The sequence below is a fragment of the Astyanax mexicanus genome, chromosome 24 (assembly GCF_023375975.1).
Source record: "Astyanax mexicanus isolate ESR-SI-001 chromosome 24, AstMex3_surface, whole genome shotgun sequence".
Lineage (NCBI taxonomy): Eukaryota > Metazoa > Chordata > Actinopteri > Characiformes > Acestrorhamphidae > Astyanax > Astyanax mexicanus.
Genome location: NC_064431.1, coordinates 19,354,232 through 19,426,320, shown reverse-complemented (window position 1 = coordinate 19,426,320; position 72,089 = coordinate 19,354,232). Strand labels below are relative to the sequence as shown.

At 41.0% G+C, this 72,089-nt stretch overlaps 1 protein-coding gene across 1 annotated transcript; it reads right to left on the bottom strand.

Annotated features, from left to right (window-relative positions):
* Positions 1-36,802: 36,802 nt before the first annotated feature.
* optc (opticin) lies at positions 36,803-56,444 on the bottom strand. The gene is made up of 7 exons (XM_022682691.2): positions 56,272-56,444; positions 50,138-50,311; positions 47,660-47,831; positions 47,236-47,394; positions 46,291-46,493; positions 44,288-44,383; positions 36,803-38,532 (listed from the first exon to the last, which is right to left on the bottom strand). The coding sequence occupies exons 2-7, from the start codon at positions 50,309-50,311 to the stop codon at positions 38,362-38,364; spliced, it is 975 nt and encodes a 324-aa protein (XP_022538412.2). The 5' UTR covers positions 56,272-56,444; the 3' UTR covers positions 36,803-38,361.
* Positions 56,445-72,089: the final 15,645 nt, after the last annotated feature.

The following is a 72,089-nucleotide window of genomic DNA, read 5'->3' as shown; positions in this document are numbered from 1 at the left end:
TCCTTTTCCTCACTGTTTCTACTTTAAATCCTGCTCCAGCACCATGACTGATAGATAATGCTAGCTGCCTCCAGCCATCACTGTCTGATGAGGTTCCATTTTTTTCCCAGGACTGCTCCTTCATCTCTCTGCTCCCTCAGCTGAAGGATGGATGGGTTCAATTAGATGTGTTTCTCAGCGACAAGGGGCATGTCTGTGGATGAATGCTGCTCTATGAGATTAGAGCTGTACGGAGGACTGCAGAGGCCTGGGATTCATTATTGCGCTGACTTAACCTGACAGGAAGACATACACTGCATTCATTAATAACATTATGAGCAATTGTTAGGGAAATGAGAATTAGGGATTGAACTGTGCGCTGTCATAGACGTTTTTAGGTGGCTGGGAAAGCTTTGTAAGTGTCTCCTAACTCTTAAGTTTACTTCTGCAACTTCTTTAACTGATTGTTCAACAACCCCTGGTTGATCATACTAGGGGGTGGGAGGAAAGACTTCTCAGGGCCTTACTGAAATCGACGGGTAACATGCCAGGAAAGGAGCCTACCTAGGACAGGCATAAAACATGAATAATCTCTAGATAAGGACCAAATGTGCAAATTGGAATCACTGGGGCAAGGCAGGAAGGCTCCCTGGACAGGTGCCTAAATGGAATCTCTGGCTGCAAGGCAGGAATATCCTCTGAACAGGGGTCTGACTGTAATTACTGGTGAAAAGACAGAAATTCCACTAAGGCTGGGGTCTACCTGGAATCACTGGGTGCATGGAAGAATTACTTTCTGGACAAGGGCCTACTTAACTCACTAGATGCCAAGCAGAGACTCCTTCTTGGGTGCAAGACAGGAATAGGCTACACTTTGGACAAGGGCATACCTACGTATGTATTATGAGACATGGCATTAAAAAACCCTAGACAGGGGCTTACCTGGAATCACTGGGGGCAACCCAGAATATACTTAAGATATGATAAGGGAACAACTTGAATCACTGGTCACATACCAGGAATAACCTTTCAGATAGGAGCCTGTCTAGAAGGGACATAAGGCAGGAATACTCAGTAGATAAGAGCTTAACTGGAATAACTGCAGCAAGGAAGGCAAATGTCCTGGACAGGGACAGGGTCAATGGCAGCAATGGTCCTTGTACAAGTGCATTGTTCAATTGTCTGGGGGAAAGACAGAAATACTTCTAGACAAATGCTTTCCTGGAATCACCGGGTACGAAGCAAGAATATTCCCTTCCTCTGAACAGGGGTCTGCTTGGAATCACTGGGCGCAAAAGCGAGAATACCCATTGAACAGGGACCTATGTAAAATTTCTGTGCACCAAAAAGGAGTACCCTCCAGCTAAGTGCCAACCTGGATTTACTAGGTGCAAGGCATGAATGTCCTCTGCACAGAAGCAAGAATGTCCCCAACAAAGAAGCCAAAATTGAATCACCATCCCCAAGTATTATTCCTAAGACAAGAGCCACCCTTCATTGACTGAGGGAAAGGCAGTAACATTCCCAAACACAGAGGAGTACCTGAAATCACTAGACACAAGACAGAAACAAACCTGGAATTACTTGTCTCAAGGAAAAATACCACATATAAAGAAGCCTACCTCCCAAGATAAAAGCCTACCTGGAATCACTGGGCTTAAAGTGGGAAAATTCTACTTCTGGAATAGTGCCCTTTCTGGAATCACTAGGAACAAGTCAGGAATGATCTATTTCCTGGACAAATGCCTATGTGAAATTCTTGAATACAGGGCAGAAATAGGCAGGAATACAACCTAGAGCTGTTCATTCCTGGTCCTGGAGATCTACCACCCTGGGGATTTCAAATCAAACACACCTTGTTGTTCACATGTTCCTGATGGTCTCCAGGACCAGGAGTGAGCAACTCTGCTCTACACAAAGTGCCAGCCCATAACTGCGGACACTTTGTAGACAATTTTGTGTGTTTTTAAAGGAAACCAGGGTACCCCAGACTTCTGGAGTTCTGCTCCACACACTAACTTCTGCCCTACAATGCCACCCAGCTATTTTTAATGTCTATCTTTTTGGAACACTTCCAAAATGGCAGGTCTTGTTAGGTGTTACAGTACCAAACAAGAGTGGACCAAGGAAGGGTAACCATTGAACCTGTAACATGGTCATGGGTTTTATGGCTTTCAAGGTTTACTGATGCTAACAATGGAGGTCTTGTCTCACAACTTGCGGGACTTAAAATATGCTAATGCTAATGCTTTGGCGGCAAAAACCTCCACAGGTCCTGTGTAGTCCATGAATCGATGGGTCTGAGCCATGTTTTTGTGGTACAAGTTGGATTTACTTCAATATTATGAAGGTTGGGTGAATTAGGGGGGTTGGGGTATAAGGTCAAATGGAACAGCTTAGCTATACATGGTTTCTTGTCTTGCATGAAGGGAAAAACAATCGATTTGGATGAGGCCTAGCTGTGAAACCACAAAATCAAAGAATTGATCAATTGTTTGGCTTTTTGTTCCACCAAGAAAGTTGTCCTTTCTTGAAGAAAAACTATCCCAATCATTTTTAATTCTCCCTACACATTCTCACTACTACCTGAACAGGCAAATAGTACTACTAGGAAAAATCAGTGACAGGGTGTTTAATGGATTCACAGAAGTCCTTGACTGCTACAGGACAATGGACAACAGTTCAATAGCTGTCAATAGGAGCCCACAGCTATAATATGAATTTCTTAGCAGCTCAAATAAAAGGAAAAATGGTGGAGTTGTTCAAAGGACAACTTAACCTTCATTACTCTCCCTAAAATAGTGCAGTGTACATCCTGCGATCAGGCGCAACAGAAATACAGTATGAGGCTAAATAGTAACGAGTTCTACAGCTCTTTTACAGTGATAAGTGTGTCTTAAGCAGAACACAGATGCAGCCCTGATTAGCAGCTCCGCTAATGATGTCCAATTTAGATGCCGAGCGAAACTCAATCTGTCACCCTTATTAACTCATCCTTAAGTGAACGCTACCCTCGGTACTCACGCTCTCATCAGCCTTTGGGCTGTACAAATCTGTCATTACATTCTAGCAGCAGTTGTAGAACATGTGGTGGTTTTACTGGGTAAACTGGGTTTGCAGATTTGCATTTTTGCTATGTGATACACTTCCTGTCCTCATAGGAAAGATGTGATAATAGGGCATTCTAGAGAGTCTAGGCTCTTAGAACAAGATTTGGTTTATTTGAAATTAATTCAGAACTGTGAAAGCATTAATCATTTTTATACTGCTAGTTTAGGAATGCTAAATTTAATATTTTAGATTTTAGAAGATTTTAGTTTTTTTCTAAACAGCAGAGGTTAAGAGATTAAAATGTGATGTGTGATGACTTTGCAGATAATGATGCAGTGATACCATAAACCTTTATTTACCCTCAGTTTTAGGGTTTTGTGCATCTATAAATTATACAAGAAATCAAGTAATGTTTTTTTTAATATATATATTTTTTACTTTAAGTACATTTTTGACGCAGAGTGAGGTATATGTGAGGAATATGGCAGCATAAGGTGGAGTGATGCAGAGTGAGTTAGAGGAATGTGGAGTGAAGTAGAGTGAAAAAGAGTGAGGTAGCATAAGGTAAAGTGATGCAGAGTGAAGTAAAGTGAGGTAGAGTGAAATAGAGTGAGGTAGCATAAGGTGGAGTGAAGTAGAGAAATGTGGAGTGAGGTACAGTGAAATAAAGGAAGGTAGAGTGAGGTAAAGTGAGGTAAAATGAAACAGAGTGAGGTAGCATAAGGTGGAGTAAGGTAGAGGAATGTGGAGTGAGGTACAGCGAAATAAAGCAAGAGAGAGTGAGGTAAAATAAAACAGAGTGAGGTAGCATAAGGTCGAGTGATGCAGAGGGAAGTAGAGGAATGTGGAGTGAGGTAGAGTAAAAATAGGGCAAAGTACATTGAGGTACAGTCAAACACAATGAGGTAGCATACGGTTGAGTGATGCAGAGTGAGGTAAAGTGAAACAGAGTAAAGAAGAGTGAGGGAGCATGAGGTAGAGAGTGAGGAAGAGGGAAGTAAAGTCAGATAGAGTGAGGTAGAATGAGGTATCATAAGGTAGCATCAGGTAGAGTGAGGAAGAGTGAAACAGAGTGAAGAAAAGTTAGGGAGCATGAGGTAGAGAGTGAGGAAGAGTGAAGTAGAGTGAGGTAGAGTGAGGGAGCATGAGGTAGAGAGTGAGGAAGAGTGAAGTAGAGTCAGGTAGAGTGAGGTAGAATGAGGTATCGTAAGGTAGCATCAGGTAGAGTGAGGAAGAGTGAGGTAGAGTGAAGTAGAGTGAGGGAGCATGAGGTAGAGAGTGAGGAAAAGTGAAGTAGAGTGAGGTAGAGTGAAGTAGAGTCAGGTATAGTGAGGAAAAGTGAAGTAAAATGAGGCAGCATGAAGTAGAGTGAGGAAAAGTGAAGTAAAGTGAGGAAAAGTGAAGTAGAGTGAGGTAGAGTGAAGTAGAGTCAGGTATAGTGAGGAAAAGTGAAGTAAAATGAGGCAGCATGAAGTAGAGTGAGGAAAAGTGAAGTAAAGTGAGGAAAAGTGAAGTAGAGTGAGGTAGAGTGAAGTAGAGTCAGGTATAGGGAGGAAAAGTGAAGTAAAATGAGGCAGCATGAAGTAGAGTGAGGAAAAGTGAAGTAAAGTGAGGAAAAGTTAAGTAGAGTGAGGTAGAGTGAGGGAGCATGAGGTAAAGAGTGAGGAAGAGTGAAGTAGAGTCAGGTAGAGTGAGGTAGAATGAGGTATCATAAGGTAGAGTGAGGAAGAGTGAAGAAGAGTGAGGTAGAGTGAGGGAGCATGAGGTAGAGAGGGAGGAAAAGTGAAGTAGAGTGAGGTAGAGTGAAAGTAGAGTCAGGTAGAGTGAGGAAAAGTGAAGTAGAGTGAGGGAGCGTGAGGTAGAGTGAGGTATTGTGAGGTAGCTTGAGGTTAAGAGTGAGTAAAGTACCCGTCTACGTCTGCCGCCTCTGAGTTCCTTTAAGGAAACTATTCTAAGAGCAGATTTAGAATGAAACACATGCAGAACAGAGTAAAGTAAAAACCCTCACAGACATTAAGAACTTGGCAAATCCCAGCTCTCACACTCATTTCACAACAGAGATGAGTTCCATAACAGCCCATAATAACCGTAAGGCTGCTGGCCAGTACGCAACAAAGACCATCACGGCTCCAGCCCACCCTTAATAGAACACACTCAACACCTCATTAACAAGAGTAACGCAAAACAGATTTCCAGATCCAATACAGACACGCCACTGAGACATATGCCCAGTGCACACTTATTACAGTGTGAGCTAATCAGCTGAACTGCTATAATAAACTAAAACACTGTATTAGTGCGATTCACAGGTTTAAAATGGAATAGAGTCTCTACTCTGACCACAACATATAATGTTAAATTATGAAACAGATTTATTCACTTGAGAGGGTTATGTAGTAAATTGCATTTTTATTTTTATTGCAATTTCCGAAAAACACATATCATTGATATAGCGCTCAAACCAAACTACTGCTTTTTCTGGGAAAAAAAAATAGTGCTTATTGTCGTTCAACATGCTGACCTCACTAATGCTCTTTTGTCATTAAATGCAATCAATCAAATCCTTACTGCAATGCTGCAGAATGTAGCCTTCCTACCGGGGACAATAGCGACTACTGGTTACTAAGGAGTTATTCCACCAAAAGCAGGATAATGTCACGGAATACCCAGGCAGGGAGACGAGGAGACGGACGCAAGTGCAGGTATGGCGAAATAAATAATTTAATAAATAAATATAAATAGACAAAGAAACAAGAAACAAGTAAACACTTAAACACAGAACAGGGAGATATATATAAGGAACTGGGGAATAAACTAAATAACTGAAAATAGATAAACATATAACCGCAAAACCAAAACAAACGAGAGAAACTAAAGAACATAAACTAAACAAACTAGAGATAATAATAAACAAACAGGGAATATATACAAGGAGCTAAACTAAGAATCAACACAAGCAGGGTATATACAGGGAGCTAGGGAACATGAAATAAAACAAGAAACTAGAAATAAGCAAGGAAATAAACTATAAACGAGAAAACAAGAAATAAACAAGAAACAAGGAACCAAGGCTAAGAGAGACACTGAGAAACGTTATGAAAACACAGAGAGACGAACGACAGGTGAAGGTGCAAAGACCGACGGAGGACAAGTGGCACAGGGGACCTATTTAACAAACAGGAAACACACTAGAATTGGAAACACCTGGGGCAGGGGCGGAGCTACAAATGAGAAACACATGGAAAAGTACTGAGACAGAACACAGGGGCACAGGTCACGTGGGACACACACAGAGACATGAGACAGGGCTAAGACGTGACAGAAAAACGAACCCCGGGGGCTGGCGGCAGGGAAAGGCCGGGGAAAACAGGAGTCGAGACCGGGGACTGAAACGGAGACAGGACAGATTACAGAGACTGGACAGGGCTAGGAAACTGAGCAGGGGACAGAGACTGAACAGGGGACTGGACAGGAGATGGAGACTGGACGTGAGACTGGACGGGACTAGACATGGGAACAGGGATGAGGACATTAACAGGAACAGAAACTAACACAGTGACTGGGACAGGAACGGAGACAGAGACAGAAACGGGTACAGGGACATAAACAGAGACAGGGACCAAAACAGGTAGAGACATGGGGACCAGAAACACGGGTGGGTGCCCAGGACTGGCAAATGTCTGTGGAAAAGTCTGAGGCAGAGTCTGAGGAGCCAGCCTGGGCACAGTTCTGGGGACAAAGTCCGGGGGTCTCGGTGCCTGCCTGGGTATGTGGGACCTGGAGCCAAACACTGTCCTGGGAGCAAGAACCGGTGCAGCGGCGACTCGGGCAGCGGGTGCTGGCGGCGCGGCGACTCTGGCAGCGGGTGCTGGCGGCACGGCGACTGTGGCAGCGGGTGCTGGCAGCGGGTGCTGGCGGCGCGGCTACTCTGGCAGCGGGTGCTGGCGGCGCGGCGACTCTGGCAGCGGGTGCTGGCGTCGCGGCGACTCTGGCAGCGGGTGCTGGTGCTGAGACTTGAAGAGCAGAGATGGAGGCTTGAGCAGCTTCAGCAGACATGGAGGCTTGAGCAGCTTCAGCAGACACGGAGGCTTGAGCAGCTTCAGCAGACATGGAGGCTTGAGCAGCTTCAGCAGACATGGAGGCTTGAGCAGCTTCAGCAGACATGGAGGCTTGAGCAGCTTCAGCAGACATGGAGGCTTGAACAGCTGGAGCAGCACGCACAGCAGCATATGCAGTCTCTGGCACAGCAGGAGTCCGGGGGCGTGGCTCAGCAGCCGAAGACACCTCAGAGATGGGCGTGGCCGCTGAGTGAGTTTCGAAGCTGGGCGAGTGGAGATCCAGCGTAGCAGCAAAATCCCGGACTGGACTTGTAATCCTGGAGAGCGGCTCAAGCACCGCAGCAATCCCGGAGCGCGGCGTCTCAGCCACGGGCTTCACGGAGCGCGCCGTCTCGGCTGCGAGAGTCACGGGGTGCAGCTTAGCAGCCGCGAGACTCACGGAGCGCGTCATGGGAGGCTGAGTCGGGACGGCCTCTGGAGCTGTGGGGCCGAGAGCCGGGTAGAGCACCGCCCCTGGGGGGAACGGTAAAGGAGCACGGACTGGTGCGGGGTAGAGCTCCTCTTCGTCCTCGGAGCTGCTGGGAGCGCACCCGAGAAAGTCCCACGGGTCCCGCTCCTTGAGCCTCGGGTACACGGAGGCACCGAGGCTCATAGCACCAACCCTCATCGGCCCCCCAAGAAAATCCTGAAATCCGGAAATCCGGAAAAGGGGTCTTCTTCCGGCTGGCGGGACCCCTTAGAGCGCTTACCCCGAGGCCTGCGGTGTCCATTAGGCCTCGAGGTTTCCTGCGCCGGGATCCCGCCTGGAGTACGGCGAATGGCCATCCGGCTTCTGGTCCACGGAGAACCTGCTGCGTACATGTTACCTTGGTCAGTCTTTCTGTCACGGAATACCCAGGCAGGGAGACGAGGAGACGGACACAAGTGCAGGTATGGCGAAATGAATAATTTAATAAATAAATATAAATAAACAAAGAAACAAGAAACAAGTAAACACTTAAACACAGAACAGGGAGATATATATAAGGAACTGGGGAATAAACTAAATAACTGAAAATAGATAAACATATAACCGCAAAACCAAAACAAACTAGAGATAATAATAATCATAAACAAACAGGGAATATATACAAGGAGCTAAACTAGGCATCAACACAAGCAGGGTATATACAGGGAGCTAGGGAACATGAAATAAAACAAGAAACTAGAAATAAGCAAGGAAATAAACTATAAACGAGAAAACAAGAAATAAACAAGAAACAAGGAACCAAGGCTAAGAGAGACACTGAGAAACGTTATGAAAACACAGAGAGACGAACGACAGGTGAAGGTGCAAAGACCGACGGAGGACAAGTGGCACAGGGGACCTATTTAACAAACAGGAAACTAGAATTGGAAACACCTGGGGCAGGGGCGGAGCTACAAATGAGAAACACATGGAAAAGTACTGAGACAGAACACAGGGGCACAGGTCACGTGGGACACACACAGAGACATGAGACAGGGCTAAGACGTGACAGATAAACTGTTTTTAATTCTCTTGAATTGCAATTGCAAAAACAGCAAAAGAGCCAACGTCCCATTTTTTTCCATATAGTATAATTAAAAAACTATCATAAAAAATTCATAAATATCATATGAAGTTTTAAGGAACTGCAACCATTTTTCTACAAAGTCTCCTCATTTTAGAGGCTCAAAAGTAATTGGACAACTTGTTTCAAAAGCTAATTTATGGGCTGTATGGCAGGGGTGTCCAAACTACGGCCCGCGGGCCACAGGTATTTTAGAAATAGACTGAAAGTTGGCCCGCTGTTAAGCAGGTTTTTATAATGTGAGATTCAAAGTTTGAACTCTAGGTGTCAGAAACGGGCCAAAGAGTCGGAGAGTGTGCGCAGTTTACACAACACTGTCAAAGATAAAGATAGTTAGTGAAGTAAAATGGTGTGTAAATGAAATAATCAGGAAAAAAATATTATTTAAAGTAGTATATTTCGTTATTTGTTTTATTACAGAGTCTGTGGCCCGTGACTTCAAATATATTTCTCCTTCTGGCCCCCAACAAAAAAAGTTTGGACACCCCTGCTATACGGGCTATTCCCTTTGTTAATCCATCATCAATTAAGCTGATTCCAGGGGCCCTATTGTACACCCTGTGCAAGACGCGTTGCAATGCTTGTTGCTACCTTGCACCCCGTCAGCAGTCTATTTTGACGCCTTACGCTGGTGCCGCTAAAACAATGCAGGAGTTTAATAAATAAAGAATAAATCTACACTGATGGGCGTGGTGGTCTGGAAGTGAATTTAGGTGTGTTCAGGTAAATTTCTGGGCTGTTGTTATTTTGGCGGCAGAAAACTCAGGTGCGCCACTGACTGAAATGAACCTAGACAACAGTCAGTCATTCCTGTGGGTGCGCCCAGTGCACCGCAGAGCGCAAACCTGACTTTTAACTCAACAATAAACAGAATAAAGAATAATATAGCATTGTTGTTCTCTGAAATAAGCTCTAGGTATACCTTCACAGCGTTGCGCTGTTAAGATAAGAATGTGCCAAAGTCAGAGCTCACCTGGCTCTTAAAGGGAATAGCAAGTGACACACTGATTGGTTTATTTCATTTTATGCTCAGATATTGCCAAAATAGGGCCCCAGGTGTGGTATTTTCATTTGGAAGAGCTGAAACAGATTTTTATTAGACTAAAAAAAGTATTTATGGACCTAACTTTAAACATACACTCTATAACCTTAGAACTCTATAACCCCTGGCAGTCCAATGTCATATTAAAGTCATATTAACTGTAGCTTTTATAAAATATGATACACCTGTCCCACTTTCAGTACATCTAATTTTGATTGCCTTTAGTGCATCCATACTATCATACTATGTATTTACTATAGATTGAGAGTGTTTAGTGTCAGGCAGTTTATCTGTGAGCTTTTTTGAAAGTGGCATCAACTAGAAAAAAAAAAAACGATGTTCAGGGCTCTCATTTGAATAAAACCACTTGAATAAAATAATAATCTTTTATAATCTGCCCATTACCATTTGGCATGTTCTCCCACGCAATTGTTTTAATTATTTATTTTATTCTGTTTCCTATACCGCTCTAAAAGCCATCAGTAATCAAACACCTCGCCTAGTCTTTAAGCTTTTATCATTTCATCCCGCGACTAATCATCAGTTTTCTTTTCTTTTTTTTTCCCTGTTGAAGCATTAGAGGCCATTTTGCAATCATCACAAATGAACATGTGCATTAAAAAAAAACAGTAACACTTTCTATGAACCCTGTATTCATAATGCCTTATGAATGCATTTATAATGCGTTATATGACCTCCATAATACCTTATAATGACTGTAATAAGCCTGGATAATTGCTCGTAAGTACTTACAGCGACATTCATAACACATTATAAACTACAACTGTAAGGGTTTATTAAGAAACACCTAACGGCACATAATGCCTTATAATATCTGTTCATAAGAACATTGTACAGTGTAGTGTTGTAATGCACTATAACAGATTTAGTATATTTTGGTATAATGCATCAGAGTTTTCATATGCTTTTTAAACGTGAAGTACATTTTATTATTATTTTATAGAGCCTTATGAGTGCTCTTTATTGGCTTTAAGTGAAGTGTGTTTTAAACGTGTTTTTAAACAGGTAAATTATGTTAAAATAAGTTATTATGTCTCACTGTAGGCATTTAAAAAAGACATTTAAAAAAAACACTTCACTTTAAGCCAGTAAAGAGCACTTATAATGCTCTATAAGATATTACTTCACATTTAAAATGCATATGAAAACTCACTTCACTTAAAGTCAGTCATGACTGTATGTAAGGCTTGATAATGTGTTACACACTTTTATAAAAGCCTAATTTAAGAAAGCATAGCTGCATATTATAAAGCATTATACCAAAATATACTAAATCTGTGTTATAGTGCATTACAACACTACAATGTACAATGTTCTTATGAACAGATATCATAAGGCATTATACGCCGTTTCTTTATAAACCCTTATACTTGTAGTTTATAATGTGTTTTAAACAAGTAAATTACAAGTTATTATGTCTCACTGTAGGCGTTTAAAAAAAAGCATTTGAAAACACACTTCACTTAAAGCCAGTAAAGAGCACTCATAATGCTTTATAAGACATTACAGTGAGGCATAATAAAACTGACTTCACATTTAAAGTGTATAAAATGCTTAAAGTCAGTAATGACTGCATATAAGGCTTTATAATGTGTTACACACTTTTACACACTAATTTGAGAAATCATAGCTGCATATTATAATGCTTTATACCAAAATATACCAAATCTGTGTTATAGGTTTCTTTATAAACCCTTATACTTGTTATGTAGTTTACAATATGTTATGAATGTCGCTGTAAGTACTTTTGAATATACAAATGTACAGGCTTGTTACAGTCATTATAAGGTATTATGCATGTCATACAATGCATTATGAATGTAGGGTTCATAGGATGTGTTACGAAATGAACTCCTACATTCATTATCAGTGAGGGATGAGGGAGAGAGAGTGCCACGCTGGAGGGTCTCACTGTAGGCATTTGAAAAGGCATTTAAAAAAACACTTCACTTAAAGCCAGTACAATGTTAAATGCTCTATAAGACGTTAATAAGACATTACAATGAGGCATAATAAAATGTACTTCCCATTTAAAATGCATATAAAAACTCACTTCACTTAAAGTCAGTAATGACTGTATGTAAGGCTTTATAATGTGTTACACACTTTTACACACAAATTTGAGAAATCATAGCAGCTATTATAATGCTTTATACCAAAATATACAGAATCTGTGGTACAGTGCATTACAACACTACATTGTACAATGTTCTTATGAACAGATATTATAAGGCATAATACGTCGTTTCTTTATAAACACTTATACTTGTAGTTTAGTACTTTTGAGCAATTATACAGGCTTGTTACAGTCATTATAAGGTGTTATGCATGTCATATAATGCATTATGAATACAGGGTTCATAGGAAGTGTTACCAAATGAAGTGTTCCTACATTCATTATCAGTGAGGGATGAGCGAAAGAGAGTGCCACGCTGGAGGATCTCACTGTAGACATTTAAAAAAACACTTCACTTAAAGCCAGTACAATGTTAAATGATCTATAAGACATTAATAAGACATTACAGAGAGGCATAATAAAATTTACTTCCCATTTAAAATGCATATAAAAACTCACTTCACTTAAAGTCAGTAATGACTGTATGTAAGGCTTTATGATGTGTTACACACTTTTATAAAAGCCTAATTTGAGAAATCATAGCAGCTATTATAATGCATTATACCAAAATATACCAAATATGTGTTATAGGTTTCTTTATAAATCCTTATGCTTGTAGTTTACAATGTGTTATGAATGTCGCTGTAAGTACTTTTGAGCAAATACACAGTATACTTGTTACAGTCGTTATAAGGTATTATGCATACAGGGTTCATAGGAAGTGTTACCGAATGAACTCCTACAATCATTATCAGTGAGGGATGAGCGAGAGAGAGTGCCACGCTGGAGTGTTTTAATCAGTCGCTCCATAAAGTAAACCTTCCCTTAAATAGACAATCAGAATTACGTTACGCCACGACGTTAAAAACAGACCTGCCTTCTGAAGAGCCGCTGGGTCCACCGGCTTCCATACTTGGCCAGGCAGGGGCGAGCGAGGGCAGCCGGGTTTTGGATGCAGCCCACGCTACTACCCCCCACCAATACTACCGTCCCATAACTCCCTTAGGGAGCGAGCAAGTGAGTAAGTAGTGTTTTGGGGAAACGTCTGGCCCAAGGCAGCCCATCCCTCTGCATACCTCTTCCACAAAAGGAAGCGAGAGAGTGTAGTAGTGAGAGCCGGGAGAGTCCCTGTGATTCCACGGCTCTCTGAGAGAGCACCAGGACGGGGGGTTCTGCATTGTGTCTCTCTCTCTGTCTCTCTGTCTCTTGTATGTTTCACGTTTGTGTTCTGCACACAGGCTCTCCTCTTGGCTGAACTCCTCAGCCTGGATTTTCTCAAAGCCACCTTTTGTTGTTTCTTTTTTTACGACTTGACTTCTTATGAATTCTCCAGAAGAAAAAAAATTCAAATTCAATAAATTCAAACACCTTTAAACTTAAAACCACTAAAGTCAATGGAGCAAGAAATGTAATCAGGAAATGCACAGGCTGAGAGAAACCATTAGGTCATCCATGTAGACCATTTCATGTGCACTAGTGAAGTGGAATGTTGGAAAAGTGGAATCGCCCCTTTTCATTTAACGTTCTTTTCTATGTTGTAGATAACAGAACGTGTTAAACTATCCAGAAGCAGTTCTGATACCAGCATTGCCTATTACTTGCGTTCTTTTAGTCAGTTTTATAATGCAGAACCTGGAATAGTTCTCCAACAGTCTTGACTATGCACCACTAATATAATTTAATTTAATTTTGGGTAACACTTTACTTGGATGGTCCATTTTATGGTCTTTTTGATGCTCAACTGACATTCAACTAACATTCAATTGAATGTCTATTAAATGCAGTTGGTCGTAGAGTTACACTCAGTAGAGGATCATACCCTTTCACATTTCAATAGCATTTAATAGACATTAAATTGAATATTAGTTGAATGTCAGTTAAGCATCAATAAGGCCATCAAATGGACCAAGTATTAAATAAATACGTTGTGGGAGAGTAATTAAGAATCAAAAGTATCGGTACCGGTATATATTTTTTTTAAACGATACTCCCTAGTCTTGACAGAGTTTTACAAAGGTGCTAAGCACTTGTTGCTTCTTTACCTTTACTTTGTGCTCCAGCTTATTTATGAATCGCCAGATACAATGGTGTAAAATGTGCCACCATTGGAGACGTGTTCTTTAGAGTGACAAATCATATTTTTTCTTTCTGGCAGTCTGATGTCATTGAAAAAATGTCATTAATCTGTCTGCATCGTGCCAAGTGTAAAGTTTGGTGGAGGGAGGATTATAGTGTAGGTTTTTTAGGGGGGATTTTTTAAGAATTATTGATTTTTCAGGAATTGGGTTTGGCCCATTATTTCCAGTAAAAGGAACTCTTTTTGTTTCAACATCCCAAAAGATTTTGGCCAATTTTATGCTCACAATTTTTGCAGGAACAGTTTGGAGAGGGTCCAACATGACCTGCACATTAGTAATCATGTAGACATCATGTAGCTGGTTGATACCTCCACCTTCCATTTGATGATGCCCTAAAGATGCTCAATAGGGTTTAGGTCTGGTGACAAACTTGGCCAGTCCATCACCTTCACTTTTTGTAATTTTAGGGATGAGTTTGAGATCAATATTATGTCGTGTCCCAGTTCCTAGAAGTAGGTTATCATGCTCTGCTTTGGAATGCCACCATTGTAGTTCAACTCCGAAGTGCCGAAAGGATATCTGTGGTGTTGTCCCTTAACAAAAATATGATAAAAATGCAATGCCGTGAAAAAGAATTTACCCCCTACAGATTTCGTTTGTTTTGGCTTTTTTGTCATACCAATATTTTTATGATTATCAAACAAACTTTAATATCAGACGAAGATAACCTGAGTAAATAAAAGCATGAATGAAGCATAAATGAAAATGTTATTTATTAAAGACAAAAAAATATCCAAACCACTAAGCTTTCCTCCTAAATCTAATAACTCAGTTGTGCCACCCTTGGTGGCAACAACTGCAATCAAGCTTTACCCATAACTGGCAACAAGTCTTTCACATCTCTGTGGAGAAACTTTGACCCACTCTTCTTTAATTGTTCTAAATCAGACACATTGGAGGGTTTTCCACCATAAACTGTCTGTTTAAGATCATGCCACAACATCTCAATCAGACTTTGACTAAGCCACTACAAAAAAAACTTAATTTTGTTTTGTTTTTTAAGCCATTCAGAGGTGGACTTTGGAGTTTGTGTGCTTTGGGTCATTGTCCTGCTGCAGAACCCAAGTACACCTGAGGTCACAAACTGATGGTTGGAAATTCCTCTTCAGGATTGTCTGGTAAACAGCAGAATTCTTGTTTCCATTTATTAGAGCAAGTTGTCCAGCCCCTGAAGCAGCAAAGCAGCCCCAGACCATCATACTACCACCACCATGTTTTACCATGTTTTTATAATTTACAATTATATGTTGGTTTTACACCAGATGTAATGAGACACACGCCTTCCAAAAAGCTCTATGTTTGTCATGTCAGTCCAAAGAATTGGTGATTCTTTGGACTGGCAGAATTTTTAGGGGGCAAATACTTTTTTAAAGCTGCTGTATTTACAAAAATGTGAGGGGTGTACTCACTTTTATGAGATAATGTAATAAGCTGGTTTTCAGGCATCAACTTGACCAAGCATACCCTGAATCTAATGCAACTATCAGTATAATTTGCTGGTCAAGAGTTGGTTATCCAGCAAGTTTCCAGTATAGAGTATGTTCTCGCCAGCTTTTCATCCAGCTTGACCAACAAAGAAAGACCAGCTTAGACCATCCAAAACCAGCTACCAGCAGAAACTGGCCGTGAGCAGGATTTTCAGCAGGGCTGGAATTGTCTGATTTCATATTAGCTTTTTGTTTTCACACATTTATACTCCACAGAGAGGAAGTCTCTACAGAGTAGTTAAATGCTGGAACAGCAGTGCTAATTGTTTTGCTAGTTCCACAGCTTGCACTGGTCTGAGAGCCAATGTTCTCCTCAGGATGTGACAGAAGATTTTACACCACTGTGGTGTAGAATTTACTTTGAAGCCGGACGGTAGTTTACTGAACAGTGTGAAATGGTGTTACATCTCTCTTGTGATTTCGTTTCTCATATTGAGTTTGTTTTTCGCTGATAATATTTCAGCTCTGAGTAAGCTTTGTTTTCTTTATGATCATTCCCTGCTAAACAGCATTAATCAGCAACTGGTCACTAGCAAAATGTAGCATATTTATACCAGAAAAACAGTGTTTCCTTTAATTTGAACATGACTAGAATGACAATGACCAGAATCAGGATGCCTACACAACAGAGGCTGTAGTAATTATATAGATAATCAATCAGGTTAAACTGTGCCTGAAGAGCTCTTTAGCTCAAACAAGGGAGGTATTTTTGATAGCTGGGTCAGATCAAGGTTGGATCACCTTCTCATCACAAATTAACCACTCTGGACTTCCAGACCACCTCTTCTCACAAGTATCGTTTCAGTTGGTTTGGTCCAAACCAGCATGCAATTACTGTTTTCACACCTGCCAAAACAATCCAAACCAAGAATGAAAATATAAACCAGAAACTGTTTTAACCAGACCAAATAGTGCTGCTTTAAAAACACCCTAAGTAGCTGATGCTCTCTCCCCTTATCACTTCCAGTGTGATGCTTCCTGGCACAGTCATCTGCTAGTCTAGCAGCTTGGTAATGATGGTCATGCTAGTCTATCAGCTTATTATTGATGGTCATGGTAGTCTACCAGCTTGGTAATGATGGTCATGGTAGTCTACCAGCTTGGTTATAATGACCATACAAGTCTACCAGCTTGGTAATGGTGGTCATGGTAGTCTAGCAGCTTGGTAATGATGGTCATGCTAGTCTACCAGCTTATTATTGATGGTCATGCTAGTCTATCAGCTTATTATTGATGGTCATGGTAGTCTACCAGCTTGGTTATAATGACCGTACAAGTCTACCAGCTTGGTAATGGTGGTCATGGTAGTCTACCAGCTTGATAATGATGGTCATGCTAGTCTACCAGCTTGGTAATGATGGTCATGGTAGTCTACCAGCTTGGTTATAATGACCATACAAGTCTACCAGCTCGGTAATGCTGGATATGCCAGTTTACCAGCTTGAAAATGCTGGTCTACCAGCCTGGTAGTCATGGTCATGCTACTATAACAGCTTGGTAATGCAGATTGAACAGCATGGTCATGGCAATCATAAGTGCGCCAGGCTGCTTTTTTTTTTTTTCCAGCTTGATACTAAATGATTGCCAGTTCAGACACACTAGCAGGAGAATTAGCATAAGCTAATAACTTTCTGGTGCACAGTGGAGGCGTTAGTTTGGGAGGAGTAATCTGGAAAGCCTGTCTGAAATCGTACAATAGCAATAATGTTCCCAGGTCAGAACAAATCCAGCAGGAGGAAACATGTCAGCGAAAGAAGTGCAGTTACAGCGCTCCGTAAATCACAATGCAGCTTCAGAGCGGCTCTCGCGGCGCGACGGCGTAATACTGTAAGAGCTAATAGAATGACAGTCCGTATAATGAAGCCCGGCGTTCACAGCGCATTTGGAAAGACGGAGAAGGCAAAGCTCGCCGCAACATTTTAATGAACAACTGCCTAAACCACCCTCCTCCTCCTCCTCCACCCACCATACCACCCACCACCACCCTCCCCAGTCCTGTTTGTTCTCTGGTCTGTCTGTCCTTTTTTCTATTGCTCTCCGTTTTTCCATCTCTCTCTCTCTCTCTTTCTGTCTGTCCGTAACAGTCTTGTTATTGATCGTCAATGCACACACTCGCGCCCACGCCAGCAACCCACCCACACACACACACACACACACACACACACACACACACACACACACACACACACACACAGTGCCTGCAGTGTATTAATGTCCCTGTTCTCTCTCTTACTTGTTCGCTCTCTCTCTTTCTCACTCTTTCGCTTATTCTTGCTTATTCTCTCTCTCTCTTTTGCTCATTTCTCTTTCTTTTTTGATTATTCATGCTTGCTCTCTCTTTCCCTTTTTCTCCTCCCTCCCTATTGCTTTATTCCTTTCTCTCCCCCGTGCTTTCCCTTTCTCTCTCTACCCTCTCTCTCTCTCACAGACACTCTCTCCCTTTCTTCCTCTCTCCTCTTGCTCTCTCTTTTTTGCTCTTTTTTCTCACTCTTTCTTTCTTTCACTCTTTCCCCCCTCGTGTTCTGCCTTAATCTCTCTCTCTCTCTATTTCTCTCTCTTCTTCCCCCTTGTTCTTTCTTGCTCACTCCCTTCCTCTCTCTCTCTCTCTCTCTGACAGACACTCTCTCCCTTTCTTCCTCTCCCCCTTGCTCTCTCATTTTTGTTCTCTTCTCTCACTCTTTCTTTCTTTCACGCTTTCTCTCTCTTTCCCCCGTTCTGTCTTACTCTTTCTCTCTCTCTTCTTCCCCCTTGTTCTTTTTTGCTCACTCCCTCCCTCTCTCTCTTTCTCTTCCTCCATCCCTCTCTCTCTCTTTCTCTTCCTCCATCTCTCTCTCTCTCTTTCTGTCTCTCACTGTCTCTCTCTGTCTCTCTCTCACTTTATCTTTCTCTCTTTATCCCTCTCTCTCTCTCTCTCTCTCTCTCTCTCTCTCTCTCTCTCTCTCTCTCTCTCTCTCTACTATAACCTGCCACCAGTTTTTTCTGCAGTAGATACACTGACCGCTTTGAACCCCCATCTCTCTGATTGCCTTTTGTCTACAACATGAATAGAGCTGTAAAACACACACACACACACACACACACACACACACACACACACACACACACACACACAGTATACACACTTTGACTGCAGACTTGATGGATGTCATCTGCAGGGAGCGAAAGATTGTGAGAGAGCGAGTGAGAAAGAGAGAGAGAGAAAGAGAAGCCCCACCTATATCTAACTCCATCCTATAAAATTACACCATTAATCTGGCAACCCCTTACCAACATAACAACCATCAAAGGTATCATACCATCCACCTAGTAAACCACATAGATGCTACTTGGCAACATAGTGAAAAATAAAGCATTTAGCAGCAAATTAGGAAACCATATTAACCACCTTCTGTAAGATACAATAGCACCCACTTTCAAATCACCGTGCAATACCTTAGAACCCACCTGGGACACAGCAGAATGCACCTAGCAACTACAGAGCAAAACCTTAGAAACCGTAGTAATACCTTGGGATACCAAAGCAACCACCTACTAACACCACGAAAAAAAAAAACCTAGGACACAAAGGTGGTTGCTGTGGTATTCCAGGTTACTACTGCGGTTTCTATGGTTTTGCTCTGTAGTTGCTAGGTGCCTTCTGTTGTGTACCAGGTATACCACAGCCACCACCTAGTAACACCATGGTAAAAACCTTGCACACAAAAGAAAGTATTTAGCAATAATTTATGAAACCAAATCAACCACCTACTTTAAGATACAATAGCATCTGCCATCACCTTGCAACCTTTAGCACCCACCCTGGATACAACAGAAGACACCTAGCAACTACACAGCAAAATCTTGAAATACCATAGCAACTACCTAGTAACATCATGTTAACAGCCTAGGATAAAAACGGAAAGCTTTTAGAAACACTTTATTGAACCATATCAACCACCTACTGTAAGATAAAATAGCACCTTCTAATCACCTTGCAATACCTTAGCACCCACCTGGGACACAACAGAAAGCACCTACCTTAGAAACCATAGTAATAACATGGTAAGGTAGCAACCACCTAGCAACACCACAGCAACCCCTTTAGCACCCACCCAATTTAACATTAATTTCATCATACCCATAAAACCAACCCGAATTGAACGTATAGAGAGACAGAGAGAGAGAGAGCAAGAAAGCAAGAGAGGGAAAGAGAGACAGAAATCAAGAGAGAGAGAGAGAAAGCATGAGAGGGAAAGAGAGAGAAAAAGTGAGAGAGGAAAAGAGAGAGAGATTGAGAGAGGAAAAGAGAGAGGGAGAAAGAAAGAGAGAGAGCAAGAGAGGAAAAGAGAGAGAAAGTAAGAGAGGGAGAGAGAGGGAAAGAGAGGGAGAGTACATTCACCGAACATAACACCTAGTATATTTTAGCAACCACGTAGCAAACACCATAGCAACCACCATAGCACCCACCCAATTTAACATTAATTTCGTCATCCCAATAAAACCAACCTGAACTGAATGTATAGAGAGACAGAGAGAGAGAGCAAGAAAGCAAGAGAGGGAAAGAGAGACTTTTTTGACTTTTAAAACCCCTTTTATTCAAACAACTAGTTCACATGCTAAGAAAACCCAAAACAGAAACAGAACACTTATACACCAGCACAAACACACACATAGTTCACCAGTGAAATTGTAACACACCTGTATCCTCAACAGCTGCTATGCTGCCATTTATACACCATTTCTCCTCAAAACCAGAAACATTATAAGAGTCTTTATAAAACACATACTCCATCCTGATACGCGACTCCACTAAAGCCTGGAACAGCTGAACCACCTGCACAGACCGACCCTCAGACTTCAGCCTGAAAGATTTCCACACAGCAAGTTTCGCTTGTCCAGCTAGAAAATTAGCCAGTGTACATTTAGCCCTGTTAGCCTTTGAGTATCTGCACCCAAATATAAACAGCGTGCAGGTAAACAAAAAGCCCAGCCTTCTGAGAGCCTGGCCCAGAAGCTCAAACAGGGGAGCCAAACGAGAGCATTCAGAGAAAGTGTGAAAAACAGAGTCCGGGTTATTACAGAACAGGCATTGTGGAGAGACAGATGGGTTAAACCTGGAGACAAAGTCATTAGTGGGCGTGGCACAGTGTAGGATCCTCCACTGAAGGTCTCCTGAACGTTTGGGCAGAGGACTTTTGTAGAGGAGCCTCCATGAAGGCAGAACATCCTCAGGAACAGAGAGACGGGCTCTCCACTTAGAATCACAGCGTCCCTTTAGCTCCTGATAATGCAGAGCAGCCACACAGCTCAGATACAGCACAGTCTTATCAGCTGTGGAGAACCTGACCTTCTGTAGACTCTCCACCGAGTGAAGCTGCCCAGCACTGCTGCCAGCCTCACACACACATGCAGTGATCTGTAGTTCAGGAAATGGGGCTCGAGTCGGACCACCAGTTAGAGCACGGCAGACAAAAGATTTAAGACCTGGTGTCAGGGAAGCTTTTAATGTGTGTATGAGCCTGCCAACTGATCTCTCTGATCTAAAACCAGTGCGCTGGGTTATCAAATTAGTAATGTGCCAATTACCAGACCCCAAATCCAGCAGGTGTCTGACACATGTGATTCCTGCTCTGGAGAAAGCCCTGCCAAACGTGCTGAACTGGTGGATCTGACGTAACAGAAAGGGGTTTGAAAATAGGGGCTCATCCAGACCATAATGCCCATCCTCATCCCTTTCCACTTTGAACATTTAAAACAGACATGTAAAAACTGGACCCAGACAAGTGCTTAATGACCTGTGCTGGTAATAAAAACAGCTGCTTATCATAACCCAGTCCTCCCAGTCTGCGCAGTAATGCCATCCCTAGTCCAATCCAGGGCGTGTCGGCGTCCCCAAACAGCAGTTTTTGTGCAGTATTCAGCCGCATGGCCTTTATTTTGGCTGCAACCTGGATTAACCCCTGGCCACCTTCAGCCATGGGCAGATGCAGCACTCCAGGTGGAAGCCAGTGGAAACCGTCCCAGAAAAAATCAACAAAAGCCTTCTGGATGCGCTGTAATAAACCCACAGGAGGATCCAGTACCGTCACCCGGTGCCACAACATTGAGGCTGCGAGGTTGTTCACCACCAACACTCTACCACGATACGAAAGCTGGGAGAGGATCCATTTCCATCTCTGGAGTCTCCCCAGGATCTTCTCTTCCATACCTTCCCAGTTCTTCTCCATGTAATTGTCCAGTCCGAGGAAGACACCGAGCAGTTTAAACCCCTCTGTGTTCCAGGAGCACTGCTGAGGGAGTCTGGGGGGACCCTCCTCCTGCCGCTGGCCTAAAAGCAAAGCTGTGCTTTTACTCCAGTTGACCTTTGCTGATGTAGCTGCCTGGAACCTTTTGAGGCACTCTGTGACTTCATTAATGTCATTTCCGTTTCTGATGATGAGGGTCACATCATCCGCGTATGCAGTCAGTTTTATGGTCACTTCCCTCCTGGTGATGGGCCTCTGGACTGCAAGACCAGCGAGCACCTTCCTAAAAGCCACGAGAAGCGGCTCTAAGGAGCAGTTGTAGAGGAGCCCTGAGAGTCCACAGCCTTGCCGTATTCCTCTGGTCACAGGAAAAGGCCTTGTGAGGTTTCCATTTATTTTGAGCAGGCTATACACATTTGTGTACAGCAGCTTAACATATGATATAAAAACTGGTCCAAATCCAAAAGCTTCAAGAGTTTTAAAAAGAAAAATGTGATCAACTCTATCAAAAGCTTTTTCTTGATCTAGTGAAATTAACCCCACATTTAGTTTGAGCTCTTTCACATAGGAGAGCAAGTCTCTAACTAAAAAGAGATTATTAAAAATGGATCGGCCAAGTACACAATAAGATTGGTCATTGTGAATGACCGCTGCCAGACACTGTTTCAGCCGGTTTGTCAGAGCTTTAGACAAGATCTTGTAGTCCGCTCCAAGGAGAGAAACCGGCCGCCAGTTCTTTAAAAGTCCAGGGTCTCCTTTTTTGGGGAGCAGAGTGACTACAGCTCTTCTGCAGCTGAATGGGAGGAGTCCAGAGTCTATACACTCCTGAAAAACAGCATGCAGGTCTGGACCAATCAGATTCCAGAAGACTTTATAGAATTCAGCTGTTAGGCCGTCCAGTCCTGGAGCTTTACCTGCAGACTGCTCCTGTACAGAGCCAGTGAGTTCTTCTAGAGTCAGTGGATCCTCTAGATCGTTCCTGTGGTGTTTTGGTAGATGAGGAAGATCTTGAAGAAAAGCATCTGCAGCTGCTTGATCACATGGCTCTGCACTGTACAGCTTCTCATAAAAAGACAAAGCAAGAGATCTTATTTCCTCTTTGTCTGATGTCACTCTTCCATCTGGCAGCTTCAGACAGTTCAAGGCCTTCTGTTCTTTGTTCTGCTTTTCCAGCCCAAAGAAGAAGGTGGTTGGTGCGTCCATTTCATTTAGCTGCTGGTACCGAGCCCGTACCAAGGCCCCACGACCTCTCTCCTCAATCAGGTTCCACAGTAGCAGCTTTTTCACCTCCAGGTCCCCAGCAGCTTCGTCACTGTCTGTGCCTGGGCTTGATTTTAAAATCTCCTGCTCTAAAAGTTCCATTCTGGTCCTTAAAGAGCTTGTGTTGTAGGCAGTATACTGTTGGCAGAAGATTTTTATTTGGGCCTTGCCAATGTCCCACCACTGACTCAGAGATTTAAACTGTGTTTTTCTCTCCCTCCAGTTCTCCCAGAAAAGAGTGAAGGAGTGTACAAAATGGTGGTCCTGAACTAAACTGCTGTTGAAATGCCAGTGTGAGTGATGTTTAGTTGGTGTACAGGATAGTGTAACAGAAATGAGGTGATGATCAGATAATGGAAAGGGAATAATGCTGCTGTGGTGGAATCTAGCTCTGTTATGTCTCTGTACATAGACCCTGTCAAGACGGGCACTAGAAATGGTGTTAGAGTGACCCTTCATCCAAGTATACTGTCTAACAGTGGGGAAAGCTTCCCTCCACACATCAACCAAGTCATGATAGGCCAAAACAGACCTGAGTTTATCTGCTGATAGTGGGTGTGGCTCTGCATGGTTCCTGTCTAGCTGGTGTTCCAGAGTGCAGTTAAAATCTCCAGCCAAAACAATGATTCTGTCCTGAGAGCAGTCTTTCAGGGCCTCATGTAGCTTCTCAAACATAACAGTGCGATCAGAACCATTATTTGGAGCATAGAGGTTAAAAAGAGACAGACGTAACCCATGCAGGTCCACATCCACCCCCAGCATCCTCCCTGGCACCAGCTCTGTTACTCTAACCTGCTGTCCCTGAAACTCAGAGGCTAAAAGTACAGCAACACCAGCACTAAGATTAGAGCCATGGCTGAGAATGACCTGGCCTTTCCATCCTGCTTCCCACTGTATCTGATTATTAGTATCTGTGTGTGTCTCTTGCAGGAAAAGCACGTTGATTTTCTTAAGTTCCGCATATTCAAAAAGTGCAGATCTTTTAACATTATCACGGCACCCATTAATATTTAAAGAACTACATTTTAAAAAAGCCATGATGCAAATAAACCCAGACCACAACCTGTACAAAGTCCACAACCCAGACAAACAGACCATGTTTACAGTTAACTAGTGGATTTGAGCCTTCTTCTAACATTGCTCATCAGTTTCTTTAGTCTGTACCGTTTAGGTTTATCCAGCTCCTCATAAGAGGCTTTTTTCATAGCAGTGGCACATGATGTTAAAAACTGTTTTAAATCAGGGAAAAACTGCTCAATGTTAGGTTTACGCTGATTAAAAGTGCTGTCTAGAAAATAGTGTATCTGTTTAAGGGTGTAAACTTTGGTCTTACCAGCACTGCTCTGATCTACTGAAGCCTGTGAGCTCGGTCCGTCAAACTCATCCAGTAAACTTTCCATGTCTTCATAATCATTTTCCGAGTCCCCGGCGAGCGATCCAACGTCCAGCTCCGCGGGGGGAGTAGCGGGGGGGTCGGGGGGAACAGCAGGCGCGGGGAGGCTGGGGTTAGCAGCAGGCGCGGGCGCGGGGAGCAGTTCTTCAGTGCGCTGACTCAGTTCAGCTCTCTGATCCGTTGTTTCTAGTTGGTTGTCCTCAGTGTTTAAGTCTTTTAGCTCGCTGGTCCGGCGGGTGTGTAGCTGCTCTCCGGCGGGCCGCACAGTGTGATCAGTGGGCGAGCTCTTAGCCGGAGCTGCGGCCCCAGCCTCGCCCTCGGACCTGCGCGCTTGCTTCTCGGCTCAGCGCCCGGCTCAGCGCGCACCTCTCGCTCAGCGGCCGCCTCCACTACCACGCTGTTAGCCAGCGGCTCGCCGGGCTCAGCTAATTCAGACAGTTTACTGGGGCAGGCTTGTCTAACGTGACCGCGCTCACCACAGTGAAAACACTTCATTGTTTCAGAGCTTATGAACAGTTTGTAGCTTTTCCCCTCCACAGTTACAGTAACTGACACATCTAGCGGTTCATGTTGTGTGTTCAGGATCATAAAAGTCTGCCGCCTGAACGACATAACGTGTCTAAGCTCCGGGCTTCTGAGCCCGAGCGGGATCATCTTAATTGGAGCGACTACTTTACCGTAGCGCTCAAGAATCCTCAATAAAAGTTCATTAGAGATAAAGGGAGGCACGTTGGACAAAACCACCTTTTTAGACGGGCTGGATAAAGGCAATACCGGCACGAATCCGTCTTTAACAACTAGTCCGTTCTCTACCAAAGAATCGGCTATTTCACTCTCCTTTACGAAGAATACCAGAGCCTTATTCATCCTGGATGCAGATTTAAGATTAGCTGCGCCTATTTCTCTACTAACAGCTTCTAAACAGTCATCTATAGAAATAGAGGGGTCCGGGACACACTTACACCCATTTCTAAGCGTTAGGCGGAAAAACTCCCTCTCTACAGACGCCATGCCGGCGTCTCTGCCGACTAAAGTCAGCGCAAAACAAACAACCACCACCAAACACTGATCTAGAGTGAAATCACATCTAATGAGAAAAATATAAATATATACAGAAAAAAAGGGGAAAACTATGAAGTTCTCCTGACTGTCCTACTACCTGCTCCCACCACCAGCACTCCTTCACCTTCCCAGAATGCACAGAGAGACAGAGAGGGAGAGAGAGAGAGAAAGAGAGAGAGTGTCACACTACTGATGGCTAAACAGCAGTGGTAAATGATCAGATCACGACACGACACCAATTACTCTTTAATATCCTAATGCCTCCACAAACCAGGTCACCGTGCCGGGTGGGCTTAGGGTTCAGGACTGCACCTCCGCCGCTGCTGCTGCTGTGCCTTGACGGCGTGATGAGAATGCGTGATGTTGCGCATGTGCGGTTGCGTGTGTGTGTGTGTGTGTGTGTGTGTGTGTTGGGAGTGTTATGGGTTGCTGGGTGTACGAGGTCAGGATGTACGTGTTGTTCAGGGAGAAGAGTCGACTCAATTATTCGGTAGCTCAGGGCGGCGAGGCTCGCTGACAGGTGGATGGATGCAGGTTTTGCATGTTCCTCAATGCGTGCGCTAACACACACACACACACACACACACACACACACACACACACGCAGTGCGCTGAACTACACCCCCGCACCATATGCACCTCTGCGCCGCCCCTCCCTCCCCTGAATCGTGTGGGAGGGAAGTCCTCGGTTCTCCCGGCGCTGCAATCAATCGCTAAACTGCAGCCGGAACACAAGGTCACCTTCATCCACCCAATATACCAACCAGAGAAAAGAGGGGGGGGGGGGGGGGGAATGAAAGGGTGGAGGATAAATGCAACAGGGAGGAAGAGAGTGAGAGAAAAATAGAGCAAGAACGAGAGAATAAGGGATTGGGGAGAGAGAAAAAGGAAGACAAGAAAAGAGGGATAAAAAGAGAGAGAGAGCAAGAAAGAAGGAAATAAAGATAAAAGGATGGAAGGAGGGATGGAGAGAACTAGACAGAGTGAGAGCAAGAACGAGAGAATGTGGGAATGGGGAGAGAGAAAAAGATAGACAAGGAAAGAGGGAGAGAGAGAAAGAGAGAGAGCAAGAAAAAAGGAAATAAAGATAAAAGGATGGAAGAAGGGAGGGAGAGAAATAAAGAGAGTAGGGGAGAGAATGAAAGGGTGGAAGATGAATGCAACAGGAAGGAAGAGAGAGAGAAAGAAAGAGAGAGTATGGGAAGAGAGAAAGAGCTAGACAACGAGAGGGAGAGAAAGAGAGAGAGAACACGAAATAAAGAAAAAAAGATAAAAGCATAGAAGGAGGGAAATAGAGAGAATTTTGTAGAGAATGAAAGTGTGGAAAATAAATGCAACAGGGAGGAAGAAAAATAGAGCAAGACAGACAAAGATAGAGAGAGAGATAGATGTAGAGAGAGTAAAAGAAAGAGAAAAAGCAGGAAGAAGAAAAGAAAGATGAAAGGATGGAAGGAGGGCGGGAGGGAAATAAAGAGAGTAGGAGAGAGAATGAAAGGGTGGAAAATAAATGCAACAGGGAGGAAGAGAGAGAAAGAAAAATAGAGCAAGAAAGAGAGAAAGGAAGAGAATGGGAAGAGAGATGGAGAACAAAAGGGGTGGTGTAGAATGGGAGAAAAGAGAAATAGAGAGAATCTGTCAGAGACAGAAAGAGAAAGAACAAGAGAAAAGGAAAGAGAGAGAGAGAAAAAAGAATAAGAGAATGACAGAGTGTGCGAGAGAGGGAAAGAGAAAGATAAAACAGAAAGAAGGAAAAAAGATAAAGGAAGAAAAATAGAGCAAGAGAGAAAGGTAAAGAGAGGTAAAAATAAGAGGGAGTGAAAAAAGAGAACAAGAGGAAGAGAGAGGATGGAAAATAAAGAGCGAAAAAAGAGAGAAACGGAAAAGGTGGAGGCATGAGAGAGTGAGAGAGTTTTGAGTTTTAACCACACTTTATTAACAATATTAGTTAAAACAGACCATCAGTTACATAAAAACACAGGTTGGTTTAAGCTAAAAGATCATTAAAAATGAGTTCACCATTTAAAATTTTACATAAAGCTCCTTCGTAGTCCCACACATTTTCAAACCCAACATGATCGTTCATTGCATCATAAAACATAAAATCAACCCTCACCCTGGCCTGTATTAACCGTTTAAAAAGTAAAAGAACATCACAAACTTGGCCTGAGTCTATTTTCTTCTTTCTGCTAAAATAAATTGCACTCTTGGCCTGCCCCAAAATAAAATTCAACAAGTGACATTTCTTTTTTCTCTTTTGGCAGTATGGAAAACCCAAAATAAAAAGTGACAGTGTAAAACATTCATTAAAACAAGTAAAAAGGGAGGTTAAAACCCTAAACAGTAAAACCAGTCTTGTACACTGAGTAAAACAATGAAAAACAGTTTCCCTTTCAAAACAAAAAGGGCACTCAGAGGTCACTGCAGGGTTTAAAATGGAAACAAAAGCATTCACAGCGATAATTCCGTGTAAGATTCTCCACTGCAAGTCTCCAGCAGATTTGGTCAATGGTGGCTTGTACAGTGCTCTCCATGCTGGTTTGACGTCACAGCCAAGGCCAAAGTGCGCCCTCCAGGGGGTGTCGACCAGCCCGGCCAGTTTGTCTAGATGGATCACCTTCACACACCCCCTGTACATGGCCTTGGCATGTAGACCGTCAAACCGCATGTCTGTTAGTCCGTCCAGCGATAAAAGAGGGCTCTGTGTGTCTAAAATGTTAAAATTGGGCCTGATCCAAAGACAGGGAAAAGGGTCCGTCCTCTGAAGCTCCGCCTGCCCAGGTGTCCATTTTTCCAGAAGGTTCCTTTCTTTTGTTGTCAGCGCCTCCCGAAACCTGTGGAGCATCTGAGAAACGACCCTGACTGACCGTACTCCAAGTTTGTGAGCCAGTTCCTCCACACCATCCAGGGTCGTCCCAACAGTCTTTAGGAGATGCTCCACAGTAACTAGTCCCACTTCCATCAGTCTTTTGGACAAGGAACCTTCCGCGATGGCCAGGCGGGCTCCATGGACCACAGGCTCTTGGAGAAACCAGTACATGGACATACTGGAGGCCTGTCTCTCCACCAAGTATAACTGCCAGGCCCTAAAAACACTTGCATAAAAAGAAGACATTCCGGCACATAAAAACTCATCAGTTCGTAATAAAAACACACTTTCCTCCAGACCCAGCCCGCCCGCTCTACGCAAAATAAAACCAGCCAAATGTCTCCAAAGAGTGTTAAAAGAACCAAATAAAAACCTCTGTAAAAATTGTAATCTAAAAGTTGCCCTCCTGCTATCAAGGTGAATGAGACCCTGCCCGCCCTCATCCCTTGATAAAAACAAAACACTGCGCTGGACCCAGTGAAGATTATCCCACATAAAATTAACAATTAAAACTTGAATGCCAGTTAAAAGTCCCCGAGGGGGTTCGAGAACAGCCAACCTATGCCAGAGGGAAGATGCTACAAGATTATTAACAATCAGTGTTCTTCCCCTAAAAGACATTCTGGGTAAAAGCCACCGCCACTTGGCTAGCTTGTTCTGTACAGCCTGTAAAACCCCCTCCCAGTTCTTTTTAACTACAGTATCACTTCCCAGAAAAACCCCTAGATATTTAAAACCATCTTTAGCCCATTTTAAACCCTCTGGCAAGGTTGGCTCTTCTCCTTCCCAGTTCCCTACCAGGAGTCCTGTACTCTTAGCCCAGTTCACTTTTGCTGACGACATTTTATTAAAATCTTTAATAATATCAGTTAAAATTCCAACATCTCGATTACTTGTGATGCCAAGAACGACATCATCGGCATAAGCTGATAGATAAAAGCGTGGAATTTCAGAGTGAATAAAAACACCTAAAAGCTCTTTTCTAAGTCGGTGAAGCATGGGTTCAATTGCTAAAGAGTACAGCATTCCTGATAGGGAACAGCCCTGTCTAATACCCCTCCCAACTTTAAAAGGAGCACACAAGCCACCATTGACCTTCAGTACACTCTCAATGTCCGCATAGAGCACTTTTATCATAGAAATAAAAGTTGATGAAAAACCAAAAGCTTTAAAAGTATCCCACAAGTATTCATGCTCGACCCTATCAAAAGCTTTTTCTTGGTCCAGGGAGACCAGTCCAAAGCGGGGACGCCACCCAGACACTTCTAATAAATCTCTAATAAGAGAAATGTTATCAAAAATTGACCTACCCGGAACACAGTATGCCTGATCCGTATGTATGGCCTGCCCAATCACCTCCTTCAGCCGGTTTGCTAGTACTTTGGAGAGAACTTTGTAGTCAGCACAGAGCAAGCTCACAGGTCTCCAGTTCTTGATGTCCGTGAGGTCTCCTTTTTTTGGCAACAGGGCAAGGACCGCTCTTCTGCAGCTCAGGGGTAACTGCCCCCCAGCCAGGCTGCCATGGAGCACTTCCAGCAGGTCCTCCCCCATCACCTCCCAAAAAGACTTATAAAAGTCAACAGGCAGACCGTCAACCCCAGGAGCCTTCCCATTGGCCATGCCCTGTAGTGCCCCATGCAGCTCCTGCATGGACACGGGTTGCTCCAGCTCTTCATTGGCTGCAGGGGACACCTGTGGCAAACCGTCATAAAAGCGCTGCTGTGCCGACTGGTCCTCCATCCACTCAGGGGAATAGAGCTCAGAGTAGAACTCCACAGCTCTCTCTCTGACCTCTGCTGGGTCAGAGAGCTCCCTGCCATCGGCTGCACGGAGACAGTGAATAACCTTACTCTGGCCATTCTTCTTCTCCAAACTGAAGAAAAACTGCGACGGGGCATCCATTTCAGAGAGGTTTTGAAAGCGAGATCTGATCAGAGCACCCTGTGCCCGAAGGCCGAGCAGGTCAGCTAGGGCAGCCTTCTTGCCCTTAAGTGTCTGGGTGTGGTCCTGGTCCACCCCAGCTTCTGCAGTGCTCTGTAAAAACAATATATCCTTCTCTAAAACGGTAACAGATTGTGATATGCTGTTCGTGACATTGAGAGTGTACTGCTTACAGAATTGCTGGATTTGTATTTTGCCAACATCCCACCATTGTTGTACAGAATTAAAATCAACTTTTTTAGACCTCCAAGTGCCCCAAAAAAAAGTAAAACAACGTCTAAAATTAAGATCATTTAAAAGACTGGTGTTAAAATGCCAGTAAGCACTCTTAGGTTTAACATGATTAATAAAAACTCTCCCTGACACCATACTGTGATCAGAAAAACCAACTGGGGTGATAAAACATTCCTTAAAAATCTGTAAATGATGTTTAAAACAATAAAACCTATCCAATCTAGCCATAGAAATAAAACCATCCCTAGCGTGCGCCCAAGTATACTGGCGAGCAGTATTATGTTTGGAGCGCCACACATCAGCCAATTCACGAGTTTCAATAAAATGATTAAGGATGCGCCTGGAAGCTGGATCAGGTTCAAAGTGATTCCGATCTAAAACATCACTTGTGCAATTAAAATCACCCCCAATAATTAAAAAGTGTTGTGTATCACACTGTGCTACTGTGGCAGAGAGTTTTTCTAAAAAAATACACCTGTCTTTAGGTATTACTGGTGAATAAATACAAATAAAAACCAAATAAATATTTTCAAACTTTACAGTAACTTTTAAAAGACGACCCCCCACTACCTCTTCAGACACACAGGACTGGGGCATAAAAAAAGGTGAGAAAAGGACAGCAACACCACTGGAGTTAGAGGTTCCATGTGAAAGGCACACCTTCCCCCCCCACTCCCTCTGCCAGTCCACCGCGTTCACCCCATCACTGTGAGTCTCCTGGACCAGAGCAACGTCCACTCGCTTAGTTTTTAAAAGTTCAAAGAGAACTGCTCTTTTTCTCACGTCTCGTGCTCCGTTAACATTAAAAGAAGCTACTTTAAAATCACTCATTAATAAAAACAAAGCAAAGCTAAAAAACAGAACAGAGACGGAGAAAAAGGGCAGTTCAAACCTTTGAGTCGTCATCGGGATGGCCAAGTAGTTTCCTCACAGCTGTAACGTGTTTACGCAACCTGTGCACATCTGGCTCTCCTATCCCCCCCTCCTCCTCACTCCTCGTTAAAACCTTAGAACACTTTAAAAACATCTCCAGATCAGGGAAAAAATCCTCTACTTTTACATTTCGTTTACCTTTAGTTTCGTTTAAAAATTTATGCACCTGATCAGGAGTGTATTTACTACTACTGAGAGCGCGTTTAACAGAGCGCGGTGAGTCGGAGGATTCGCGCGCGCACTCCGCAGCAGAATCCTCCGACTCACTCGCTGAACCGGTTTCAGCCCGGGGCCGAGAGGACACACTGGGTTTCGGGATTTTAGATGGTTTTGACTTTTTTGCCTGGCGGCTGGAGGTTTCCCTCAGAGCCGGCCGTTTAAACACGGGCTCTTTTTCACGCGCCTGACTCGGTTCGCACTCCATTTCATCATTATTAATACTGCATTCACTGTTTTGTGAATCAGAGAGCGTTACCGTGTCGCCGAGCTCTGCTGGCCCCTCCCGCTCGCGCTGATCTGACCCACTCGCACCGTCCACAGCACCGTCCGCCTCCGCCGCCACCTCCTCCTCCACCTCCTCCTCCTGCCGCTGCTGCCGCTCCGCGGCCAGCGGAGCCTCCGCCCGGCTCACCGCGGGCCGAGCAGTGTCAGCAGCGGCAGACTCAGGCCGAGCCCCCCCTGCCCGCTCCGGGCAGCTCCGCACCAGGTGCCCCTCAGCCCCGCAACCGAAACACTTCATTGTCTCAGTAGTAGCAAACACAACATAATCAAAACCGTCTATCTTAAATCTTAGAGCCAGATTTAATTCCTCAGCATTATCATTTAAAACCATAAAAACCCTTCTCCTAAAAGAAACGACGTGTTTGAGGAGATGAGATTTACAGCCCAAAGGAACCTTATTTATTCCCGACATTACTTGGCCATGCCGGGACAGCTCGCGGGTCAGAACAGAATCACTAATAAAAGGAGGGACGTTGCTCAGAATAACTTTTTTGGTTGGTTTAACCAGGGGAAACACAGTGATGTGTGTGCCTTTCAATGAAATCCCCGACACCACCAGCTGATTCACCTTTTCAACACTGTCCAAAAATAAAACAACGGCACTGTTCATCCGGGAGGCTGATAAAATGGAGTCATACCCCACAACAGCCCCCACCTTTAAACTGACCTCCTCAACGGAAAAATCAACCCCGACCGGCACTTTAACACCATGCCGGCGAGAAAGCCCGTCAAACTTCCCACCTACACCTGCACCTGCACCCGCCACCCCCGCCATGCTGCACGCCGGCGTCCACCCCCGCTAAACCCCTCTAAACCCCACTAACCCCTAACCCACAGCCCCCACCCGCCCAGTCCTGTGCTCACTACCCCCCCTTACACCCAAAAACCTAAACTAAACCCCAAATAACCAAAGAAAAACAGAAATAAACACAAAAGAAAGGGAAACAGTCGCTCTCACACACACACTCACTCCACACGCTCCACAAACGCCACGCATGCGCAGAGAGAGAGAGAGAGAGAGAGAAAGAGAGAAGCATGAGAGAAAGAATAAAGAAGAGGTAGAGAGAAAAAGTCAGAAAAAGAGAGAAAGGGAACAGGTAGGACATAGAGACCAAAATAGAGAGATAGAAAGAGAGAAAAAAAGAGACAGAAAATGTAGAAGCATAAAAGAGTGAAAGCGAGAGAGAGAGAGAGAGAGAGAGAGAGAGAGAAAGAGAGAGATGAATGGGTGATGTAATGCAGAGGCATTAAGATGATGGGCAGCACTGAAGCCGAGACGAGAGAGGAATACTGAAGGAAACGATATAAGGAGAGAGTGAGAGTGAGGGAGGGAGAAAAGGAGTGAAAGTGAGAAAGAGAGAGAGAGAGAGCAAAGGATGGACGGAGGGAGAGTAATAGTCGGAAATGTAGCCAGGGAATAAGAGAGAGGGGGGATTAGAGAGAGAAAGCGAATAGTAGAGAGAGAGCAGAAGATAGATAAAACCCTGGACAGTCCTGCTCCTCTTCTTCTTTTTCTTCTTTTCTTTGGAAGTCAAACAAGACCATTTTTCTATGCAAGAAGCATAGATTTTTTATTCACACCCCCACCCCACTCCTCCATCCTGCACCACCTCTCCACCTTCACTGCCCCCATTACCCATCCTTCACTCCTCCACGGCTGAAAATACTGGAAGTCTTCTTGTTTCAAGTAAAGCTTAGTACTGATGACACTTTAATCACTGCAGGAAGTTACAATTACTCCCCAAATTTGCAGCTTTTAGATAAGAGTCCGGTCCCAAACAAACTCTGGAATAGTTATTTTGTGGTGGGAACCTGATCCAACCTTGATCCAACCTTAATCCAACCTTGATCTGACTGAAATATAAACTATACTGCTCATCTTGGAGCTAAAAAGCTTTTCAGGTGCAGTTTAACCTGATTTATCACCTACATACCTAGGTAATACATACTACTACAGCAATGACCGAATTCTGTTGCATTTAGGTTTGTACCTGTGTGAAAACAAATCAAACCGATTTAGAGAAACAAACTACAATTGTGAAAATGTATATAGTTGTTTTTGTGCTAGTGTGAATTAGGCGTTAGTTTACATTACCAGGCTGAAGTGACTCAAATCTGTCTTTTTGGCTCAATGTGGCTCAGTGAATGTGCCAAATCCAATTTTTTCTAATCAGATCTGAGCCACTTCCATATGTGGTCCTAAATCGGATACGTATCTGATCCATGGACATAAGACATAAACGTGAACGGTCAAATGTGAACGGAATTCATACGTCTTTTTGATTTTAGGCATGCGCCACAAACTTCTCTCTCGCACCCACACATCTCTTGGTGCAGCAAAACAGCAAAATAAACAGCAAAAGCAAACCACCTGTCCTTTTTTCACCTCCTCAACCTAAACATAAACTTCAGACCAGCTGTTTCTTTCCACTCGATCAAAAGATGCTCCATATATGAGCTGCTAATGCTTCGTCTTTCAAGAGACAGATTTGTTCACATTGCACACAGATACTGGTCATGGTTCGTGAATGTAAACCGTCAAACCACCAAATCCGATCTGTGCAAAAAATTGGATTTGAACAATGTGGCTTACAATGTAAACGTGATCTTAGTCTAGATTTGGTTCTAATCTTGTCTTGTCTTGTCTAGTTTGCCTTGGTTCGGTTTGGTTCAGTCTGGTTTGGTGTGGAGCAAGAAAGTAAATACAGGAAGAGGCTGCAGTAGTTTATAGCTGTCTGTTTATACTGAGGTCAGATCACTTTCTCATCACAAACAATCTGCTCCAAACCTCATTTAGGACCAACAGAGACCACACCAAATCACACCAAAGGAAAAAGTGCTTGGTGGTGGTCCTCTGGGGCCTTGACCACTAAAAACAGGGTGAAAAGGATTGACAGTGGATGATGCTCAGGGTACAAAAACAAGGGTGGAATACAGTATGTTGTTTAATATTTCTGCTGAAATCAAGGATAGTGAAAGAGGTTTTTCTTCTTTTGTTGGAGTAACTGTCTCTATTGTCCAGAAAAGACGTTCTACAAGATTTTAGAGCATTTCTGTGAGGATTTGAATACATCTAGCAAAAAAAGACAGCGTCATCACCAAACCTCATCCATCAATTCATCTGCAACTGCAACTTTCCAACTCATCTCAACTCATCCAGAAGTATTGGATGAAAAGGCATAATTCCAGAGAGTACAGTTCTTCCACTGCTCTACGGCTAAACACTGGGGGTCTTTATATCCCATATAAGTAAAATGTTCATAAGAAATATGAGGAAACTGGTTGCTTTAAAAAAGTTAAGTAATGGGCAATCAAACAAACCTCAAACATCAAGTTATTTCAACTAAAAAGGAAGTTGATTTAACTTTTTTATATTTTTGCTATACCAATTCATTTGCCCAACAATTCTACTTAATAAAAATATTGATTGAATTCCATTTTACTTAAATATTTTTTATATATTCATGAAACAGATGGCCGGATATTCTCCTTCAGAACTTTTTGGTAGACAGTGGAATTCATGGTTCCATTTATCACAGCAAGTCTTCCAGGTTTTGAAACAGCACAACAGCCCCAGACCGTCACACTACCACCACCATGTTTTACAGTAGGTATGATGTTCTTTTTCTGACATGTCACTGAAATGTTCTGAAGTGTTACTTTTACAGCAGATGTAATGGGAACCATACATACCAAAAAGTCCAGAGTCTTTTCCCAAAAGGCTTCGGGATCATTAAGATGTTTCCAAGCCTTAATGTTCTTTTTGCCCAGTAGTGGGTTTAGTTTTTTCACCATTTTTGCCCAGTCTCTTTCTTATGGTGGCATCATAAACGCTGATTTTAACTGAGACAATGCGTTGATCTTTGGATGTTGTTGTGGGGTCTTTTGTGACCTCTTGGATGAGTCATCGCTGTGCTCTTGGGGTAAATTTGGTCGGCCGGCCACTCCTGGGAAGGTTCACCACTGTTCTATGTTTTCACCATTTGTGGATAATGGCTCTTACTGTGGTTCACTGGAATCCCAAAAATTTAGAAATGGCTTTATAACCTTTTTCAGACTGATAGATTACTCAATTACTTTCTTTCTTATTTGTTCCTTTGTTCTAATTTCTCTTTCTTTTTCCCATTTTCTCCCCAATTTTCACAGCCAATGACTCAACCCACTCATTAGGACTCCCCCTATCACTAGTGATGCCCCAACACCAGGAGGGTGAAGACTAACACATGCTTCCTCTGATACATGTGAAGTCAGCCACCGCTTCTTTTCGAGCTGCTGCTGATGCAGCATTGCAGAGCAGCATCACAGTGCACTCTGAGGTTAAAGCGCAGCCACTCGGTTCTGATACATCAGCTCACAGACGCCCTGTGCTGCAGACATCACCCTAGGAGTGATGTGGGGAGAGAGCGCCATCTACCCACCCGGAGGGAGCTGGGCCAATTTTGCTCTCTCTGAGCGCCGGCAGCTTGAAGTCCGAACCTGCGACCTCCCGTTCATAGTGGCAGCGCTTTGGACCACTCAACGCCCCTTTTTGAGCATCTTTTAGTGTATTTTTATATTTCTATTTACTAGTATTTTTTACTTCCAAGTAAAAGGCGCACTCAAATAAAATGTATTATATTTATTATTACTTCGCTTTGTCTGGCAGCTCCTTTTCAAGTGGTTTCTTGATTGAGAACCACAGTTATGTTCTGTTTTAACTAGGGGTGGGCAAACACTTTTTCACACAAGGCCATTTTTTTTCTCCCTTAATAATAAAAACCTTCATTTGGAAACTGCATTTTGTGTTTACTTGTGTTTAATGACCTGAAACATTTAAAATTAATAAACATGCCAAAAATAAGAAATCATGAAGGGGCAAACACTTTTCCACACCACTGTAGACACACACAGAACAGTCTCACTAGTTTTTGGACGATCGTGAACTCTTTATTAACACTGCAGAGCTTTATGCATTACAGCATGATTACAGATCCAGACTCCCGCTGAGAAGGAAAACGTGTGCATTCATGGTTAGGCAGTGCGCATGTGTAAATGTCAAACTATAAATATTTGAGAGTTGCTAAGTAACCCCTGCATCCACCTGCGCTACATCAACCAATCCAGTTATTATAAATAGATGCTATAGCTGAGCTGTCGCTATATACATGCCATCTGAACAGGGAGTCGACTCTTAGTGCTTGGTTTTTAGCGATTCGGTTTAGAGGAGTCTTGTACGAGGCAGAATTGGGCTGTAGGCCAATTATAAAGAAGTCTTAATAGCACACTTTATGACAGGTCTGTGTTTAAATATGTAAATATATGGTAGGTGGGCTCCTGATAGATTGCATGTGTGAAGAAGACTGACTGAAGGACACATTCCAACACTGGGAGCTGATCACCATCTAGTGGGGGGACTGTAGTAGAGCAAGAGGAGTTGCAGAGCTGGAGAAACCCTGTCTTCTCCTTCTTTGATTGGATAGAAAACGTGTTGTTGGTGGTCCCACCTCTTATATTCCACTTAAACATGCTGTTGTGGAGCAAATTGACCAGTTTCTGAGTTTAGAAATACAGGAAAATTAGAACCAATAGCAGCAAATCCTCAGCAAACACACTCTTAGGGGGCTCACATGGGTAAGGTGGGTTCCAATTGCTCCAAGGGTCCAATCTAGGCATCATATGGAGTGTAAAACCCTGATGTGGCCCAATATTTAGTAACCCCTTCTGGTCCCATCGTTGATCCCAATGAGAGTCCATACATGGAGCCAACATGGACATGAATTTTCCCAGCTAAGATGCTCATATGGGACTCACAGGTGGAACAAGGGCCAGGTGGGTTCCAATTGCTCCAAATTGAAAACCTCTGGAATATAACAATCAAGAGGAAGCTGAAAGATCACAAGCCATCAAACCAAGCTGTGTGAACTGCTTGAATTTTGGCACCAGGAGTGTAAAGCATGAGGTTATCCAAAAGCAGTGTGTAAGACTGGTGGAGGAGAACATGCCAAGATGCATTAAACTGTGATTAAAAACAGGGTTATTCCACCAAAAACATGATTTCTGAACCCTTAAAACTTTACATTATGAACTTGTTTTCTTTGCATTATTTGAAGTCTGAAAGCTCTGCATCTTTTTTTTATATATATATATTTCAACCATTTTGGATTTTCTGCAAATAAATGCTGTAAATGACGATATTTTTATTTGAAATTTGGGAGAAATGTTGTCTGTAGTTTATAGAATAAAACAACAATGTTCATTTTTCTCAAACATATACCTATAAATAGCAAAATCAGAGAAACTGATTTTTCCAGAGCTTTTAAGAACAGAAGTAGCAGCTAAAAACTGGCATTATGTAATAATGGAGTTATAACAATCCAGAAAGCAAACTGTAGTGATCATTTAAAAAATTCTAGGTAAATTATAGAGAGAGACATCAAAACATCAGTTGTCTCCTCCGGGGCTGGACTAATAATAAGACCCCTGCTCAGCGCGGGGTCCCTACGGGCAGCCGCGGGAGGCACACGTAGGCCTGGGCGTACTGGTTGATGTCTACAGGGTTTCCGTCCAGCCGGATGTCCTCCAGGGCCTTGCGGACGTAGTTCATGTCGTGGCTGTTGCAGAAGGTGTCCTGGTTCAGGCTCTGGATGTTGTTGTTCTGTGCAGGAGAGACGAGAGGACGGCCATTATTATCTGATTGGCTAACAGGCCATTTTTAACTGGTTTGAAACAGCAGCAGGATGACGCCCTCAGGCCTTAGGCAGGGTATCGATTGAAACTGTAAAGTGGAATGGCCTGTGCTCTTTGCTGCAGGTCATTAAATAACATTTTGTTTTACGTTTTTTTTTTTCTTTTTTTTTTATTCCTCCAGTGCAGTCACTTACTATTCATTAGTATTGACACTTTGATTAAAATTTGATAGAAAGTGCTCTAACAGCTCTATCTGCACCAGGTTTGGCAGCTCTCCCATGATTTGTGGGCAGAAGTTGGCCTGTAAAAATCTGTGCAGTTAATAAAATTAAATGATTAATTTGTAACTGTAATGTGCCAGCGCAAGAGAGATCAGAAACAGTGGACAGTTAGCCAGCGTGCCACATGTCCGCCGCCGAGCCAAAAAAAACAAAACCAGAAAGAACAGGCTTCCTGCATTCTGCAGTCCTATACACCATCAGTTGCCTGGAAAAGTCAGATTTGTATCATTTTTACTGTGATAATTATGCCTTTATACTATCAAATAGTGTCTCATTAGGTTAAATGTGCTAATTTCTCCTAAATGTTTCCTTATATTTTATCTATTTTACTGAGGACAATCAACTAAATCAGTGGATCTATCATTACTTGCCCTTGTTTTATTTTTATTATTCAGTATCATCTTAATTTAACCTTAAAACCAACATATAATCATTAGTTTCTCATATATTGCTGTTTTAATGGTTGAATTAATGCCATACGTTGAGTTGTCCAATACTAAACTATAATGAAAAATGGACCAATGGAATCCAAAATCCAAAAGCTCTGGAGAAAAAAAAAGAGACCACTTAAAAATGATGAGTTTCTTTGATTTTATCAAATTCAAAAACCTCTGGAATGTAGTCATCAAGCCATCAATCCAAGCTGAACTGCTTGAATGTTTAATGCACCAGGAGTAAAGGCATAACGTTATCCAAAAGCAGTGTGTAAGACTGGTGGAGGAGAACATGCCAAAATGCATGAAAACTGCGATTAAAATCCAGGGTTATTCCACCAAATATTGATTTTTAATTTCTTAAAACTTTATGAATATGAACTTGTTTTCTTTGCATTATTTGAGGTCTGAAAGCTCTGTATCTTTTTTTTTTTTGTTATTTCAGCAATTTCTTATTTTCTGCAAATAAATGCTCTAAATGACAATATTTTGTATTAGGAATTTGGGAGAAATGTTGCGTTTTCTAGCTAGTGTAAAGTTTTCTGTACCATATTTACATTTTTTACTCTAAATAACGTTTTATTTAATCAAGGTATCAAATCCACCACCCTGTCATTAATAACTCACTAAGCCACAAGCCAAAAGATCAGGAATTGAACTTATGCACAGCCAGGCTGGATGAAGAGCATCTGCAAACAGAGATTTTCATATTTTACCACTAGTTGTCACAGACAGGGCCGCCGCTCTGCATACGCAGACAACGCAGCCAGCGTTAGGCCTCAACCATTTTGCAGTTGCAGGGAGCCAAATTGACTGAGAATGAAATGTGTTGAAATTATGACATTATTAAATTTAAAACCCAATGTGAATTATTTATGATACGCTCATCTTTTTTGTCTTTAAACATTGCATGGGGCACCTACTCTACTACTTAAAAGCGGCACGTTATTATTTTTGTGCATAATATAATGCCCCCACCCCTATTGCCTGAAATGGCACGGCTCGGTTTGCTCTGTTGGTTGTTGCCAGATGTGACATTTTCCAGTCAAATAAATAATCAAAAAATGCATGGAGGCGCTAAATCTTGCGCATGTTTAACCATTTTTAAAGTGTATGTGGCCATTCTATACAAAAACTTGTCCAGTGCAATATTTGTGTAAGTTAAAAACTTAAAATAAAATAAACAAATAGGATGAAAAATCGTAACTTATCTGGCAACCTTAGTCCTAACTAAAGTAGCAACACTACTTGAGTTTGGCAGGAGACAAGTTCACCGAGCCAAGTTGCTACTAAATGGTAATTCAACTATGAAGCGACGGTTTGAGTCTGGAGCTGAGAAGAAGAAAAAGAAGCAGAAAGATGAGGCCCATGCATCCCTTTCTGGTGAGTAACTTCGATGATAAAGGTTTAAATAGTTTTGATTACTTCATGTTCAGTGGTGTTGCCTGAGCTAGTTACGTTGGCTTTGCTGATTTGGTAGCTTTAAACGCTTAACTAGAAACTAATCTGGGTATTGCAAGGCACGTGGCAGGTTTGCAAATAGTAGTAGTGTAGTTTGAAGATTTTTAGTGACTTTAATAAAAAATTAATAAACAGAGTAGCCTACCTATTGACTAATGCCGTCAGTGCACTATCCAAATGGTCTGTATGACAGCAGGATCAGACAGCTCTATAGATTTTGACAGGCTGATATAAATACACCACGAATATAAACGATAATTTCATAACCTTTAAGGCTGGCTTGTGTAAATGACGTGTCCACTGCTTAAAATAGACATGCATTGTTTCATTTATTATTTATACATTATAAATAGTACTCTTGTGCTGTTCTTCACTGTTATTGGCCTTACTTATAACCAGTGTTGGGAGTAACGGCGTTAAAACTAACGGCATTACTAACGCCGTTACTTTTTTTCAGTAACGAGTAATCTAACTAATTACTATGACTGTAACTATAACGCCGTTACCATTTCCGACACCCCGTTACTGCACGTTACTTTAGCCGCTCTATGTCCTGGTTAACCCCTCCTCTGTCCGGTGAACTTGAGCTTCTGGCCGCTGTGCCTGTAGGTTTAAGTGGTTTGGCGTGGTGAAGTGAGGCACAATTGTGACGATTTGCTGCTCTAATCAATTCAGTGATTGCCGTGGACAGCCCAAGTTCCGAATTAGGACGTTAAGCTCTTTTTAGCTGCTCCGGTTTTTGTGGTGCTGCTGCTTTCTCTTTTAGAGCTTAGATTCTCTGCCAGAACCTGACCTGACCCGAGGACCTACCCGAAATCTCCTATTTTTATTTTATATAAAGCTCTGGTGTGATAATCACAATGTTGCTAAGTAACCAATTATTATTGTTCACTAAAGCAAACGAAATAGTGAGAACTGAAAGTGAAAAACATTTGTGTTAACTGAATCTAATAAAAACGGTAATTAAAAGGAAAAAACATAACTATCTCGAACTGTATTTTGTGTTTATAAAACTAATTAAAACGAACTGAAATTACTGATAGAATATCCTCATTTTTTGTTTAATTTATTTATAAGCGCTGTTGTACAGCGGGAGGTGTTGTGCCGAGCGCGCGGCACCTCGTGGTCCTTTAGTTCTTGTGTAAAGCGCTGGCGCTAGCAAGCCCACCCTAAAAACTTACTGAACAGAAAAAATAAAAACAAAATAAAATTAAACTATAATAAAAATGAAAAATGTAATCACGTAGCTCTGGGCGCACGTGAACGCCTCCGCGTTTGACTTGCAGCATTGTGTGCAGCTGTTCTTAAAATCATTTGAATTAAATAATAGTTCTATGCTTCTATGTTACAGTGTTAATTAACATAATTCTGATTAAATTTCGCACATTTATTATTATCATTTATATCGCTCATATTATTTTGTTTTATATATACATATTTCTTTTGAGTGTGGCTTGGTTTGTTTAATTTCATCCCCAGACGCGTTTTTCCGTTTTTTTCCGCTTTTTTCAGTATTACAAGTTTTAGTAATTTTCTTTGGTTGTGTGGAGAATTTCGTTTTATTTTTTTGAAATTCGTTAGATTATATTTTTGTCAACATTTTGGGTTTATTTTCGTTTGTTATTTTTCTAATAATAATAGTAAATGCATAATTGATTTCCTTTTTTTGACGGGCGAATAATAAAAAGTGTATAATAATAAAAAAATGCCATAGTTACTTTTACTGGTAACTAATTACTTTTATAGTGGAGTAACTCCGTTAGTAACTCAGTTACTTTTTTGGAGAAGTAACGAGTAACTATAACTAATTACTTTTTCAAAGTAACGTGCCCAACACTGATTATAACGTTGTAAATATTCACAGTTACATGTGTAATTTTAATAAATAGTAAAATTTTGCATAAACCTTTTGTGTTTGTGTGTGTGTGTTTTTTTTTTTTTTTTTTTTTTTTTTTTTGGGGGGGGGGCCTCCCTGACCAGTTATGCTTAGGGCCTCCAAAACCTTAGCAGCGGCCCTGGTCACAGATCTTTCTACCTGAGTTGTGGATTTGTGCAGCTCCTCCAGAGTGACCATGGGCCTCTCGGCTGCTTCTTTGGCCAGTGCTCTTTTTGCTCGATTTGTCAGTTTGGATGGACGGCCATGTCTTGCTAAGTTTGCAGTTGTAGAATACTTTTTTTTCCAGTTTTGGATGATAAATGGACATTGTTCCATGGGAAGATCATAGCTTGAGATATGATTTCATAACCTAACCCTGCTTTAAACTTTTCCACAATCTCTGATCTTTGCTATATCTGACCTGTCTGTTGAGTTCCTTGGTCTTTATGGTGATGTTTGTTCACTAGAGTTCTCTAACAAACCAATGAGGCCTTCACAGAACAGGTGTTCATATTTATACTGAGACTAAATTACACACAGCTGGAAGTCACTTAATTAACTAATTAGTTAGGACTTTTGAAGGCATTTGATTGCATTTGATTTTATTTGGGGGTTTCAAATAAAAGGGTCTAAATACTTTTGCATGTCCAAATTTTCTGATTTTTATTTGATTAAAACTTTGAAAACCGTGTATCATTTTCCTTCCGCTTCACAATGATGTGCTACTTTGTGTTGGTCTATCACTTAAAATCTTAAAAAATACATTTAAGTTTGTGGTTGTAAGGTGACAAAATGTAAGAAAAAAGTTCGAGGGTTATGAATACTTTTGCAATTCACTGTACATACCCTGTACTTTATAGCATAAACTGAGTATATACTATATATATATTTTTTTCTCTCAACTGTATACCTGCACCAATATGATGTGACAATACACTGCATTCGGTTATATTTTAGAGATTATAGAGATTTACCATAGAACAAAAAGATGGTTCAATGACTAGGCTCAATCCCTGTTTGTGAAACCAGTTCCGTAAATATCGACATACAGGGTTTGGACAATGAAACTGAAACACCTGGTTTTAGACCACAATAATTTATTGTGGCTACGGACAGTTATGGTGGAAACAGGAGAGTTGAGGTGCACATTGAATTCTGCCGTGATTTGGGCAGCCGTGGTTTTATGTTTGATGGATACAATCCAGGTTAGCACCCGAACATCCCTTTCAGACAGCTTCCTCTTACAGCGTCCACAGTTAATCCTGTTGGATGTGGTTGGTCCTTCTTGGTGGCATGTTGACATTACCCTGGATACCGTGGCTCTTGATACATCACAAAGTCTTGCTGTCTTGGTCACAGATGCGCCAGCAAGACGTGCACCAACAATTTGTCCTCTTTTGAACTCTGGTCTGTCACCCATAATGTTGTGTGCTTTGCAATATTTTGAGCAGATCTGTGCTCTTACCCTGCTAATTAAACCTTCACACTCTGCTCTTACTGGTGCAATGTGCAATTAATGAAGATTGACCACCAGGCTGCTCCAGTTTAGCCATGAAACCTCCCACACTAAAATGACAGGTGTTTCAGTTTCATTGTCCAACCCCTGTAAATACTATTTACATGCTTTCTACTCTAGAAATGTGAAGAATGAAGAATGTAAGAGTCTGGAACCTGTAGGTGAAGAACTCGTAGACTGTCGGGCAGCGGGCCCGGGATGTAGTCTAACTGGTTGTCGGACAGGTACAGGAACTGCAGCTCTTTCATTTCCTGTTGAGGTATTCAGAGAGTAGATGGAGGAAGTGAGATAGCATGTCACGCATCACTGCGGGTTCAGAATGTCATGAAAGCTCTGTACTGATTTAAAGCTGATTGGGAAGTCTGGTTTCAGATGTCAGGTCTCCAGCTACATATACCATTACACTACCGCAACCATGTTTAAGAGTCGCTTTAATGTTCTTAATAAAAAATGCTGTGTTAGTTTTACACCAGAATTCTTGATTCTACAGGTCTGGTGGAATGGGTGCCATTTGCTGGTTGTAACTCTTCCAAATAAAGCTTTTTTTAAATCTTTTTTTTTTTTTACTTTGAATATAAAAACATATTCACTATGTGTTTAAAACATGTACTGGTCAAACTCAGGTAGCTTTACTTGATCTTAAAAAAAAATCACTGTATATATGTATGCATGTTATATATATTTTTGTAAATATGCAAAAACATTTTTTTTTGCAAACCCAAACCTGAAATTGATCAAATTTATTATTATGCAATTTATTAAACAAATGGATAAATGATGAACCAAACAGAATTTGAAAAAAAAAATGTATAGATTAACTAATAATCACTTTAGTAAATAATAAACCAGGGGACTTACTCCTGTTACTGGCACTCACTCCTGTTACTGGCACTCAGTACTGTTACTGGCACACAGTCCTGTTACTTGCACCTAGTCCTGTAACTGATACTTGTGTTACTGGCACTCAGTCCTGTTACGGGCACTCAATCCTGTTACTGGCATTCCCTCCTGTTACTGGCATTCACTCCTGTTATTGGCCACTAGTCCTGTTACTGGCACTCACTCCTGTTACTGGCACTCAATCCTGTTACTGGCACTCAATCCTGTTACTGGCATTCCCTCCTGTTACTGGCATTCACTCCTGTTACTGGCATTCCCTCCTGTTACTGGCATTCACTCCTGTTATTGGCCACTACTCCTGTTACTGGCACTCACTCCTGTTACTGGCACTCAATCCTGTTACTGGCACTCAATCCTGTTACTGGCATTCCCTCCTGTTACTGGCATTCACTCCTGTTACTGGCATTCCCTCCTGTTACTGGCATTCACTCCTGTTATTGGCCACTAGTCCTGTTACTGGCATTCAGTCCTGTTACTGGCACTCACTCCTGTTACTGTGTGGTTAATTACAGTTAATTTATGGTTGGTAGTTACTCTTTCACGTAGGGCCAGGTTGGTTTGGAAAGCTTTTTTACTCTTAATAAATTACAGTTGATTGCACATTTTGTCACCTTACAACCACAAACTGAAACGTATTTCTGTAGCTCCTCCAGAGTGACCTTGGGCCTCTTGGCTGCTTCTCTGACTAGTGAGCTCCTTGCTCGATCTGTCAGTTTGGGTGGACAGCCATGTATTTAGATTGTTTTTTATTTATGGATTTTATGAATATTTTTGCACAAAAATATTTTTTTTTATAAAAAAAATGGAAAACAATGTATCTTTTTCGTTTCACTTCACAATTATGTGCTACTTTGTGTGTTTAGTGTGAATTAATCACTTAAAATCTCTATGAAATACATTTAAGTTTGTGGTTGTAGGGTGACAATATTTGAAAAAGTTTAAGGGGTAGGAATACTTTTGCAAGCCACTGTAAATCTATATTTAAAACCATTTTTTTTATGTTAAAAGGGCAAATACTCTTATATAAGAGACTAAGACACAGTGTTATGCAGCACTGCTGTGATATTAAACATTGCTGTGATATAAAGCTCATTATAAAACTAATTAAATACTAACTACAACCCATTAAAAGCACACAGAGCTATAAACACTCCCGGCTCTTGTCTCTGCAGATTATTTTTGCTTTGTCATCTGATTACTGTAGTGTTCTCCCACATGCCCTCTCCACCCTCCTGCTTCACCCACTACCAGCACTTGCCTTAAAGGCCTCCCGGTGCATGCCGGCGCTCTGCAGCCGGTTGTTGCGGAGGTCGATGTGCCGCATGGTGGCTGGCAGCTCGGGAAGAGCCCGGATTTTGTTGTCCACCAGCAGCAGGTCCTGGAGCTGCGGGAGAGATCTGAAGGCGTCCTCCGCCAGCGACGTGATCTGATTCCCAGTGAGATCAATCCGCTTCAGCTCATCTAAAAACGGTAGAGGGTAGAGATTCAGTGTAGCTTTAAAGAGGTAGAGTTACAGGTATACTGTAAATATCCCTATTTGAGTAATGTTTAATTCATATTATGACAAGAAATACTTAACTAAGTATAGAAAAAAATGACTCAAGTGAAATCGCAGAGACCATTAAAAAATGTTATGATGAAACTGGCACTTATCAGGTCTGCCCCAGAAAAGGAATAACATAAGTTAGCAGCTTCAGAAACTGCAAGTTAACAGCACCTCATATATATATATATATACACCCCATATATATCAGATTCAATTAACTGTCAAAAAAAGGTGTCCCACAAGGTTAAATCCTGGGTCCAGTTTAGTTTTAAAATTGTCTAATTATGTTTAGTAATTTTTTGGTTTTTAATAAGGTTTATGCTTTAACTTTAATTGTTTTAAAATATTGCGATAAATGTCTTTATTTTTATCTTGTTTTTGTCATTTGATTAGAATTTGATTATATAAATATATAAAGTTGTTATATATATTTTATATTTATATTTATATATATTATATATATATTATATAAAGTTGTTATACAGTTGTTATATTATATATATATATATATAAACAAAAAGGAGTGGCAATGTGCTATCTATAGAACATAGAAATTGACTGTAATGTTCTAAATCATTTATAAATCATTTATAAACCCTTATAAAGCAACCTTATTTTAAAGTGGTACTAAAAAAAGTGAATATGTGAGCTTCTTACTCTGGTTGAGAAAGTCCTTGGGCTTGACCTCTGTGATTTTGTTGAAGCGGGCATAGAAGTGTGTGGTTTTTTTGGGCAGAGGGGGGATCGTGGTTAGGTCGGACTCGTCGCAGTACACACTTCCACTGATGCAAACACACAGCAGACACACGGGCATCCCTGCAGAAAAGAGCAGAACAGTGATGTCATAGTGATACCATCTCTCAACAAAAGAGGGCGGCTGGAGCTCAGCAGAGAGAACAGACAGTGTTGGGCTGTTTTTTTCTTGGCTGTTCCCTCGGTCTGTGACGTGATGAACAGTGGTTAAGTATTTATTTATTCATGTCTAAATAAAAATCAGATGGACGGGTTTGGGAGTTTCAGTCAGAACATTTTCTGGCTTGGATTTTTAATGCTGCACTTCCTGTAAACAGCCTGCACTCACCCAGCCCGGTCTCGGGGCCGAACAGGCCCGGGCCCAGGAAGTCCAGGGTGGGCGGGACCTGAGGGTTGGTGGTCCGTGGTGGGAGGGTCACTTCTTCTGTGTAGTCCTCAGGAATGATCACAGGAGGTGGTTGAGTGACAGCAGGGGGAGGAGCTACAGTGTCGACCTCAATCTGTGTAAGTGTAAGAGTTCATATTTAGAGAGTTTGCATTGTGTTTGTTAATACAGTCAAAATTGTTAATACAATTCAAATTTATACATACTTATATACGACTTCACTACTGTAAAATAAAGCTTATTTGTCATATTTTTCCTTCTAAATCACCCATATGTGACAGATGTAAAGGTGCAGAAGGCACCCTGGCTCATCTAATTTTGATGTGTCCTAACATAGACTGTGTGTAGCTGGACAGAGCATCGTCTCTCAAAAGTGAAGCCACCACAGGTCGGGCGCCCCCTGCTGTTCGGTTGCAGAAAGCTGTGTAAACCGCACCCATTCCCATAGGTTTCAATGGCAAAACAGACAACTTTCAATCACGTTTTTTTCTAATATACTGTAATTCTACCTTCATTATTTAGATGCAACAGCTAGTGTAACCTCTGCTTATATTGTCAAATTTTTATATCCTCACAGAATTCGTTTTTTAAAACATTATTCAGCTCTATTCAAAAAGGTGTGGTTATTGTAAAAGGGCTGGTTATGGGCGGGACCAATAACAGACTGTCAGCTCCGCTCAGCTCCACTCTGCAGCCTGTGACCTCGAGGCAGCCCTCAGGGGTGAGGTTATTTAAATGAGTAGGCTGTCTCTCCACAGCCTTTCTCCCTCCTCTGGTCTCTACTGCGCAGACTCGGGTTTCAGGATCGCCAACATGGTGGAAGATTTTGGCTTACTTTTTTTATTAAATGAATGGGAACGGCGACACGGCGTCCATCTTTTTTTACAGTCTCTGTGTCCTAAGCTGAACAATTTCTGGGGTGATATATTTGATGGATAATGTAAGGATTTCTCCTGACCCTGAAATGTCTCTGTTTGGTTTCTCAATGGCTTTTGATTATTTTGATTGCTATTTACAAACTGCTGTCACATATGGGATGATAATTGCCCAAAAAAATTATAATTTTAAGACTATGGAAATAGAAAGCCTCACCAACATTTAAAATGGGGCTTACAGAAGTTGCAAATATGCTGCATATTGAGAGGCTGAGATATATATTGTCTTGTAACTTTGTGACGTGAAAATCGTATAAATAAAGTTATTCATCTTGAAAAAAAAAAAAAAAAAAAAAAAAAAAAAAAAAAAAAAATATATATATATATATATATATATATATATATATATATATATATATATATATATATATATATATATATATAGGGTTGCCACCCCTCCTGTAAAATAAAAGAACGTCCTTTATTTGGCAATTAAATATTGCGTCCCTATACATATACATACATACATACATATATATATATTAAACAAACCAAAATACTCTGTGAAGCATTTAAGTGCTCTTATCTGGGGGGCTGTTAACTCGTGGTTTCTTAGGCTGGTAACTCTGAGGCTGAATTTCTGATGATCCTGTGCAACAGAGGTACAGCTTATGCTCTATCTCTCCTGGGGTGGCCCTGATGAGTGCCAGTTTCATCATAACGTACTTTTAAGTTGTTTGAGTAGCTCTTGCTTCTCATAATATGGATTAGAACGTTATTCAAATAGAGCTATTTACTGTATAGCTGTAACTCTACCTCTTCACAACTTCACAACTGATGCTCTCAAACACATTAGCAGGAAAAGAAATTTAAGTCATTAACTCTTGACGAGTTCAGCACAGCTGTTAACTGAAAGTTCACATTCCAGGTGACTCTACCTCATAAAGCTGACTGAGAAAATCCAGCCTATTAGATGCTTACTTGTTTAACACTTTTTTTGGATGTTTGGATGACTTTAGTATTAATCTATAATGCAGAACATTTCCAAAAGTGTCCAAACGTTTGACTGGTACTACTATAGGTGTTGACTATCCAAAGAGATGAGCACTTCCTTTTGATAAGAGCTATACAGCTCTCGACAAAAATAAGAGACCACTTAACTCATCACCAAAATGATGAGTCTCTTTGATTTTACCAAATTGAAAACCTCTGGAATATAGTCAAGAGGAAGATGGATGATCACAAGCCATCAAACCAAACTGGACTGCTTGAATTTTTGCACCAGGAGTGGCATAAAGTTATCACCCAAAAGCAGTGTGTAAGACTGGTGGAGGAGAACATGATGCCAAGATGCATGAAAAATGTGATTAAAAAACAGGGTTATTCCACCAAATATTGATTTTTGAACTCTTTAAACTTTATGAATTTTCCATAGTTTATAGAATAAAACAACAATGTTCCCTGTACTCAAACATATACCTATAAATAGCAAAATCTGATTCAAACTGATTCAGAAATACTGTAATTCTTTACATTCTCCACTTACCTCCTCGTTCAGGTCATCATAGTCATACGTTTCTCCGTGGATGTTCAGATCCCACGTATCTGAGTCCACATCGTAGTTCTCCAGGTCTAAATCTGCAGGGTTCACGTCAAGCGGTGGGGCCGCCCAACACGATCCCAACAGGACCACTGCCAGGATAGTTACGTGCAGCATCATCTGTTGAAAGAATAAAAAAGAAAATATGGTTGAATGCTTTGCTGACCATTGTGATAATCCATCCCATGCAGCTTGCAGAGTGCAGGAGTGTTGATAGCACATCTAATAGCATCCCACATATTTTCAATTAGGGATAGACCCCTATTGCTCACCCTGCACAAGGCGCGTTGCAGTGCTCATTTATATCTTACACCCTGTCAACAGTCTATTTTCACACCTTGTGCCCGCACTGTTAAAATAGCGTCAGAGTTCAGGAATTTATCTACACTGATGGGTGTGGTGGTCTGGAAGTAAAGACGGGTTCAGGTAAATTTCTGGCATGTTTCTCGTCTTGGCGGCGGAAAATCCAGGTGCGCCACTGACTGATTAAAACCATGACAACAGTCAACAGTCAGCCACCCAATCATATCTTAGCCAAGCAGGAGGGCCGTGCAAACTGTGCAACCTTCAGAGCGCAAACCCAACTTTTACCTCAACAATAAACAGAATAAAGAATAAAATAACACTGCTGTTCCCTTAAATGAGCTGCTATCATACCTTCACAGTGTGAACGTTTTGAGACGCTCAAAAGCGCCAAAGTCAGAGCTCATCTGACTCTTAAAGAGAACGACAAGGGACAAACTAATTGGTTTATTTCCCGTTACAACCAAAACCCAGCCATGATTAATTAAGAGAGCGTATTTTTTGTGCCCTCAAGATGCCAAAGGTGCACCCACGTGCACCCACTAATTGATCGATAAGCTATAGATCGCTGAAATAGGGCCCTTACGCTGCATTTACAGTGCTCCATCGCAACAACGTACATGAACGCACTGCCCCCCTCCAACTGGTCGCATGTGGGCGCTACCTGCTCTCTGATTGGATGGATTCATCGTGTTTTTCGCAAATTTCTGCAGCTCCTCCAGTGACCATGGGCCTCTTGGCTGCTTCTCTGACCAGTGCTCTCCTTGCTCAATCTGTCAGTTTGAGTGGACAGCCATGTCTTGGTAGGTTTGCAGTTGCAGAATACGTTTTCCATTTTTGGATGATGGTTTGAACAGTGCTACTTGCTCTCTGATTGGATACACGGATCGCTTTGCTATACTTAACTACTCAAGAGTTAAATGTTTGAATTTCTAGTTTCTTAATATTAGCTGTGCCGAAGTAGAGTTACAGGTATACAGTGAATAGCTCTATTTGAGTGTTGAGCGGTTCTATTACATATTATGGCAAAAATAAACATTCAACTAAGTAAAGACTCTTTGGCCCGTTTTTCTGCACTAGAAAAGCACACTTTCTCCACTTTTAGACTCTTTGGCCCGTTTTCTGAGCTAGAAATGCGCACTTTCTCCACTTTTAGACTCTTTGCCCCGTTTTTCTGCACTAGAAATGCGCTCCCTCTCCGCTTTTAGACTCTTTGGCCCTTTTTTCTGCACTAGAAATGCGCACTCTCTCCGCTTTTAGACTCTTTGGCCTGTTTTTCTGCACTAGAAATGCACACTCTCTCCGCTTTTAGACTCTTTGCCTAATTTTTTTTTGCGCTAGAAATGCGCACTCTCTCCGCTTTTAGACTCTTTGGCCCGTTTTTCTGCGCTAGAAATGCGCACTCTCTCCGCTTTTAGACTCTTTGGCCCGTTTTTCTGCGCTAGAAATGCGCACTCTCTCCGCTTTTAGACTGTTTGGCTTGTTTTTCTGGTCTAGAAATGCGCACTCTCTCTGCTTTTAGACTCTTTGCCTTATTTTTCTGCACTAGAAATGCACACTCTCTCCGCTTTTAGACTCTTTGGACTGTTTTTCTGCGCTAGAAATGCGCACTCGCTCTGCTTTCAGACTCTTTGCCTCATTTTTCTGTGCTAGACATGTGCACTCTCTCTGCTTTTAGACTCTTTGGCCCGTTTTTCTGTGCTAGAAATGTGCACTCTCTCTGCTTTTAGACTCTTTGGCCTTTTTTTCTGCACTATAAACGCGCACCCTCTCCGCTTTTAGAATCTTTTTCTCCAGTTTTTCTGCGCCAGAAATGCGCACTCTCTCCGCTTTTAGACTCTTTGGTCTGTTTTTCTGCGCTAGAAATGCGCACTCTCTCCGCTTTTAGACTCTTTGGCCCATTTTTAAGGCTAGAAATGTGCACTCTCTCCGCTTTTAGACTCTTTGGCCTGTTTTTCTGCACTAGAAACGCGCACCCTCTCCGCTTTTAGAATCTTTTTCTCCAGTTTTTCTGCGCTAGAAATGCGCATTCTGTCCGCTTTTAGACTCTTTGGTCCGTTTTTCTGCGCTAGAAATGCGCACTCTCCGCTTTTAGAATCTTTTCCCCCCGTTTTTCTGCGCTAGAAATGCGCACCCACTCCGCTTTTACACTCTTTGGCCTGTTTTTCTGCGCTAGAAATGCGCACCCTCTCCGCTTTTAGACTCTTTGGCCTGTTTTTCTGCGCTAGAAATGCGCACTCTCTCCGCTTTTAGACTCTTTGGCCGTTTTTCTGCACTAGAAATGCGCACCCTCTCCGCTTTTAGACTCTTTGCCCCGTTTTTCTGCGCTAGAAATGCGCACTCTCTCCGCTTTTAGACTCTTTGCCCCGTTTTTCTGCGCTAGAAATGCGCACTCTCTACGCTTTTAGACTCTTTGGTCCGCTTTTCTGCTCTAGAAATGCGTACCCTCTCCGCTTTTAGAATCTTTTTCTCCAATTTTTCTGCGCTAGAAATGCGCACTCTCTCCGCTTTTAGACTCTTTGGTCTGTTTTGCTGCGCTAGAAATGCGCACTCTCTCCTCTTTTAGAATCTTTTCCCCCCGTTTTTCTGCGCTAGAAATGCGCACCCTCTCTGCTTTTAGACTCTTTGGCCTGTTTTTCTGCGCTAGAAATGCGCACTCTCTCCGCTTTTAGACTCTTTGGCCTGTTTTTCTGCGCTAGAAATGCGCACTCTCTCCGCTTTTAGACTCTTTGCCCCGTTGTTCTGTGCTAGAAATGCGCACTCTCTCCGCTTTTAGACTCTTTGGCCCATTTTTCTGTGCTAGAAATGTGCACCCTCTCCGCTTTTAGAATCTTTTTCTCCAGTTTTTCTGCGCTAGAAATGTGCACTCTCTCCGCTTTTAGACTCTTTGGTCCGTTTTTCTGCGCTAGAAATGCGCACTCTCTCCTCTTTTAGAATCTTTTCCCCCCGTTTTTCTGCGCTAGAAATGCGCACCCTCTCCGCTTTTAGACTCTTTGGCCTGTTTTTCTGCGCTAGAAATGTGCACTCTCTCCGCTTTTAGACTCTTTGGCCTGTTTTTCTGCGCTAGAAATGCGCACTCTCTCCGCTTTTAGACTCTTTGCCCCGTTTTTCTGCGCTAGAAATGCGCACCCTCTCCTCTTTTAGAATCTTTTTCTCCAGTTTTTCTGCGCTAGAAATGCGCACTCTCTCCGCTTTTAGACTCTTTGGTCAGTTTTTCTGCGCTAGAAATGCGCACTCTCTCCTCTTTTAGAATCTTTTCCCCCCGTTTTTCTGCGCTAGAAATGCGCACCCTCTCCGCTTTTAGACTCTTTGGCCTGTTTTTCTGCGCTAGAAATGCGCACTCTCTCCGCTTTTAGACTCTTTGGCCTGTTTTTCTGCGCTAGAAATGCGCACTCTCTCCGCTTTTAGACTCTTTGCCCCGTTGTTCTGCGCTAGAAATTCGCACTCTCTCCGCTTTTAGACTCTTTGGCCCATTTTTCTGTGCTAGAAATGCGCACCCTCTCCGCTTTTAGAATCTTTTTCTCCAGTTTTTCTGCGCTAGAAATGCGCACTCTCTCCGCTTTTAGACTCTTTGGTCCGTTTTTCTGCGCTAGAAATGAGCACTCTCTCCTCTTTTAGAATCTTTTCCCCCCGTTTTTCTGCGCTAGAAATGCGCACCCTCTCCGCTTTTAGACTCTTTGGCCTGTTTTTCTGCGCTAGAAATGCGCACTCTCTCCGCTTTTAGACTCTTTGGCCCATTTTTCTGCGCTAGAAATGCGCACTCTCTCCGCTTTTAGACTCTTTGGCCAATTTTTCTGCGCTAGAAATGCGCTCCCTCTGCTTTTAGACTCTTTGCCGCTCCAAAGAAGGAAACGGGCCGCAAATGGCCCGCGGGCCGTAGTTTGGACACCTCTGGCTTAACACTTTTAACTACTTTTTACTGCTTATTATGATTCATTATGAGTTCCTTTATAATTTGGATGATTAGTATTAATTTTTACAGTGTAGGTAAATGTTTACTGGTTCTGTGTATATAAAAAAAAACTTGTCTTTAAAGCTTTAAACACACAGCATTCCCACTATTACGCCCATACACATCTGTTAGTAATCGTATTGATGATAATAATAATAATAATCATCAGAGATTCTTGCATCTCGCAAACCTATCCTACCGTTCTAAAAACATCAGATCACATAAAAACCCGGTGCCCTCCTGGGTATTAACACCCACCCTCTTGCTGTTTTATGTTGACGTTGGCTCTGTACACGGCCGTCTGTCCTGAGAACACGATCGCTCTCGCATGTGTTCGTTACCATCACAGCGCATGGGTTTGTCCTGGACCCCGCGGAGATGTTATGCTAATGTTTGGCTAACCTTACACAACCTTTGTGTGACAGCGCAAGAGTGCACACAGTATCTTACACTGTTATATAAAAGTTCCGTAACATGCACCGTAACAGCGGGAACTCTGGAACCGAGGGTTCTAGACCTGGAAAAAAGGCCTGCTAACCTGTAGAAGAACAGATCAGATGAACCTGTGGAAGAGCAACAACTGCAAAAACATCTTTAAGTAAGATGATTTCAACTTTTAATTCCCAGAGTTTATAAAGCATTATTAAATTACAGTGGTATAAAAATGTTCGTGATTTTCCTTAATAAACCATTGATTGTTCGGATCAGCAATTTCAGTTAAATACAGCTCTGAAAAAGAAATTAAGAGACCACTTCAGTTTCTGAATCAGTTTCTCTGATTTTGCTATTTATAGGTTTATGTTATGAGTAAACTGAACATTGTTGTTTTATTCTATAAACTACAGACAACCTTTCTCCCAAATACCTCATAAAAATATGACATTTAGAGCATTTATTTGCAGAAAATGAGAAATGGCTGAATTAACGAAAAAGATGCAGAGCTCATTTTTAAGAGTTTTAAGTTTTAAGAGTTCAGAAATCAATATTTGTTGGAATAGCCCTGGTTTTTAATCACAGTTTTCATGCATCTTGGCATCATGTTCTCCTCCACCAGTCTTACACACTGCTTTTGGATAGCGTTATGCCTTTACTCCTGGTGCAAAAATTCAAGCAGTTCAGCTTGGTTTGGTGGCTTGTGATCATCCATCTTCCTCTTGAATATATATATATATATTTCAGAGGTTTTCATTTAATAGGTTTAATCATTTAACTAAACAGACTAATAATTTAATTAGTAAATTATCAGTAAATGTATATATATATATATTCAAGAGGAAGATAGATGATCACAAGCCACCAAACCAAGCTGAACTGCTTGAATTTTTGCACCAGGAGTAAAGGCATAAAGTTATCCAAAAGCAGTGTGTAAGACTGGTGGAGGAGAACATGCCAACATTAATGAAAACTGTCATTAAAAACCAGAGTTATTCCACCCTAAAATATTGATTTCTGAACTTGTTTTCTTTGTATTATTTGAGGTCTGAAAGCTCTGCATCTTTTTTTTGTTATTTCAGCCATTTCTCATTTTCTGCAAATAAATGCTCTAAATGACAATATTTTTATTTGGAATTTGGGAGAAATGTTGTCCGTAGTTTATAGAATAAAACAACAATGTTCATTTTACTCAAATATATACCTATAAATAGCAAAATCAGAGAAACTGATTCACTGAGGGTTCAGAGCACTGTCTCATAGATCCTTTTCCACCAGCATTAGTTAGATAGAGATAGCACCTGGGCCCAGTTTATCACCATTAACCACCCCAGCAACACCAGCGCTCAGATTAATTCTGCTCTAGACAGAGGAAAAACAGACAGAATCATACCTTCTGGAGGTGAGTGTGAACAGCCGGGCCTCAGTGATGGGTGTTGGGTCTCTGTCGGGTGGCTGGTGTGGGGATCTGGCCTCTGTGTGTGTTTAACAAAGTGCTGAATCCTCAGCCAGGAGAAGGACCAGTACCAGGCTGGTGGAGAGAGCTATTCGTGTGTTAGTTTGGGGAGGGTGGGGTTGATGGCTGGGGGTGTTGTATGGGGGGTTGATGGCTGGGGTGGGGGGGTGGGGTTGAGAAGCCCAGGTCAGTTTGAATGTGTGTTTGCTCAGCTGTCACTAATTCTACTGCCTTGTTCTGAGATTTGGGCTCCTGTCGGCCGGACCGGTCTGGATAAGTAATCAGCGGATCTGGAGCAGCAGGTGGGATTGGAGTGGTGAAGAGGGAGGTACAGAGGGGCTACAAAACAAGAGCCCTGCTGCTCTGAAAAATAACAAGTATTAGGAGGCTTCTAAAACATTGCAGTATTAAATATGGCTTAAATAACAAAGCGCATAAAATGTTAAAATTTTGTGTGGTCTGGTTTGGGTTTATTGGTGGGTTGTGTTGAATTTGGCTCGGTTGCTTTTGTTTGGTGAAGTTTGGTTGGGTTGGATTGGTCTAATGTGTTGGGTTGGGTTTGGTTGGTTTGATTTGCTGGTTTGGTTTGGTTTAATAGCTTGCAATGGTTTGGTGTGGTTTGTTTGTTTTGGTTGGTTTGATGTGGTTTAGTTTGGTGGGTTGGGTTGTTTGGTTTGATTTGTTTGGTTTATTTTTTTACTTGGGTTTTTTGGTGTGGTTTGGTTTGGTGGGTTGGTTGGTTTGATTGTTTGTTTGAGTTGATCTGTTTTGTTAGCTGGGGTTGGTTTGTTTGTTGGTTTGGTGGATTGTGCTTGTTTGCTTGGGTGGGTTTGGGTTGATGTGGTTTGGTTTGGTGAGTTGGATTGGTTGATTGGATTTGTTTGTTTGGATTGGTTTGGTTTGGTGGGTTGGATTGGTTGATTGGATTTGTTTGTTTGGGTTGGTTTGGTGGATTGTTTTAGTTGATTTAATTTGTTTGCTTCGGTTAGATTGATTTGGTTTGGTGGGTTGGTTGATTTGATTTATTTGTTTGGGTGGGTTATGTGTGGTTTGGTTTGGTGTGGTGGGTTGGGTTGTTTGGTTTGATTTGTTTGTTTGGTTTGGTGGGTTGTTTGGCGTGATTTGTTTGTTTGGGTTGATGTGGTTTGGTGTGATGGGTTGGATTGGTTGATTTGATTTGTTTGCTTGGGTTATATTGATTTGCTTTGGTGGGTTGGTTGATTTGATTTGTTTGCTTGGGTTAGATTGTTTGGTTTGGTGGGTGATTTGATTTGTTTGCTTGGGTTGGATTGATTTGCTTTGGTGGGTTGGTTGATTTAATTTGTTTGCTTGGGTTAGATTGGTTTGGTGTGATGGGTTGGATTGGTTGATTTGATTTGTTTGCTTGGGTTATATTGATTTGCTTTGGTGGGTGATTTGATTTGTTTGCTTGGGTTAGATTGGTTTGGTTTGGTGGGTTGGTTGATTTGATTTGTTTGCTTGGGTTAGATTGATTTGGTTTGGTGGGTTGGTTGATTTGATTTGTTTGCTTGGGTTATTTTGGTTAAATGTGGTTTGCTTTGGTTTGAACATGGTTTACATCACATTCTCACCAGAGGCATATTCTCACCAGACCAAGGTGAACAGAGAATGTGAGCACATTGTGTTTTTACTGATTAGGACCCAGTTTACCAAAAGCATCTTAGAATTAAGAACATAAAACTAAAGTAACATTTCTAAACACAAATTGAAAAGCCAGCAACAACAACAAATGTAAACACTTTTAAAATGAAATAATGAACCTGCTGCAAATCCTTACATGCCCTTAGTTCAGAAACATATTATAAACATATTATAAATCCCTCCAATGGCTTTGTGTTCCTGCCTAAAAATGAAAGCTAGCATTTGGTGGTATATTTCTGATTCTCAGGGTCGGTTGTGTCTGAGTTTATTTAAACTGACCATCGTTAACAAACTGACCTTTGACCTGTGATATTTTACTGCTGTCTCACTGCCGGCCTGGTGGTACACACAGCATTTGTCTGGCCTGAGGTGGGTACACACACACACACACACACACACACAAATATCACATGGTAAATGAAAAAAAAAGCTGAAACACCTCCTCCCCTCAGAGTCATCAGCTGCCCTCATTAGTCTGAGTCCAGGACGTCAGAAATTCCGGGGCTAAGTGTTCTATACAGCTCGGGGGGTGACGGGGGGAAAGAGGCACTTTCAGAGTTTTTAAAATGTAAAAAGTTTCTAGAATTATATTTACGAAATTAATTATATAAAAAAATCCATTAAAAACTTCTGATCTGATCTTATAACAAAAATCACTTACTGGCTCCTTTCATGATTTGCATTCATGTTTGTCTGTCTGTATATCTGTCTGTTTATCCATTTACTCATCTCACCTTCTATCCATCATCTATCTATCCATCCATGCATCTATCTATCTATCTATCTATCTATCTATCTATCTATCTATCTATCTATCTATCTATCTATCTATCTATCTATCTATCTATCTAACCCTACATCTATTCATCTTTCCATCTATCCATCCATCTACCTCTCTACCATCTACAAACCAATCTCACTATCCATCCATGCATCCATCTATCTATCTATCTGTCCATCTATCCATACATCTATTCATCTTACCATCTATCCATCCATCTATTTATCCATCCATGCATCTATCTATCTATCTATCTATCTATCTATCTATCTATCTATCTATCTATCTATCTATCTATCTATCTATCTATCTATCTATCTATCTATCTATCTATCTATCTATCATCTTACCATCCATCTATGTATCCATCCATCTATCTACCATCTACAAATCAATCTCACCATCTATCTATGCATCCATCTATCTATCCATCCATCCATCCATCTATCCATCCTTCTATTCATCTACCATCACTCCATTCATCCATCCATATATCAATCCATAAATCTACAATCTATCCATCCATTCATCCATCCTTCCATTTATCAATTTATGGTCTATTTATCCATACACCAATTCATCCATCCAAATATCAATCCAACAATCCATCTATGCATTCATCTATCCATCTATTGATCTACCATCCTCCCATCCATTAATCCATCCACCAATAAATCTACAATCTATTCATCCATTCATCCATCCTTCCATTTATCAATGTATTGTCTGTTTTTCCATACACCAATTCATCCATCCAAATATCAATCCAACAGTCCATCTATCCATCCATCCATCTTTCTATCTATTGATCTACCATAACTCCATCCATTAATCAATCCACCAATAAATCTATTGATCTATTCATCCATTCATACATCCATTTATCAATTTATCATCTATCTGTCGATCCATCCATTTTTCCATCCATTTTAAATTTAACAATCTATCTATCTATCAATCAATTATACACCCATCCATTCACCAAGCTATCATCTATCTATTAACCTATCATCTACCCATCCATTTGTCAATCTTTTATCCACCAATCCATTTATCAATATTGTATCCATTCATTCATCAGTCTTTCATCCACACATCCATTCATCAGTCTTTTATCCACACATCCATTTGTCAATTCTCTATCTATTCATCAATCTATCTATCTATCTATCTATCTGTCTGTCTGTCTGTCTGTCTGTCTGTCTGTCTGTTATTCATCTATCCATCCATACATTCATCCATCCATCAATATCCACCCACCAATCTATTCATCCATACTGTTATAACTGTGTATAAACTGGAGTTTCTGAGAAATAGATCATCATCATCACAGTTTATCTAAACCTGGTTTTCTGAATATATTTACTTTTAAGATCCTCTTAATTTGATAAAATCTGAAAGCCTGTAGAAACACAGGAAGAAGAGATAGATTTTAAAGCTTTTCTGGTAAATCTTAGTCAGATGCTGTGTAAATCCACCATCCTAACAGGAAATCTGCAGCAGACAGATCACCACTTAGGTATGACTGGGCCGACACATGCGGACGTCTGTCTGTAGAACTGATCCAGGAGATAGAAGATAAACTCATCTACAAAGAAAAAGCTACAAACCGAATAGTTGGAGTTATTTGGGGAACCCTTGGTCATGCTTATTAAGCTAAACATACAGAAATATTGTGTACCGGGACATGCCGGAGGTCTCGGCCTGGATTTGTAGAGGTTCCTAATGGTGTCGGGCTGTAATCCGTCCAATACAGTTTAAATATTCTCACACACTTCCTGCTGCAGATAGGCTTTGTGATTGGAGCATAGGTCTGGTGATGTGAGTGGCCATGCCATAGTATCTTAGGCTTACTTGCCATTAACTTTAACCCCTTATAAGGCCAGGATTTTTTTCTCAATTGTCTGCCTGACATTACACCACTAAATCTGGAGGATTTCTATTTAAGCATTACATAAAAAGCTTTTATGTTTATTAAGGAATGTTACTAAAAAGCATAATTGTTATTGTAGTAAAAAATATAAAAAAATGGCACTTTCCTAAATTTCCATTTAAAAATCAGTATTTTCCTGAATACAAATTAAATAGTTAATGTCCTCCAGACTTTTGTTTTGTTATGTTTGTCTAGTTTTTACATCTATTTTCAAACATGCAGAATTTGGGTTGATTCCTGTTACTGATCTGGAATTATTAAGTGGAGTAGAGAGTGAAAAGTTAATCAGTTAATCAATCAATCATCCTTTAGTTTCACTCTGAAAAACATTGAGGCTGACCCTCATTTACAATGTTGCCGAGCATTTACAGCATCAAAGGGATTAAACACATTATAAGGATTAAAATTGTAAACAAAATAATGATTAAAAGACATTTCATATATAGATTAAAAATTGTATATATAACATTTATATGTAAAATAGAAAATTCTAAAAGACCATAAAGAACAAAATTGATACATAAAATGTAAAACATTTACAATAAAAGTTAATAAAAAGGTAATAGTAAAGGTAAAGTAAAATGAAAAGAATGATAAGAAATGATAAAATGAATAATAATGAATATAAAAATCAAAATATAAAACATTGGAATAAAAAAAAGTAATAATAAATAATAAAAAAGTAACAATAAACAAATAAAAATAAATAAAAAAAATAAATAATAGGATAATCGGGTTTGTGCTCTGCAGCGCGTCCGTGTGTGTCAGGGATGGGTGCAGGCAGGAAGACGTGGAGGCGGACGCAAATGCAGGTAAAGGAAAATGTATTAAATAAATAACAAAGAAACACGGAACAAAGAAATAAACCAAAACAAATGAGAGATAATAATAGAACAAAGGGGAGGATAACAAACAAAAACAAGGAACTAAAAAACAAGATAAATAAAAAAGAAATAAACTAAACAGGGTAAGGAACATAAACAAAGGAATAAACAAGGAAGATACTAAGGCGATGACTGTGAAAAAACGAGAAAGCAAACGCGGGAATGACAAACAACAGGGGTTAGTGCAAAGACCGACCACAACAAACTGACACAGGAGGACTATATATATACAAACAGAAAACACACACTAAACACTAACACCTGGGGCTAGGGGCGGAGCTACAAATTGGACACACACGTGACGGAAAATTACTGGGGGAGAACCACAGAGGAGCATGGGTCACGTGTGGAACATACACAGAGAAACATGAGAACAGACAGGAAACAGGGCAAAGACGTGACAGTGTGTGTGTTTAATGAGCGGGGGTGTATGCTGCAAGCGTGGCGCACCTGTAGGAATAGAGTCTGACTGTTGACTGTTGTCTACACCTGTGTTTTTTTCACCTAAACTCACTTCCAGACCACCACACCCATCAGTGTAGATTTATTCCTAAACTCTGATGCTATTTTAACTGCGCACCATGCACAGGGTGAAAGGTAGCGCCCTGACTGGTTGCAGGACCTCATTAACGCAACGTTAGGCTGTGAAAGTTGCTGGAATGAGGATCAGTCCAGGCTGCAGCTCAGCTCTCGAGGCATTGATTTGTTGCTGACCCAGATTTTACGAGTTTAAAGTCTCACACCAAGCTCTCTCTTTCACTGTGGGATCTCCGATCACTGCCAAGCTATAATTCACACATTACGTACAAATCGCATTAGCTTGTTTAGCAGTTTGCGCACGTTCAGTTCTGACAGTTTCTGTTTAGCTCCAGGACTGTATGATCTATGTAGGACCTAACTTACTTTATGAAGAGACACATGACCAGTTAAAACCCATGAATCACACTGTAATACTTCATCTTCCTCTGCTCTGGTCCACGGATCTTCAGGAAAGATTTATGTTAGGAGATTTTTCTATAGCAGTGCATTCATTAAAAACTTTTTTATTGCAAAATATAAAAAATATATATATATAATGTATCATATTTTTCAAACTACAGAGCACACTAATAATAAACGTCTATTTTCTGGTAAATTGTTATACATAAGATGCACTGGATTAACATATTATTATGTGACACTAGTAAGGAACATGGGTATCGCCATGTTTACATTACATTAATTGGCAATTAAAATTTGATTTATTTGGTAAAAGTTGGTTTATAAGTATTTCATTAACCTTACAGTTAAAATTAATTGTCATTTTTAGCTTTTTATCAACGTTTTAACCACATTTTAACACCAATGTTTTTTTTTCATGTACCAGCTGGAAAGGTGTTATAGATTTCTTTTGTTTTTGCATTTTTCAGATTAGCCCCAACAAACTTTAATATCACACAATTATAACCTGAGTTAATAATAAAAAAAACACTTTTTAAATGATGATTTCTTTTATTAACCCTTTGAACCCTAGCCTGTTTGGTGTGTTTTTTCAGTTCCTCTTTCAGGTCTTATAACACAGTAATTATATCAGACAGACACATGCCCTGATCTCTTTTACTCCAGAAACCACAAGGCTGCTAAAAAATATAATCATTTAAAGTGTAAAAGGAAGCAGAATTGTTATATTTTTCTGGAACTGATCATGTTTTGGTCAAAATTTTACCCAGCGCCTGTTTTTTTTTACTTATTTTTGAATGTATAGACTTTAAAAATATTCACACCTAAGATATCTTTTCAAAAATGGTTAGACTAGAGTGTTTATGAGTTGAAAGCATAAGAATATTGATGATTAAAATTAATTATATGGATTATTAATTATTACTTTGATAAAATACACGGAGAAACAGCATCAGGCGCAGTTATTTTTCTTGATAATCACACCTCTAGGATACTGTAGATACTAAAAACCACCTGACACTCAGAGCAGCCTATGCCTTTCAGTATTTTGATCAGAACACACAAGGAAAACTATATACAATAAAAATGAAAACTTTTTAAAAGTTTTTTTTAGTCTAAATACATTTTAAACTTTTTTTTAGTCTAAATAAATAAACATATTTAGTGCAAAATAGCTACTTAGTAAAAATGTGCAAGTAAAATAAAAACTATATAAAGTAGTGCGCAGCATACCTAGCTTTAGTTTGAGTAAAGCAGGTAGTTTCACACTTTTTCTGTGGACACTTTTGGGTCATTTATTGATATTATTTGATTTGAAACATCATATAAATATGTTTGAAGCACTAAAGGTAAATAATATTGGTAGGGAAAGGAGATTTCTTGAAGAAACTGCTTTACCGCCCTGGGATGTGATCACTATTTTTAGAAAGAGGAAGTTCTGTCCTTTCTAATCATATATGGATTATGTTTATGTGTAAAGGGATTCCTGAGTAATTAAGCTTAGAACACAAGATGTGATTTTGGATTGAAAATCCGTCCGTAGGGTTCTAAGGGTTAAAATAAAATAAATAATATAAATAAATTGTATTGCAAAATATAAAAATTTGATATATAATGTACCATATTTTTCGCACTATAAGGTGCACTGTCAATAAACGTCTATTTTCTGGTCAATTTTTATACATAAGACGCTCTGGATTAACATATTATTATGCAACACTAATAAGGAACAGGGGTGTCACCATGTTCATATTACATTGATTCCCAATTAAAATTGGGTTTATTTGGTAAAAGTTGGTTCATAAGTATTTTGTGAACCTTACAGTTAAATTTAAATGTAATTTTAGAATTTTATCAAAGTTTTAACCACATTTCAACACCAAAGTTTTTTTCATGTACCAGCAGGGAAGGTGATATATATATTTTTTGTTTTTGTATTTTTGTCACACTTACATTTTTCAGATTATCCAACAAACTTTAATATCACACAAATATAACCAGGTAAAAATAAAAAACACTTTTTAAATGATGATTTCATTTATTAAGAGAAAAAAAAATATTCAAACCAATCTAGCCCTGTGTGAAAAAATGTTTACACCCCTATAAATGAACTGTAATTAATCACATTATTTGGAAAGCTGAGTTCCATTTGACTACTAACAACAACCAGGCCTGATTACTGCCAGACCTGTAGAATCAAGTAATCCCTTACAGTAAATAGAACCAGTCTGACAACATGAAGCAGCTAAAAGAGCTCAAAAAGCAACATAGTATTCCGAAATCTGAAGAAATTCAAAAACAGATGAGAGATCTGTCTGAAAGTCATTGATCATCTATCAGTCTGTAAAAGGTCTGAAAAAAGTCATTTCTAAGGCTTTAGGACTCCAGCAAACAACAGTAAGAGCTATTATTCACAAATGGAGAAAACATGGAACACTGGTGAACCTTCCCAGGAGTGACCAGCCTACTGAAATTACTCCAAAAGGGCATTGATAACTCATCCAGAAGGTCACAAAAGAACCCAGAACAACTGCAGCTTAAAGAACTACATGTCTCACCTGCCTCAGTTAAGGTCAGTGTTAATGTTAATTCAGTAATAAGAAAGAGAGTGAAAATTGTCTCCATGGAAGAGTTCCAAGACAAAAAAACTCTTCTGACCAAAAAGAACACAACGGCCCAGCTCACATTTACCAAAAAAACATCTTGATGATCCCCAGAACTTTAGGTAAATATTTTTTGGACTGACGTGACAAAAGTGGAACTTTTTGGAAGGTGTGTGTCCCGTTACATCTGCTTGCTACTTTAACAGATGGAACCAGAAATTCTGCTGTTTACCAGACAATTTTGAATACATCTGTTCGTGACCTCAAGCTCAGGAGTACTTAAGTCCTGCAGCAGAACAATGATCCAAAGCACACAAAGTCCACCTCTGAATGGCTTAAAAAAAAACGAAATGAACATTTCGGAGTGGCCAAGTCAAAGTCTGATTGAGATCCTGTGGATGATCTTAAACAGGCTGTTTATGCTGGAAAACCCTCCAAATCTGTAAAGAATAGTGACGCCAAAATTCCTCCACAGAGATGTGAAAGACTCGCTGCCAGTTATCAGTAAAGCTTGATTGCAGTTGTTGCCGCCAAGTGTGACACAACCGAGTTATTAGATTTAGGGGGCAAATACTCTTTCACACAGGGCTAGATTGGTTTGGATAGTTTTTTTTTACTTTAATAAATAAAATACTATTTAAAAAGTGTTTTTTATGTATTTATTCAGGTTATCTTTGTCTGATATTAAAGTTTGTTTGATATAAAAAAAATCTGCATGACAAAAAACGAAAACAAAAGAAATCTGTAGCTTTACAGTGAATTGTTGCAATAGAGTGTGCAGAGGATGTGAAATTAAAAAAATTACAGCAATTGTTTACGCTGTTAGTCATGTTGTGCTTTTATAACGGTACATTTCAACAGCACTGTTCATTTCCTCCTAATTCCTGAGTACTGAGTGATGCATACAGCAGCCATGAGTCAGTCCGGCTGTTGAGTAATGCTGTAGACGCTTCTGTGTAACACCACCCCTCCTCACCCCCAGCTCTCCAGCTCATCCCAGAAGTATTGGACGGAGCACCAATAGCATCATTCCAGAGAACTCTCCAGAGATTTTCACTGCTCCACAGCTCAAAACTGAGAAGAGGATGTATACCCTTCTAAATACTCCTACTATCTAGGGCATCTAGGTCATTATGGCAATAGGTTCAACGGTTTATCTACTTCTAAAAGAGTCCTATTCTTTTGGCAGTACTTCTCTAACACAAGAAGAAGACAGATGGAGCCAGAAAGATTCAAGTGATAGGAATGAATATTGATGGGGATTCATGCTAGACTATTATGAACAATACGTGACTCAGATTTGCAGTGTCATCTTCAGTGATTAGTCCTGAAGACTTTTGTCAAACACCCAGAAGTACTTTGGCACAAAAAAAAAATACGTCTTGTGCGTCTCGAAACGTGAAAAAGGCATAAACTAATTCTCTTAATTAATCATGGGTGCGTTTTTTAGGGCGTAACGTGAAATAAACCAATCAGTGTGTCACTTGCCATTTTTTTTAGGAGACAGGTGAGCTCTGACTTTGGCGCGTTTGTATCTTAACAGCTCATCGTTTTGTGCGTATCAGCAGATGATACTGACCTGCGCATTCACGCTCTAAAGGTGAATGCAGTTGATTTAAGGGAACATCAATGATATTTTATTCTTTTTTTCTGTTTATTTGAATTAAAAGTTGTGTTTACTCTCCATGTGTGTCTTTAATGAGCAGGTGGATGAACCTATAAGAACAGACTCTGACAACTGACTGTTGTCTAGGTTCATTTCAGTCAGTGGCGCACCTATTGTTTTCCACCGTCAAAAGCCAGAAATTTACCTGGATACTGACCACCACGCCCATCAGTGTACATTTATTCCTAAACTTCGACACTATTAAACTGTTGACTCTGTATAAGATAGCGAAGAGCATCGTGAAACACCTCTTGCGCAAATTGTACGATAGGGCCCCTTGTGTCATGGTGTAGGATGAAACTTTGTACAATGCCACATCATGCTTGGTCTTCATTACAGGCACTTTTTTACTAGCTAACATGGCGTTACTGAGGTCCTACAAAAAGATAAAAATGTACCTTTTCTGAATGCACACTCCAGTGTGCTATTCCAACAGGATAATCTCAAGAGCTTGCGTTGATGACACTAAGATATAATGCCATGGCCGGCCAGATTGCCAGACTTACTGTATACCCGATTGAAAATGTGTGGGATGCTATTGGACACAAAGGGAAATTTCAAAGCATTTTCTTCCTCTTTCTTTCTCTCCTTTCTTTTCTGACTTCGTGATGGATAAATCTACCTCATGATTGCTAAAGTTTCATATTTTGCCAACTGCAGGAATCACTAACCTGGGTGGCTAACTGGCTGGCTGGCTACTGTCAGCAACTAGTGGGAGGGGGGTTTTGATAACAGTGTTGTTGGACTTTCCTGCATTGACCGCCACAGAAAATAAAGGTCCATCTCAAAGTTTTCGCTGCATTCAATTCATAACCAATCATTGTCTGTAGAGCTTAGATCAGGCCCAAAAAATCCAGCCCGACCCGGCTCGAGCCCGTGCACGTTCTGCCTGAGCCTGACCCGACCTGACCCAAACACTGTCCCTCTGAACCCGAGCGCGAGTTAAATCCGACATTTTTTTGTAAGTAGAGCATTACAACTGAGCTTTAAACACTGCAACACTGAAGAAGCATAGACCTATTGTTTAAGAACAATGTTTATTAAGAGCATATCTTGCTGTCTACTCTAATCTCTAATATAATTAACGATGTCTAACTTATTAAACCGAAATAGACCAAGAACAATAACGTTATTTACAATTTCTTTCGTCTACTATAAAATTATTAACAATGTTTAAGAATATAAAATACTTTTTGAACAAACATTTTTTTTTTAAGCATATAGCATCAGTATAAAACACAAAAAAACAGCAATAAGGCTACACACTGCACACTCATTAAATCGAAATAGACCAAGAACAATAACATCATTTACAATTATTTTCTCTAATATAATGAATAATGTTTAAGAATATAAAATACTTCCTGAGGAGCTGACGTGTGCTCAGTGCTGAGCTGTGTGATTATAAAATTCTAACTTGCGCATATATTTAAAACAGTTTGATTTGTTACTTTACTCTATTGTGATTATCAGGGCATAGCCTTATATGAAATAAAAACAGCATTATAAAACAGAGCCCGACCTCGCCCGAGGAAAGTAGTGGGAAATCTCGGCCCGGCCCGAGTTCTGGTCCGACCTCGGGTCGGTTTGGGTTCAGGCAGAAAATCTAAGCTCTAGTTGTCTCGAGGTTGGCAATTGGTTTGGTTTGATTGGCTTGTTGCAACGGGCCTATAGATGCAGGATCGGAATAGTGTCCATGCACGCTTCATGGACCTTCTTTTTTTTTTTAATTAATTTTATTTCTAATTTTTCCCATTTTCTCCCCAATTTACACGGCCAATTACCCAACCCACCCACTAGTACTCCCCCTATCACTAGTAATGCCCCAACACACCAGGAGGGTGAAGACTAACACATGCTTCCTCCGATACATGTGAAGCCAGCCATCGCTTCTTTTCGAGCTGCTGCTGATGCAGTATTGCTGAGTAGCATCACAGCGCGCTCGGAGGAAAGCGCTGCGACTCGGTTCTGATACATCAGCTCACAGACGCCCTGTGCTGCAGACATCACCGTTGGAGTGGGGAGATGTGGGGAGAGAGCGCCATCTACTCACTCGGAGGGAGCAGGGCCAATTGCGCTCCCTCTGAGCGCCGGCAGCTTGATGGCAAAGCTGCATGAGCTGGCTTTCACACCTGCAACCTCTCGCTCATAGTGGCAGCGTTTTAGACCGCTGGACCACTCGGCGCCCTTCTGTATAGTGTTGAGTGGGGGTGTATGTGCACTGGGTGCACCTATAGGAATGGATTCTGATGACTGGCTGTTGTCTAGGTTCATTTCAGTCAGTAGCACCCCTGTGTTTCGTCACCAAAATAGCAACACTCCAGAAATTGACCTGGACACACCTCTTCCAGACCGACATGCCCATCAGTGTAGATATATTCAAAAACTCTAATCCTATTTTAATGACATGGGTGCACGGCGTGAAAATAGACTGTTGACGGGGTTTAAGGTAGCGAAGAGCATCTCATCTGATTGGTGCAGTCCAAACTCTTTAGAGATGGTTTTGTTTCCTTTTCCAGTCTGAACAACCGCATCAACAACTTTTTTTTTTTCTGAGGTCCTCTGAAATCCCCTTTGTCCGTGCTGAGATATACTTTCGCAAACACGTGTTGTGTGTTGTGAAGAGCAGATTTTGACAGATTCATGTTCTTTAAATAAAAGAGGGATCCGCCCACTCATACCTCATTGTCATTCCATTGATTGAAAAGACCTGATTCTGCTAATTTCTTCTACCGTCAAACTAACGGCTAATACTAGAAGTTCACATACATTTTCCACTTATGAATATATGTAATATTGGACCATTTTCCTCAAAAAATAAATGATCAAGTATAATATTTCTGTCCTGTTTGTTTAACTGGGTTCTATCTTCTTTTTATCTTCTCATTTATGCAGAAATATAGAAAATACTAAAGGGTTCAAGGTGTCCTCTAAGAACTACCCCAGATTACATTTCCAGTGCACTAGGTGTCCATGCTACTTCATGGACCTTTCTTTGACCTGAGCCTGGTCACCACCCAGTTCTACACAAGAGCACTGTTCAAAAATATCCAGGTTCTTAAAATTCCTCATTAGTGCTTACACAACGGCTTACATTCGGGAGGGAATCAAAACAATGGATAAGAGTCAAAAAATATTAATCACTGTGTTTTTTTTTTTTAGCATTCATGACAATGAGCATGATCCCGGGATCTGCTTTAAGTCTGGTAATAGGGGCCATCTGCTCGTGCTGCAGGGAAGGCATGAGCCGGGCGCAGACCTCTCCTGAGAACAGCTGCTTTCTCACAGCTGCCCGTCCAAGAAGCAGTCGTCAGAAAGAGCTAAAGCCCTGATTTGCGGTCGGGAGGGGGGAGATAAAGGCCTGGCTTTGTGCTGTTGCCTGCCGTCAGATCTGGATCAGTATTTTAGAACTTCATCCATCCGCTTTTCAGGGTTTACTGTGATCCAGGAACATCACAACCGCTTTCGTTTAACATGCTGTGCTCCATTTCAGCCTAGTTGTCAGAATACCTCGGTGTTTGATTGCAGACAGTATGAACCTGAGATACAGGTGCATCTCAAAAAAATATTAAAAATTAAAATTAAAAATTAAAAGTAATTCAGTTCACAATAAGAAACTCATATGTTATATAGATGTATTACACACAGACTGATCTATTTTTAATGTTTATTTATTTTATTGTTGATGATTATGGCTTACAGCCAATGAGAACCCAAAAATCAGTGTCTCAGAAAGTTTAAATTTGATATAAGACCAATTGGTACTTTTAGCAGTGTGGGCAGTGTGCCAAATCCGGCTGGAAAAGTTGTCAGCAGAGGAAAGCGTGAAGTGCTGTTATGATGAAACTGGCTCTCATCAGGACCACCCCAAGGAAGGAAGAGCAAGGGTTCATCAGAGTTATTAGCCCCAGGAAAGAATACCCAAATGCTTCACAGTAGAGTATTTTGGTTTGTTTAACACTTTTAGGTTTGACTACATGATTCTTTATGTGCTTCTTCATCGTCTGGATGACTTCAGTATTTATTTATAATGTAGGAACAAAGACATGAATGAGAAGATGTGTCCAGGAATGTGTCGCCTCAGTGTGAGATGATGTTTACTTAGAAAATTCAACCCACATGTTACTGGATCAGGGGTTCCCAAACCTTTGCATGTTATTAGAATATTATTCAAGTTCATGTATGGTGCAGGACCTCCACATACACACTATCCTGACCGTATGTTTCCCATAATTTAAACACTCCTTAGGCCAAACCAGAGAGGAACTAGAAGAATGAGAAGAAGAAACAAGAGCTGTGAGACCCTCATAATATCTATGCGTTCTTTTTAGGATCATAACTCATACAGGTCAGCAAATGTCCACTAATCCTGTACATCCCTTAGAGAGGACTGCCTTGAAAAGATTGTTTTTTTACTTATTTATAAGTAATTCATTCCATATGTATTTCAACATCACACACAGTGGCGTGAAAAAAAATTGGTGTGTTTGCCACCTACAGATTTCATTAGATTTTTCTTTTTTGTCATACTCATATTTTCCTGATATCAAACAAACTTTAATATTAGACAAAAATAACCTTAATAAATATAAAAAGCACTTTTAAATGGTCATTTTATTTATTAAAGGAAAAAAAAACAATCCCAACCAATCTAGCTCTGTGTGAAAAAGTGTTTGCCCCTGCAATCAATATTTACTAATAACTGACAATGAGTCTTTTACATCTTTGTGGAAGAATTTTGTTTCACTCTTCTTTACAGAATTGTTTTAATTCAGACACATTGGAGGGTTTTTAGCCATTTAGGCTATTTAGAGGTGGACTTTGGAGTTTGTGTGTTTTGGGTCATTGTCCTGCTGCAGAACCCAAGTACGCCTGAGCTTGAGGTCCCGAACAGATGGTCAGAAAATCTCCTTCAGGATTGTCTGGTAAACAGCAGAATTCCTGGTTCCATCTTCTACCTCAAGTTGTCCAGACTTTCAAGCAGCAAAGCAGCCCCAGAACTGCAGTTCTTTAAATGTTGTTCTGGGTTCTTTTGAGATCTCCTGGATGAGTTGGCCATGCCCTTTTGGAATAATTTTGTTCAGCTGGTCACTCCTGGGAAGGTTCTCCAGAGTTCCATGTTTTCTACATTTGTGAATAATAGCTCTCACTGTGGTTCTCTGGAGTCCCAAAGCCTTAGAAATGACTTTGTAACCTTTTCCAGACTGACAGATGTCAATGAATTTTCTCATAATGTATTATTTTTTTTTATACATATTTTTAAAAAAAAGCTGCTTCATGTTGTCAA

Excerpts from the sequence above, each read along its gene's own strand:
- optc (XM_022682691.2), bottom strand. The coding sequence starts at position 50,311 with ATGATGCTGCACGTAACTATCCTGGCAGTGGTCCTGTTGGGATCGTGT. Across the intron at positions 47,395-47,659 it reads CGGCCCCGAGACCGGGCTGG|GGATGCCCGTGTGTCTGCTG; the intron begins GTGAGTGCAGGC and ends TCTTTTCTGCAG. Across the intron at positions 44,384-46,290 it reads TGCACCGGGAGGCCTTTAAG|GAAATGAAAGAGCTGCAGTT; the intron begins GCAAGTGCTGGT and ends ATACCTCAACAG.